This window comes from Lycium ferocissimum, chromosome 2 (genome assembly GCF_029784015.1).
Source record: "Lycium ferocissimum isolate CSIRO_LF1 chromosome 2, AGI_CSIRO_Lferr_CH_V1, whole genome shotgun sequence".
In the NCBI taxonomy this organism is placed as follows: Eukaryota; Viridiplantae; Streptophyta; class Magnoliopsida; order Solanales; family Solanaceae; genus Lycium; species Lycium ferocissimum.
In genome coordinates, this window is record NC_081343.1 from 61,106,875 (window position 1) to 61,175,590 (window position 68,716).

General features: G+C 37.8%; 10 protein-coding genes across 13 annotated transcripts in view; 4 read left to right on the top strand and 6 right to left on the bottom strand.

The window, feature by feature from the left end:
* Positions 1-6,454: 6,454 nt before the first annotated feature.
* On the bottom strand, positions 6,455-10,575 carry LOC132046534 (gamma carbonic anhydrase 1, mitochondrial-like). Its single transcript, XM_059437187.1, has 5 exons — positions 10,405-10,575; positions 8,707-8,850; positions 7,594-7,719; positions 7,351-7,502; positions 6,455-6,985 (listed from the first exon to the last, which is right to left on the bottom strand). Exons 1-5 carry the CDS (start codon positions 10,508-10,510, stop codon positions 6,725-6,727), a joined length of 789 nt encoding a protein of 262 aa, XP_059293170.1. The 5' UTR covers positions 10,511-10,575; the 3' UTR covers positions 6,455-6,724.
* Positions 10,576-11,923: 1,348 nt separating this feature from the next.
* LOC132046535 (soluble inorganic pyrophosphatase 1-like) lies at positions 11,924-15,730 on the bottom strand. The gene is made up of 9 exons (XM_059437188.1): positions 15,677-15,730; positions 14,820-14,955; positions 14,586-14,614; positions 14,085-14,150; positions 13,354-13,461; positions 13,181-13,246; positions 12,650-12,770; positions 12,324-12,405; positions 11,924-12,224 (listed from the first exon to the last, which is right to left on the bottom strand). Exons 1-9 carry the CDS (start codon positions 15,713-15,715, stop codon positions 12,182-12,184), a joined length of 690 nt encoding a protein of 229 aa, XP_059293171.1. The 5' UTR covers positions 15,716-15,730; the 3' UTR covers positions 11,924-12,181.
* A 3,953-nt stretch (positions 15,731-19,683) lies between these two features.
* LOC132047833 (replication factor C subunit 3-like) lies at positions 19,684-22,266 on the bottom strand. Its single transcript, XM_059438813.1, has 9 exons — positions 21,688-22,266; positions 21,468-21,581; positions 21,335-21,367; positions 20,713-20,890; positions 20,441-20,622; positions 20,191-20,327; positions 20,026-20,121; positions 19,873-19,942; positions 19,684-19,782 (listed from the first exon to the last, which is right to left on the bottom strand). The coding sequence occupies exons 1-9, from the start codon at positions 22,264-22,266 to the stop codon at positions 19,684-19,686; spliced, it is 1,488 nt and encodes a 495-aa protein (XP_059294796.1).
* Positions 20,192-27,319, top strand: LOC132046536 (pheophytinase, chloroplastic-like). 2 transcript variants are annotated; one of them, XM_059437189.1, is made up of 10 exons: positions 20,192-20,624; positions 20,752-20,916; positions 21,479-22,190; positions 22,657-22,737; positions 22,819-24,165; positions 24,306-24,444; positions 24,885-25,055; positions 25,172-25,415; positions 25,895-25,986; positions 26,458-27,319. In XM_059437189.1, the coding sequence occupies exons 5-10, from the start codon at positions 24,132-24,134 to the stop codon at positions 26,753-26,755; spliced, it is 978 nt and encodes a 325-aa protein (XP_059293172.1). In that variant the 5' UTR covers positions 20,192-20,624; positions 20,752-20,916; positions 21,479-22,190; positions 22,657-22,737; positions 22,819-24,131; the 3' UTR covers positions 26,756-27,319. The 2 variants fall into 2 exon arrangements, with proteins under 2 accessions (XP_059293172.1, XP_059293173.1); XM_059437190.1 differs by having other exon boundaries at positions 22,666-22,737.
* A 454-nt stretch (positions 27,320-27,773) lies between these two features.
* Positions 27,774-31,349, top strand: LOC132046538 (uncharacterized). Of its 2 annotated transcripts, none has more exons than XM_059437191.1 (4): positions 27,774-28,461; positions 28,558-28,660; positions 30,474-30,682; positions 30,837-31,349. In XM_059437191.1, the coding sequence occupies exons 1-4, from the start codon at positions 27,851-27,853 to the stop codon at positions 31,126-31,128; spliced, it is 1,215 nt and encodes a 404-aa protein (XP_059293174.1). In that variant the 5' UTR covers positions 27,774-27,850; the 3' UTR covers positions 31,129-31,349. The 2 variants fall into 2 exon arrangements, with proteins under 2 accessions (XP_059293174.1, XP_059293175.1); XM_059437192.1 differs by having other exon boundaries at positions 27,774-28,419.
* A 654-nt stretch (positions 31,350-32,003) lies between these two features.
* Positions 32,004-33,695, top strand: LOC132046539 (syntaxin-112). The gene is made up of 2 exons (XM_059437193.1): positions 32,004-32,464; positions 32,733-33,695. Exon 2 carries the CDS (start codon positions 32,756-32,758, stop codon positions 33,653-33,655), a length of 900 nt encoding a protein of 299 aa, XP_059293176.1. The 5' UTR covers positions 32,004-32,464; positions 32,733-32,755; the 3' UTR covers positions 33,656-33,695.
* Positions 33,696-33,931: 236 nt separating this feature from the next.
* On the bottom strand, positions 33,932-38,473 carry LOC132046540 (putative glucose-6-phosphate 1-epimerase). The gene is made up of 10 exons (XM_059437194.1): positions 38,259-38,473; positions 37,913-37,999; positions 37,230-37,340; positions 36,927-36,978; positions 36,500-36,637; positions 35,882-35,980; positions 35,459-35,556; positions 34,732-34,839; positions 34,543-34,624; positions 33,932-34,282 (listed from the first exon to the last, which is right to left on the bottom strand). The coding sequence occupies exons 1-10, from the start codon at positions 38,324-38,326 to the stop codon at positions 34,217-34,219; spliced, it is 909 nt and encodes a 302-aa protein (XP_059293177.1). The 5' UTR covers positions 38,327-38,473; the 3' UTR covers positions 33,932-34,216.
* Positions 38,474-39,338: 865 nt separating this feature from the next.
* LOC132046541 (laccase-11-like) lies at positions 39,339-41,813 on the bottom strand. The gene is made up of 6 exons (XM_059437195.1): positions 41,664-41,813; positions 41,409-41,560; positions 41,080-41,324; positions 40,845-40,973; positions 39,796-40,719; positions 39,339-39,707 (listed from the first exon to the last, which is right to left on the bottom strand). The coding sequence occupies exons 1-6, from the start codon at positions 41,760-41,762 to the stop codon at positions 39,577-39,579; spliced, it is 1,680 nt and encodes a 559-aa protein (XP_059293178.1). The 5' UTR covers positions 41,763-41,813; the 3' UTR covers positions 39,339-39,576.
* A 3,146-nt stretch (positions 41,814-44,959) lies between these two features.
* LOC132046542 (laccase-11-like) lies at positions 44,960-47,546 on the bottom strand. Its single transcript, XM_059437196.1, has 6 exons — positions 47,392-47,546; positions 47,132-47,283; positions 46,789-47,033; positions 46,554-46,682; positions 45,496-46,419; positions 44,960-45,408 (listed from the first exon to the last, which is right to left on the bottom strand). Exons 1-6 carry the CDS (start codon positions 47,488-47,490, stop codon positions 45,278-45,280), a joined length of 1,680 nt encoding a protein of 559 aa, XP_059293179.1. The 5' UTR covers positions 47,491-47,546; the 3' UTR covers positions 44,960-45,277.
* A 20,126-nt stretch (positions 47,547-67,672) lies between these two features.
* LOC132046544 (tubby-like F-box protein 5) overlaps positions 67,673-68,716 on the top strand; it is a 2,931-nt gene continuing 1,887 nt past the window's right edge. The window contains exons 1-2 of one of the 2 annotated variants that reach the window (XM_059437197.1): positions 67,673-67,961; positions 68,557-68,716. The exon at positions 68,557-68,716 is cut by the window's right edge and continues 203 nt beyond it. In XM_059437197.1, the coding sequence (XP_059293180.1) occupies positions 68,581-68,716 (136 nt within the window). In that variant the 5' untranslated portion in view covers positions 67,673-67,961; positions 68,557-68,580. Of the gene's footprint in view, positions 67,962-68,550 lie in introns of both variants that reach the window. The other variant, XM_059437198.1, reaches the window with a different exon arrangement.

Below are 68,716 nucleotides of genomic sequence, written 5' to 3' on the forward strand. Positions count from 1 at the left end.
ATGAGATAATAAAATTTGGTTAAGATAACACTTATTATAAGACGGAGGGAGTAATAAAAGAATCTCAAAATGGATAAGTATAGGGAGTCAGGTCTTGCTTTTACAAATTTTAATGAGGTCAAAGATGGAAATGTGATTTTAATTTTATGAGTTTTAAATTTAAAAATAATGATATTAAATATCTAAGTAGTAGTAATTTAAGTTTTATACTATTTAACAAACTTCTTAGTATATTTACCGAGTTTTTGAACTAAAGTTATTAAATTTGATCCAACTGTTAAATAACCTTTTGGTTTTGCCAATGAGTCAAAGAAAGAAAAATTAGTCTTTATACCATTTGACCAGACATCATTTTCGTAAAAAAGGAAGTTACACCCCCTTGTGGAGATTAGATCATGAAATCAATTTATCTAGTTTTGTTTGTTTTCAGACATTGCTCATTGATACAAAATTTGATATGAAGTTTTCTTTTTTTTTTTTTTAATGGTAAAAGCCGTTTGATTCTCCGACCAATCCAGGAAGCATAAACAGTCTTTTAAAAAAAATTACTAGTACCACAACTGAACTAACTGTTCCTCAGAGACAGTTTAGTGCCTAGCACGTCACAGTTATTAAGCTGTAACGTACTAATACTATATCTTCTCCTCTCCTGGTAACTCAATAAGAAAATTAAAAACATTATAGCAACTGAAAATACTAATCAACAAGGAAGACTTGGTCAAAAATTAAACAAAATTAAATTTTTAATGTAAAACTGGAATCTCGGAATTATTGGAATGGTTCATCGTGATTTGGATATTACTAATTCTAGTCCAAAATGAAGAGTAGTTATTTTGGTGAAATGCATTCGTTTGAAAATGTTTGACTTTATAGAAAAACACTAAGTAATTTATATATTTTTTTCAAATCTATTGTTTTTAATTAGTTGTATTAATTAAGTGAGACGTTTAAGGGGAGATAAAAAAATAATTTAGAAAGATGTTATTACAGTCAAACCTCTCTATAATTGTCATTCGTTATAACAGCATTTCATTATCACGGCCTGATTTTCTCCAGAATCGATTTTTCATATTATATTTTACTTCTCTATAACAGCATTCTACCTATAATAGCAGTGACATTCATTATAACGGTACCCTCTTTATAAAATTATTTTTCTATAACGGCCATACTCAAATATTATGTAATATTTTGTAAGAAATATATTATGTGTAAATATAAAACGTTAAAATATTTATGTTATTCATCATAATATCATGCACATAGTAAATATGAGCGCAATAGAATACGACAAGCAATTAACACTCTTGTAGAAGCATGGAATGATGTTAAGACCTCTACCATTCTCAATTGTTGGAGAATACCGGAATTCTACCTACAAATGACAACTCCAATGTCAATAGTGAAAATTTAGAACTTTTTGAGGGTGTTGGGAGTGTGCCATCACTTATATTCCAAATCCCATCTCATAACACCAATCAAGCAAGGGATGCTACCATTTATATGGAGTTTGACGTAACACTTGCAATCCTTGAAACTTACACTGATGAAGAGATTATTGCACAAGTGATTGGAGTGGAAGAACGAGAGACGTCGAAGGATGCAGAAGGTGACAACGATAGCGATGATGAGGAGCCTCAACCTACTGCTACTTGGGGTGAGGTAGAAGAGTCAGTTGTTAAGATCTTATACAGTGTTCAAGGGAAAGCTATTGAATTCCTTTTTGCTGAAAGTTTGGACAAAATTCTTCGTCAATTTAAGCGTTATATTATCACTAAGAGACTTGGATTTACGAAACAACCTACAATTGTAGATTTCTTACGTCAAACTTGAAATATTTAAATTTCAATTAATTTTAAATGCATATGTTCCTTAAATTTTAATTCTTTATCGATATTGTACAACTAGTTATGAATTCATTAGTCTTTTCAATTTTTAATTAATGAGATATGAAAATCAATTGAGATTTTAAAATTAACAAGTAAATTGTTTTCGTTTATAACATATAATTGTTTGCGTACTTTTGTTTATAATAGCTAAATGAAATCTAAACATCAAATGTCAGTATACATACATAACAAGCTTTCACTATATAAACCGCGAAATTTGGGACAAACGCTGCCATTATAGAGAGGTTTGACTATATATATCTTTCTTAAAGAGCGTAGGCAATTTGCAGGATTGCCCTTTGCTGCGGGTGGTCCTTAATTTTTGCCCCTCAAATTGGTGGTCTTTAACTTTTGCCCTTCGCTAAAAAACCCCTTGGTTTCGGGTTCGAATCCCACTTAGTCAAAAAAAATTTAAAAAATCACAAGATAGAGGTTGGACTCGCAAGGCAGAATTTTGCAAAATTCTGCCGTGCGAATCTAAACATTTGCCTTTCGATTTTTTTTTATTTTTTTTTACTGAGCTGGGGTTCGAACCCATAACCTCGAGGTATTAGGCGAAGGACAAAACTTAAAGACCACCAATTTGAAGGGTAAAATTAAAGACCACCTCAAATGAAGGACAATCCGCGCAAAAAAATGTAAAATAAAACCTTAAAATCATATATATAATAACATAATATGGAGCAGAGTGAGTACGCCTAATTACAAGTGAAAAGATAGATTATTAAGTTGTTCAACTTAAACTAATTTGAAAAATCTCTAAATTTAGCAACTGTCATGGTCAGCATTATTGGTGAGTTTCTGGATACTGCAAAATTCAAGACAACTCAAACTTTGTGGATTGCACGTAGGACTTAATTGGCCCCATTCCATGTATTTCAATTTTCAAACAACTCATCATATAACTGCTCCCAAAGTTCCTTTTATAATATAGGTACTACCTTCTTTATTATAAAAAAATGTACGTCAGAAAAAGAAAAAAAAAAGTTGAAGAGGCGTAATTTGAAACAAATATAAATTAATAATAGAAGAGATTTGAAGAACAGAGATGAGAGAACCATAGTAATGTCTAGTTTTATACGAACTATGAGCATTCACAACAGAAATGGTAGAAATGGACAGACTTGTATATTCAACCTATAGCAGATTTAGAAATTAAAATCCGTAAATTTTATTTTTAATATACTTATCTTTATTTCTTTTCACACGCGTATACTATAAGGTTCGATTTAAAATGCAAATGAAGCTCGATTTGTAGGCCGTCCACTGATTCGAAGTTGTACAGCATTATTAGTTTGTTAAGAAGAATACAAAATACCTGTGTGTCCTGTGATTCCCTCTCTAATTTGTAGGCCACGCCATTGCCTATTTTGTCAACTATTTCACACAATACAGACAAGATTTTACACCCTTGTTTTCCTTGTTTAATTTCATTTTTTCAATTTCTACTACTCTATATACAACTAACTAACCTGAAGGTGAAAAACATTGCACAATCCAAGAGTGAATTTCCTTAAAGTGGATATATATATATATATATATATGATTCTTCTATTCTTTACAAAAGAATGAAGTACAACAATCTGAAGTTGTTTATCATGTCAAGTTTTTATTATTATTATTATTATTTTGCCGAGTAAATATATACAATTAAGAAAGATATATTTCGAAAGCATTCTCCCCTGAATTTGAAATTGTGAAATTAATATAAGTTAAAATAAACACAAATATTGGAACAACGGAAAATTTTGAAAATGAAAGCGATCCGAATTGTGATCTTTTGATCATTGAATTATTTTCGTGAGGATTAGAATTCTAATAACAGAACTACTGAAATCCACACAACTAAGAGAGTATGATTTGGTAGATGGACAACATGTATCACGTTTAATTAAATAGACAAATATATACTACATGAGATAAGAACAAAACGGTGCTTATCTAAGTGCTTTAAATACTTTTGGGGTGGAATTTTGATAGCCTTCTCACAACTGTTCTTGATGTGGACATGACCATTGCAGCAAAATAAATTGAGGGAAAATGATGGTTCTAGTTAGGTTATGCTCTGTCCCTTATAAAATATGTTCCAACACTAACCTATATTGTACTACTAACATCAACTAATATGCTCTATAATCCACTTGATGAATTGGTCACAGCTGGGACCACCAGCCTTATTGACAACTCTGTTATTCAACTAAAACCACAGATTATCTTATAAACACAACGTCGGAATCAGCAACACAATTGTCATCATAATTGCAAATGAGTATTTCGCCAGGCATTGTTATCCGAAATATATGTGGCCGTGACATATCTTAATTGCAAATGCTCACAAATTGGATAAGATTTAGATTGATTATTGTAGATATAGAACACACTAAATAAAAATCTTGGGATACTATTTACGTTAAACAGGTAACATCACATGACGCTGTTGAAATTATTCATAAAGATCAAGAACCATACTGGAAAAATGTGCCAAAACACAAGTGTTACAGACTTGGAAGAACAATTCAAGATGTAAAAAACAAGAGCCAATTTACTTTCCATAGGGCAACGAAGAGATGCAATTTTTTATTTATATATAAAATATAGCAATACATTTCAAAAAAAAAAAAAAAATTGTCCATATAGAAATAAGTTAGAACATGAAGTGAGACCTTTTTATTTGGTATGCCTTCTTTTAGTGCTGTTACCGGGACAACAAGGATCTCTACTTTGGATTACTTTTAACATTTAATCCTCAAACAGCACACAATTAGCTAAATACAGAGATATTTTCTCTTTATTCTCAGCATTACTTATGTTTTGTTCAAAGATTCAAAGAATTGTAACATAGGAAAGACAAGATTTAGATCCAAAACACGTCATTATTCTACTACTTTAATATGTCTAATAAAGAAGAGATAGGCTCTTCTTCTTGGTTACTCTTTGCATCAACCGACCAATTATGAATTGACAAGAGAGCAAATGATGAATGCTTTTGCTAATTCCTTATATTGAAAAAATATAGGAAAAGGAAGGCATTTGTTAATTATAGCATTGTGCAATTGAGACCATGAAGAAAAAAAGGCTCCTAAAGGCTAAAGAGTGTGTGCCTCTGGGTCCAATATGTTGGCTAACTTTATTCAAAGTCACATCTTGCTAAAGCCAAATACTCATTTCAATCATTGTCTGTAAACTTAATCATGTATGGATACAGACTACAGTGTGTACTTATTAGTCTAATCTTGTAGATTAAGGCTCCATATGTACATTTAATTAATCTGCAAGAAGTTAGTATGATTGCATGGACAGGAACTGCAAATAAAACACAAGCATGCAGCCCTTTGTCCTCAACATAATATACAAATCGCCTGCATCCACTCTTTAGTCCCTCTCTTCATGATATTATCACTTAGGTATTTCTTTATTGATCTTTGTCACTTAGGTACTTATTATTAAGATTTTCTCACGTCAAATCGAATTGCTTTTTCAAAATTTTCACTTATAGCATCATTGTAGTAGATCCTTTGTAGACTAAAATACAGTAACCTGATATGGCAATAAAAAAAGTTAAGACTAGCTATGTCCAATCAATATAACAATGCTAAAAGCACAAAAGAAATCGAGAGAGCATATCAATTACTGAATAGTATTGATCCCTAGTTGCTATTGGGACAATGCATTTACAATCAAAGAAGAGATATTATGCCCCTTAAGATAAATGACGAGTATATATGCCTCTTCGAAAGTAACCGCTACAATCGAAGAAGATATATTATGCCCCTTAAGATAAATGACAAGTATATATGCCTCTTCGAAAGTAACCTGAGACGAGGTAAGCCGTCAAAAAGTTATCACCCATTATCAGCTTAGCATTCCCTTCCATTGGATCATGGCTTTTTGAGCATAATTCTGCATTATAAAATCCTACTCATACCTTGCTAACCAAAAAGCTAAGTGAACACATAGAGAAGGACATATATTACCTTAATTACCACTTTGCAAATTATATGCAATTCAACTATCTACACAAATAGAGAACTTATACAGCGGCCAATTTGACTCCTCCCAAGAATAGAATTTTAATGTTGAGTTGTATTCAAAGATTAAAGAGAAATACTCACGCTGTGTGCACAAACGTATGAAGTTTTGAGGGCTATCCCCTTTGCGCAACTTATTCAAGAAAAAATATCCATACGATCTTCAAAAACTTTAATTTCATTTTGTTTGATGTCTTAATTGGACACTGCATCTTATCGAATTTGATTACAATCCTGTAGTTTCCACACTCCCCTCCCCCCCTATTTCTATATTCAAAGAAAAGGCATTTCTTAATACGTATACGTCCATAGTCGGCAATATTTTCCGCAACTTGAATTCCTACACAACCAAGACTATTAGTACATCCAGTTCTCGTTTTCTTGATCTAGAGCGCGTGGCTTGCGGTTTGAGTGTTTTTCTAACGCGTCTACTATAGGAAATGCTTGATCTGGAGCGCGTGGCTTGCGGTTGGAGTGTTTTCCTAAAGCGTCTACTATAGGAAATGCGCATCAAGAAATTGAGGTCGAGGAGGAAAATCTTTGAAGTTTCTCAAATTGCATAAACAGTCAAATATATAAGCTCTACTGTAACTTTGGTTTTCATAAACAGTCAAAAGGGTCTGATCAGCCAGACATAATAAGTAGAAAAATGCTAGAGCTTCATACCAGTATTAACCTTTGATATTTCAGCCTGACCTTGATTATTGGAAACTAAACGCATGCATCTCCACGTTAATCCGCCCAAAACAAAAAGAGTTATCCAATAACATCACGAAACCCCAGGGACACCCCAGTCCGAACCTACACTTAGGATGCCTTTGGTGCCTTGTCTGCCAGGGCAAGCTCTGAAGGTGTTTCACCAACACCCAACATAGAGTCATATTCCTCATCCTTACATGCTAATTTCTTCCGCAGCACCTTCTCAAATTCAGTCTGATCCAACTCTTTTGCATTTTCAGCTGCATGAGCTTGCGCTAAATTGGAATAGTTTGTGGCTGACTCTGAGATGAACGCTATCTCTTCTTCTGTGAGCTTCCTCAAGAACCTTGCTGGATTTCCTCCCCAGACCTGTGATTTTTGGTGTCATAATTACATGTGTTAGCAACTTGAAATTCGCAGCAAAAAAGTTTTCTACATTTATCATGACGGCCCGAGAAAGCAAGACAGAACTTGGAAAGGATTTTGCCCTAAGAATTCCCTTGTGTCAGTCCACATCCTAACTCATCTCTGCCTAATCGTCAACAGTCACATGCACAGTTTCACAAGTGGTAATCAAGAAGTTAAACGACTTACTAAAGATTAAGATGGAAACTAGCATCAGTATGTACAAATAATTACTTTTCACCAATTGGTAAAGACCAATGTAGGAACTTGTATACGCATGCAAAATACCCGATAATGGCGAAAGGAATGACTTAAAGTCTGCCACGAACCTCTCCGAATGGAATCTTTGTGTTCTGCCTTACAAGGGCACCAGCAGCAACCATAGCATTTTTCTCTACAACCGCCCCATCAAGCACGGTTGCACCCATACCAATAAATGCCTCGTCTTCAACGGTACATCCATGTAACACAGCGCTATGACCTTTATATTTGATAATCAAAAGTCAACCATTAAGCTTACTCAAAATAATGGCAGGTGTATATTATGCTCTAAATTACCAGATATTTCTCACCTACAGTAACATTTTTGCCAATTATCGTAGGCAAAACCTTTCCACTGATATTTGATTTAGCTACATGAATTAGAGAATTGTCCTGGACATTGGTTCCGGCTCCAATGCTGACACTGTTCACATCACCTGCACGGAATTTCATGTTGAGCAAGAACAAGAAAAAAAAATATCCAGGGCGCTCTGCGCACACGAAAAATAAAAAGAAAAAAGCAAAAACACCATGCAATCATAGTTGATTGAAGCCCGAACTTCTTAACTTTTTTTCATATTCCAATACTACAGATTTATTGGGTTCGGAATAGTTTAAATTAATTGAGTGTTGTATCTTTTATAAAGCTCAATATTATTGTTCACAATTGGTGTTTGGGAACACCTACAACAACAACAACAACAACATACCCAGTGAAATCCCACAATCCTTACCCCCTACCTTGGGAGTTTGAGAGGTACCTTCGGCACAATCCATTGTAACTCAATTAGACTAAAGTCCTAATTAGATTACCTGTAATATGCATAAAAGATTGTACACTCAAACCTACTAGCCCTTGTCTTACAAATAAGAACCATCGGATGACATACACATCAGAACCACAAGGTTCTGTAAGACATGTGACTGCTGTATTTCAAGAAATTAGCAATTAGCAATATCTACTGTCCTTTTCTTACAGATAAGTACCAGAGCAAGATATAATTCAAACTTTATCAGTTCTGAGAAACACGTACCCGCATAATGCTGTATTTCAAGAAATAAGAAATCTCTACTTTGCTGGACTAACTAACCTTCAACAAACAGCATTTTATAAATAAGGATTTGGTATAAGACGTAGTGTTGGTTCAACTACAAAGTTTAAGGATCCATAATGCAATTGTCTTCTAAGTGTCTACCCATTAACATAATTCAAGAAAAGGCAAAGCTTTTATGAGACAAGAAGGAATGCTTTTCTCACCCCCTCCTGGAAACAAGAAGGAATGTTTCCAGGAAAATTTCACAACGGATGAAAAATGTATTCTTCAAAATGACTCAGTATAACGGTAGCATAATTCAACAACTAAGTCTACCAGAAGATCTTTTCAAGCGCTGACACTACCATCATATGCAGAAGCGCAACTTACCTCGTATGACACACCCATACCAGATAGAAGCACTACGGCCAATGTGAACATCACCAGTTATAGAGGCACTTGGTGCCACAAATGCGTCTTTAGCAACAACTGGTACTTTGTCAAACAGGTTCATCAAAGTTCTATGCCTCGACACTGGAATAAAAAGGAGGTAGAGAATGAAAATTGTTAAATGATGAAGGCATGCTGCATATTGGAGATAGCACATCAACAACCAAAATGTTTAGACATGAAATAGCAAATATGTGGTACGACCTAAAGGGGAAAACATATAATAACAGAACAAAGGAAAGAGAAGCAGAATAGGACGTAATTCTAGAAGTATAGCCAAACATACAACAACACAAGTGGGGCCTGAGCAGGTAGAGTGTAGGCAGACCTAACACCTACCTTGGGAGGTAGAGTGGCTATTTCCAGTAGACCATCGGCTCAAGGCAAGCAAATGAATAGCCAAACATAGAGAACAGAAATGAAAACCTCAGATGGTGAGATTGGTTGATTGTGAGCAAATATGAGAGTAAACAAGATTATCACAATTGACAATGGCAAAATGCTTGTCAAAGATTCCAAGCCATCAGCTTCATACCTACGGGCGAAAATATCTATAGACAAGATAAACTCTTATAACAATTGGCCCTACTTATGTTAGTCACAACATTTTACTCGTACATATGTAGAACTGGGTGAGATCCGAAGTTTAATCTTGCTCTTCAGATTACTGCTAGCCATATAGTAAGCGAAAAAATTGTAACTTCGACTACAGCCCAACTAATTCATTAGACAGTGAATTACAGCCCACAAGCACAAGTGTCAAATAATCCTGTCTACCACGGCTGTGCAATAGGCTCATACTGAGTGTTATGGCGAGAATTAACCCCTATATGATCTCCACGTTGGTATCCTACGCCGCAACCACTAAACCATCTCCTTGAGAATGATAACTAGTACTCCCTCCGTTCACTTTTACTTGTCCACTCTACTAAAAATAAATTTTCATGTCACTTTTAGCATATCATGAGAAAAACATACTTTTTCATGTTTTACCCTTATTAGCATTAATTACTTATTCCCCAAATCATTTCTCAAGACCTAAGACTAAACATCAATTAATATGGGTATTGTGGTAAAATACCCATATCAATTATTGTTTCTTAAAGGATGTGCAAAGTCCAAACTGGACAACTAAAAGTGGACAGAGGGAGTAAAATGCATTGGAAACTACAGTTTCAAAGTTAGAGAATTGGATGTCTGTTTGGAATGGAAGAAAATATATAACACAAACATAATGTGGTATCACTGATACTTTCTAGCTTTACAAACAATTGTTACTTTATGTATCACTATAAAAACATTCTTTTTTGAAAAAATAAATAAAATTACTTAACAGAAGTGAACTGTTATCAGGTGGAAATTAGCTCCTTAAATAAGAGCTAATCAGATACTAATAGCTTTATGCACTGAAAAAAACAAATACCAAAGTTGAGTATTTCATCAAACATTGCAAAAAGCACCTTCACCGCGGTATCTATAAGAGGCTGAGCTAATCAAATTCATGCGCAGACAACACACGCAGCTAAAAGGAAGTGGCACAAATAATTTACAACGATTCAAAGTGTTTTCAAATTCAAATACATAAGCCCTAGTTGTCAGCACATTTATAGAGTAATTGAAATGGAGGGAAAGACGTACACTGTTCATGGAAGTAATAGTTTCCCTGGAGGCGGCAGCCCAATCGATCAATGGCTTGTCCTGTCTCACGGATCCAGAATCCGACGGTGTAGATTGCTTTCCCCATCACAACGGGCTTTCTCCAATTTACTGATTACAACAGCCCTCAAATGTATTTCCCTTCTTTCTCTGGAAATGTTTAGCTGACGACTTGACGAGTAAAGGGTGAAAATTGAAGTGAGCTGAACCGAACCCAGTCCCGACTCGCCTCTCTTCCTTTTTTTTTTTTTTTTTTAAACAAGTTCTTATGAAATAAATTACTCCTAGTTATTATTTCCAATGCTAAAATATTGCAATGAAAGGGAATATTATTGAAAACTTAAATGTCATTGACTTTGTGATTTATTCATTTGCCTCTAACATAATAGTCTTGACTACTTTCATTCCAATTATAATTTTAGTTGACATCATCATAAGAAAATTAATTTATACTTCCACATATTTGTTCACGTTAGATATGTTTGGAAATGATAATAAATTTCAGAAAAGATCATAATCATTCTAAAGCACATATTTCATAGTCTTTTATCACTGATATTATGTTTGTAAACTTATCAATTGCCACTACTATACATATACAATTTGCCATTATTAATTGTTTACATCTGAATAACTTGAATTTCCGTCTCATAGAGATCATTTAAAGAAAAAAACGCTTCTCATTAGAGATAGAGGGATCTTATCCATTTCTTATTTCACTACATTCTTGACTGTATCATTTAGCTAATTTGTATAGGAAAAATTGTAAGCGCTCTAGTAAGCTAAAGAAATGATTTTCTATGGTTTAAAATGGACCTCCCAAAGAGTTTAAACTTTCAGTATTTATCTATTAGTTCTTTGACCCACAAAAAAAAAAAAAAATAGAATTGATGCTAAATTCTCACTGTTAGTGAGGACATTTTATTTTAGTTTTATTGTATTTTTGTGAGGTAAGAGTATAATTTCATGTGTCTGGATAGTTTGTAAATGTTTCTTTTTCTCATTTTCATCTCCCATTCTGTGATAAAAGAAAAATAAATTTCTGAAAACTCTGACAACTTGCAAAATTCCCTTTTTAATTCCAATTAACTACAATTCTGTATGCATATCGAAATAAAAACAACCAATTCAAAGTGAGAAGTCTTTAAATCGAGCCATGGTAATTTCTTTGCCGAAAACATTTCCATACTTATTCTCGATGGCGATTACAGTCTCTTTTCCAGGGCTAGACTACTCCAACACATCAGCAGTTAATCAAGTTGCTATCACTCTATTTTGAAGAAGCCTTACAGCATTGCTTCTTTGATATGTGGATCATTAGTTTTGCAAATTTTCATGTGATTATATATCTCAGAGAAAGCAGAACAATTTTCTCTCATCGTTGAGTTAGTATCCCATAGATTCCATAATATCATGAGCAACTCACGCACTGCTTTAAGATTTTGGGGTGGATAGTAATTAAGACCGAGCAGAAGAACAACAAAACCCAATCAAAACAAGATAGCTAACACGTCAATATATTGTATGCTTTATCAGACGTTGGGAAAGCATTCTTTCTACACTACCACTGCACATTACCCGTGGTTTTTTCCACACAACATTTTTGAATTCATGAAAATTAAAAGTTCTACATATATTTGAAAATATCTGAAAACACCACATTAAACTAAAGTACGCATATGAAGTTCGGAGAGCCATCTTCAACAAGTCATCCGGCTTCTCTACTTTCAGTCCTGAAAACAGCATGTCATCAACGAGATCACTGCCTCAAACTTTCCACAATGTAAGAAGCATACAGGTCCCTGCAATGACAACCAAGGAGATGAATTTTTTTAGTTAGCCTCTCTGGTAACACAAAAAATAAACTGTCCCATAACATGAGAGAACTCAAAAGCACTGACATGGAATACTGGATGGCTTCAACAGCTGCTTCAGCAGGAAGAAAGTCCTCAACAGCAACTGACTTGTTCTCATTCTTTTTATCTGTTGATAGAGAGTCAAGGATGTATAGAAAGAAAAGTAGAACCTAGTAAAGGTTGTCAAGCCTAACGATATGCGGACATTGTTTTACTCAAATGTATTCTTGACGTTTAAAGAAATTTGAAAACCCATTGGGGATGCATATGAAGCCAGAATCTCCCGCATCCAGCAGGCTCAGAGACCTGCCAGGATGAATATGCAATTTATTTCTCTATTTAACCAATTACACACCCAAAGGCAAGGATACAGTCTTCAAAAAAGCGACGAATTTCAGCAAGACGATGAGGAGGAAGCTCCTTGATGTCTTTGTAGTGGCGAAACTCAGGATCATCAGCACACACTGCTATTATCTTGTCATCTTTCTCACCCTGTAACAGAGTACTAACATCAATCAATTATTCCACATTTTGCAAAATGACTAGCATTACGCTACAATTATTGTAATGCGGTCACATAAAAGGGAAATATAACTGTGGTGCCACTGTGTCACACACCACTAAGGTATTTGGTCCGTCTATTTAAAATTTAACTCCTGTTTCACTGTTTCCTCTCTTGGCTTTTCTATCAACTGTGCTGATGAGAAGTTAACAATGATATTTTACAGACTCAATTATTATTGAGCTCTTAAGGTTAAAAAGAGGTACACACCAAAATTTAGGAAACAAAAAAAATAGACATTAACTGTTGAAAACATTATAAAAAACGTTCCTTTTCCAGCATTTTTCACCATGTCGTAAGTACATGTGGCAGAAAGTTTACGTTTACTGAAAAACCTTACCTGATCAATCATAGGCATCAAACCAATTGCACGAGCACGAAGAAAGGTGCTAGGTAGCACAGGTTCCTATACAACATACAGGATGGATGTAAGAGTACGCAGGATTAAGCTTACACTGAGACAAGTAATGCAAGATTGGGCCTAAAGGAAGATGTGTGTAAAAGGAGGCTCACCTGCATCAGTACCAGGACATCCATTGGATCACTGTCTTCACAAAGGGTTCTGGGGATGAAACCGTAGTTGTGTGGATAAACAACTGATGAGTACAGAATTCGGTCAACCTTTTCGACACAAGAGCAGCAATTCAGTCGAATGATTATCAAAGTCTTAATAAGTCCACAATGTTAACAACTTTGCAGCAAGAACTGCATAGTTCACGTAACATGAACTAAGAGTAAATTGATTTAGCGCGTCATGCAATAAGCAGATAAGATGAGCAAAGAAGATACCACACCATTCTTTCCAGCTATGAAGCTATTCGGTTTAGAATGAATATAGATGTGCATTTATTGAGTCCTAAAGATATCATTTCCGAATCACATCTTATAGAATAGATAGCAAACAATAAAATCTTACGGAAACAAGCCTATTGCTGCATTAAATTTTTAGTACAACACAAGTTTCATTATTCTATTGTACAACTCAATGGCAATCAAACAATGATTACAAATTATTCCTGCACTACAAAGTCATTAATAGTGTCATGCATGGATGCATTGCAAATCCCAATAACAAAAAGAGGACAAAGGAAATGATCTTAATACAAGTTTCACATCGTAAAAGACATTCTTCTAGCCCATGGAATGGGGATATTATAAAAAGAAAAATAGATATCACCGTCAAATACAAAGAGACACATTTTTCCTGCCTAAAGAGAAATAAAGATCACTAGTCAGGATAGCACCTTTATAAGGCCACTTGCTTTGTCAAGCTCATACTTCACTTTGCTGCCTTTGCCTATTTCAACCACCTGCAACATAAGTCTTAAGATTTTAGTTTGCTTGAAACTTAACACCATCTGTGAGGTACTTGGGACTATCCTGACAGCTATCAGGTAGATAAAATGGGCATGCAAGCCCCTGTGAGATAGTAGGTAGGAATTAAGATGATATCATTTGAATTCTTTTCCTGTATGTGACAACTGTCAACCTTTGTTATATTTTTCCAGTAGAGACTGGAAGCTAATTCAAAGATCACAAATCACTAAATACACAAAAAGATATGTCAGTACCCATTTATTGAAACACCTTACCACATTCGATAAACGTCAGCACTTAATAAGGGATTGGAAAGAATGAAAATTCCTATGCACCACATAAGCAAAAAATTCACAAGTACAGCCAGATAACAAGGTTCCGGTTGTTGGAGCAATATTCAGAAAAGAATTAGTGGCATAACCACTTACGCAGTTGAAGGTTGTGGGTGCACCTGGCCCTGCATGTGCAGAACATCAAGCATAAGTAGAAAAAGACACCAAGTCCCACACTATGCAATGTATAACAAGACCATAACAACTAGACACTGAAATGGATACACGTGATATACTGATGTTGATTAAAAAGAAATTCACTGAATAGCTTTTTTACTTCTTTTCTTTAGTTTTTCTTGTTACAAGTCAAATTGAATAGTTATTGGTTACCAATCTCTAAGTCATGCCAAGGATGAGCAGCAACAGATCTGTGTGACATGGAGGAGAGAATTCTTTCATTGAGCGCAACACGAGGGGTTCCTGAGTTTCTTCCAAACCCATGTCCACTATTTTCAGCCATAGTAAACTTAACAAGAGAAAAGGAAAGCCACGAATTAGCATACATCTGTCTCCAAAAAATTCAATGTAATACTCCCTCTGGATCAAAAAAAGAGTCCACATAGCCATTTGCACATAAGAAACTACTCACTCCAAGAAAAAAAAATATGTAAATTGACTAAACTACCCCTAATTAAATAGGCATTGGGATTTGATCACATAACACTTAATAGGGGCAAATCTGGAAAGATAAGATTAACTGTTTCTTGATTTAATAAGTGGACACTTTTTTTGACCCAAGAAGGCTAAGTGGACACCTTTTTTTGATCCGGAGTGAGTAATGTAGTAGTAGCAATTACAATCAGATAATCACAGGACATAAATTTTCCAGACCATGGTTACTAAGCAATACAATTCACATGAACAAATTAACTTTTCACTAGCAGAGAAGCATGTTCTTTTTATCCTGTCAGATTACCCTACGGTTTTCTTAAAAGAAACCTAATAACCGGTTCGATATGTTACAGTACGGTCGGTTAAGTCGGTTTTAATAGTTTTTTCGATGCCACTTTCCTTAAATGTATTGTATGCGTATAACCCCCAAAAAAAGGCAAGAAGAGAAGAAAATAAAGCAATTGATATATGAAGTGCAGATTGAAAAAGGTGTAACATAAATTAAAAAAAAAAAAAAAAAAGGTTTAAAAAAGTTTCAACCAAAAGCAACATATAAAAAATTAAAAGTTATATACTTGTAGATTAAAGCAATCAAACAGGAAAAACCGAAGCATAAATCGACCCAGAAACAAAAGTCTTAAAAAGAAAAAAGTCAGAAACTGAAATTAAATCGTAGCCATGAAGCAAGTCCAGTAAAAATGGATTAAAAACAATGAAATGGAAGAAGGGAAAATAATTAAAAGATGAGTTAACTTACAGAAAGAGAATGAGAAGCACAAGCTTTTCGATTGATGGTGCTAGCACTACACTATGCTCACTATTTTCTTTTTCGTTAGCAGCAATATATAGAGCTTTTGTGGTGTGTCTTATGTCATTTTTCCATTCTAGCAAAAGTTTCCACCCGTCAGTCTAAGAGTCAAGATGCGTCGTCAGATCGTCAATTTGCATTCATCCAACGGTTGATATGGTTTCATAGCCTCGAACCGCATATTTTGTTTCCTTCTTGGGAAATGGATTTTTTATTAGTAGTAGTAAAAGCAAAGGAACAGTTTCATAGGAAAGCCAATCAGTGAGCGCCACGCAATTTCTACATGTAACGGTTGTGGCACTCCAGTGCTTACTATCAAAAAGAACATTCCAAAATTTTCTTGGATTGAAAAATGGAAAAGTGGAGTTAATGCAAATATCTACGTTTAAGTTCTGGAAGGAAAATAACATAAATGCATCACCTTTTTCCATCTTTACGCATTCCTTATTTTCCTTATTTATTCAGATTTTGAACATCCAGTATAATCAACCTCAATCTAAATCTTTTTATCGACTTAAATAAATATGGTCATTAATTCAAGTATTTCCTTTTTGTTAATCATAAGATGGATTTAAACAAAATCTTCTCATCAACATAGATACTTAAATAAAGAAGGATCTATGACAATTAATGTTCTTTTCTTAACATGCCTAATATTTGGGTTCTACAGTTCGGTGGAGGGTGTTCAACAATAAAAATAACCCAACCGAACCGAAAAGACTAATATAACCGATATATGTTTGCTTGATTGCAGGTTTAATATTGAGTTAGGAAAAATCGACTAAATCGACATATTAATATATTTATTTTTATAGCTAACGTAGAAGTTTATGTAGTTTTTGCTTTAATTAAAATTTAATCTAAACAAATTCGTTGTTCTTGCATGTGATGTACTCCCTCCGTTTATGTGATTTTTTTATTTTTTACGCACATTCACCCTCATTAAAAATTGGGGCTTTTAGAAAGTCTTCTTTACTCATAGAAAATTAAAAGTGTTTTTATTAACTTATCCCTAATTAAATGCCTTGTATACATAACAAAGTACAGCTCGACACATGGCACAAAGGGAATGGAACACGTGGCCGTTGAAGGTGAAACGTCGCTTAGTCGTTTCATTTGATCGGGATAAGGATCCCCGGATTAGCTCGGAGCGGACTGTCCGATGAAGTTGTCGCGGGTCATTAAAGAAAGGTTAACGTTGTATGGCCGATCCAGATTCGAAGCGAACGCTATGATTTAGAATTAAAGCAACATTTATTGTCTATTATTACTCCCTCTGTCCCAATTAATGTGACACTTTTCGTTTCCCAAGATTCAAACTGTACCAATTTTGACCAATATTTTAAGATGTATTTTTTCACCAAATTGATATGAGAAAAGTTGCAAATTATAGTACTTTTCATGTAGTTTTCTAATATATAAATATTAATCTTAAAATATTAAGTTAATCTAATCCAATTGAGCTTCAAAGTTTAGTCAAATTGACTCTCGAAAAGCGAAAAGTGACACATAAATTGAGAAGGAGGGAGTAGAATTTAACCACAGCTTAAGTGCTGATGTATCAGTACTATAAAAGGAGACTAAAGGTCCCTAAAAAAAGGATCATCCAATAACAGCTACTTATATACATTCATACTATTCAATCTTTCGCAATTAAACTTACTTTATCATTCTTTTGTACCGATTTAACATTAATTCTGCAAGGCCAAAGCATACAATAGTTCCACCGGAGAAAACCTATCAAAGAATTCTCTCCTAGGATTAACAAAGCCCAGGCTTATTTAATTCATTATTGCCTATAATTCTTTATTGATTTATTCATTTGATTTCTCTAGTCATTATTAGCACTTTTATTATTTTTTATAACAAATCAAATCATATATCCTTTAGACCACAAACAAATTTAACTGTACTCTTTTTTAAGGTAAACATGCCTAGAGAAAGAAAAACTACTTAATGATTCTTCATTAGTAATTATGACTATAAGGGTAACTTTGGAAGAATAAGATCAATTTCTTCTTGAAATTCTAAAGCACCACTTATTTTGAAACAAAATGAAAAATCTAAAACACCACTTATTTGGAAATGGAGAGAGTAATATTTAATATGATTATTATTGAGAACTCATTTCTGTTTAATTAAATGCATTGATTTTAAATACTTGAATTTATTTGTTCTTTCATTGTCATAGGTGAGATTTATTAAGCTCATATAACCCCCTCCTCCCACCCTCTCCTTTTTTTTTTTTTTTAATCAAAAATTCTTAAAAGTAAATGAAGCATATCTTTATTTAGGTTTAACATTGAGTGTTGTGTTCTATACTGAACTTTCTTGGGAGTATTTTGTTTATTCTTTGAATTATTAAATGTTGTTTAAGCTTGACAGTACAATATTAAGTTTTTTGTTAGATTAATTAAAAATGAATAATTATCATGTATTAAAAAGAAACTTTCTCACATAAAGATATTTCAATTGATCATAAGTTGTCAATTTGTGCACTTCTTCCTGAACATATATTGACTTATGGAAAGTTCATCCATAACTCTATTATGTCGAATGATTGAATTTGTATTTTTTGTGCCAAGACAAAAAGTTGAAGAATAATCGTCAAAATTGAACAAACTGAAAAACCAAATTTTTGTTAGTTCGGTGTTCTTTATAATGAAATTCGAACCATGAAAGGTATGTAGCGTTCTTTGTTTCATATACCGTATTGTTCTTTAAAAATAAAATTCTCTCATCAAGTCTCAATACTTTTTAAGTACTATTGTAGTTGTTCTGAATTCTTTAATTGCATTCAGAGTTTACAGGAGGCCTCATGAGGCTCATCTTAAATGATGCAATTTGTAGTCACCCCATATGTTTTTGGATGGAACCTATAAAAATTATTAGGTCTATTATTCAAGTTTGTATCCAGTAGGTGATTTGTCGTATTCTTCATTTAAATAACAAATATAGAGGTAAAGTATAATAACTTAGAAATGAAAACGACGAACATTATTTTACTTTCTTAGAAACAGATGCCCTAGTGCTAATATTAAAAATTTTAATACGTTGTACTTTTTGTTAGGATTGCCTGATTCGTAGAAAGTAGAAATAATAGCTGTTGCACTTTCAGACAAGCTTAAGACAATGCACACAGTCAGCACAACAAGAGACTAAAAATAAAGTGAGTCGACCATCACTTTGTTATTGATTTTTTTATTTTTTTTTATTTTACCATCACTATATAATTGATTTTGATATGTAATGAATTCCAGATATCACATAAAGGACCAAATGTATACAAGTCTTGCATCAATCACATAAACACAAGATTATCTTTACAATCTGCCATAGTTGCCAAGAATGTCTGTTATCCTATTATGGATGCAGAGTTTTGATAAAAGGGGAAGACTTGTAGCACCAAAAGTTGACCCTTCACTCAATCAGTTCATATGTAGTCTTGAATTATAAAAACTGCTGGCGGTTGCTCAAATTTTTCCTGTATATACTCATAAATTTGGCTACAAATTCTGTAACCATAAATATGAATCAATAAGAATCCAGGTGAAGAAAACTGATGGCACTTAAAAGTCATATATATATATATATATACATAGCATATAGCTTGGATATATAGCACAAGGCTGTAGACACAAATTTGAGTTAGATGAATACTGCCCTTTAACGAATTACCTTCTAATTTTAACATAGCAGTCGTTCCAACAGGGAGCCTTTTCTCCTGCAGATCGTCTTATTGTTACTCTGATGAACTTTTCTCAAATAAGTATCTTAATTTAGAAGGATAGAACTTACATAATAAGCATGCCAATAATAAATTTCCCTTCTTATACCAGCATCAGCCCTCTTAAGGAATTCCTCAACTAGTTTCTGCATTGCATTGAACATAATCATCTCATGATCTTCCTTTTAAGTATTAGTACCTCTTTAACCATCTTCATTAAAGTATATGTACTTTACCAGGAGAATAAGTTTTGGATGCACAAACTCCACCAAAAGTTTTTGGAACTTTCCCCGAACCGAAAATAACCTGATTAAATCATACATCTTTACTGTTAACTTTGATATTTCTTTAATTAGAAGAATAACTTTTCTATTTAGAATTTTTAATACCTTGTTTGGTTGGGATCAGCGAGAATTTCTGCTGCAAGTTCTATTACTACTTCTTCCCATCCTATTGAAATTGGTTGGTCTTCAGCAAAGGGATAGCTGTATAAAGTATGTGGATCAGTAATCAATAACTAGCAATGGCATTATCTGTAAGTAGCATAGTCTTACTTGTGCGCTTTGCAGGCTTCAAAAGCCATAATTGCTCTCCGCAGATTTTGATTTGATTTGGCGGCTATCTTAGCGGCGAAGCCCATTGATAGTTCAAAATCCTCCTTTCTTGCTATCTGAATAAGAACTTCCATGATCTAAGCAATGAAAAAGCTAAAGTTAGAAGGATATATGATGGCCAAAATGACATGTTACATTTATAGTTAATGTTCATGCAAATTATATTAGATTGTACTATTTTTACACTTACTTCATGAGTTATAGGAGCTGAAACTTCAACAACTTTGCTGCGACTTTTAACTGAGTCAAGTATGGCCACATCATCTTCACAGCAGAGAATGAGTTTGCAAGCATCTGAATAGCAGTCCATTATCCATTTTATTAAGTGCTGCATGTTCTCCTCGGCTTTGTCCACATTATAAAGAACTATTACTGTAAGCAGCAATTTGTATTTCTTAATTAGATATAAGACTAAAGTTATACAACTGCTAAAATAGATTTGGCATTGATAGATATGATCACCTTTGTAATCAGCCTTCTTATTTACTCTGCTGACTTCAGGGGTCAGTGGATACTCTGAAGTTATTTGCTTAACTAAAGCCATGATTGCATATCTAGCGTTAGGCTCCAACTGAAGGTTGAGCTCGATATGGTGAGGACTTGAGCTTACTGGTACTACAACTTGCACTGGCCTTGTTTCCTATCAGCAAATCGCCGAAAAGATTGGTAGTAGTTATGCAATTATAATGACATTCTACAAGCATGGATTCAAATTAAACTGCCTTTACAACTCAATGCTGCCAATTTACCAAAAAATGCGTGCTAATTAACAATTTCTTGTCTACAAAAATCAACCACCAAACAAATGAATCTAGATTCAATTGAAAATCATGAGCTTATAGCCGATTTTATCCATTTTATCCTTTATAGTATTTTGTTTAATGTAAAACTGTAGCAATTGTGCCAATTAGCTTACAATTTGATCACGGGAATGGTGCTTCTGTCGAAGCACACCAAAAGGTTTTTTTGTTTGATTGGAAAATGGAAGGTGAGAAATATTACAGACTTAGAGCCCTGATTTCCATGATCAAGAGAGACTTGCATAAATGAATAAATAGCAGAAACTAAATCAAGCCTAAGGTACCTTAATTTGGAAGTGTCTCAAATCATGGGATATCTGCAAAACGGGAAAACAAAGAAAAAAATGTAATTTTTCTACTGATGAAGCATAAAAATTGTAGCATATCTCTGCCTCTTCTAAGTCTCGGTTTACTTACATTGCAGATAGCATTTCCATAGATTTCACGCAAAAGAGCCATCGTGAGCGCTCTCCTCCCAGAACCAGGAGGACCCTTGAATAAGATCTGTGGAAGGATTTCATTTGAAGAAACCTGAAAGAGAAGTCATTAGAAAACCAAGAAACTTGTGATAGCAGAAAAATGTAATCAAAAAATATCCTTTGATTCATCAGAAAAAAGGAGTTTAGATCATATTTACCAGGTCTTTAAGCAGTAAAGCTTCTTGTTTGTGGCAAGTGAATCCTTCCAGTGAAGCAGGTTGATGCTTATCAGCCCAGAAGGGTCTCAGACTTTCAACTATAGATGATTTGGCAATAACTAAAGCTTCATCGATCGGTCGCCCTCTTTCCGGAGATTCTCTTCTTGAGGTTCTACAAGGTCCCTTCTTGATACAAGAAAACCATGCTTCTGATTGCTTGTTTTGCCTGTTCGCGGTGAACTTTTTCATGCTTGCTGTTGTCCTTCCACTAGCATCACTCAAATTACCGCTTTGCCTACTTATGAAAGTGCTGGCGCTTATAGTTGTTTGACACATAGTATTACTAGATAAATTCCCTTTTCCACTTTGATTGAAATTGGCCGGTGTCTTCACAGATTCAACATTTCTATCAATCAGCACCTGAGGCTTTTTATCGACTTTCCTTTCAGTAATCTTCTGCATGTTCAAGGCTGCATAGTCCCGAGAAAAGAAAATATCACCAGGTGAAATGGTTTCTGTGCTTTCAAACATATTATTAGCACCCGTAGTGCTTCCGGAAATTTTTGCTTCGGCAATCATTTCATTAAGTTCACCTCCTGTAGGTCCATATTTATTCGGAGCTTCCCTCTCTTTTCGAGACAAGCTCCTTGGTGTCTTATCTGATTTTCCTTCGCTCCTTGGAAGCATCAAACTTGTGTTGTCTGTCAGGTCTAGGTGCAGAAGCATACCTGCGACTATAATTTGATTTCTCCCCTAGTCTACTATGAACATTATAATTACCTTGTGATAGATTTTGCTTCCTATTTGAATCATCAAAAAGACCATCTTTATCCAATTGATGATCCTCTGCCGCATATTTATATGGAGAAATGTGTTTACGGTACTCAGATTTTGAAAAAGGACTAACATTTCTACGAGAATATAAATGATCAGGCCTACGTGAAAATGTGCTAACACTTCTTGGTAAAGCCTTTTCAGGAGAATGAAGTTCACCATCATCGATATCTCTGCCAGGCTTATAAGGAGACTTAGTAGTTCTCCTTCGAGCAGGTCCGTTAGTCCTCCGGCTTAAATTGAAAGAATTATTGTTCTTTGATTTCTCCAATGCTAAATATGGCTCTTCCAATTCAGGTTCTTCAGAATCCATGTTTTTTTCATTCTTTGCATTTGCTTCCCGGTGTGGACTCTTCTCCAACGTCCAGTCTGTCTCCGTATCTGATGGCTCGTAACCACTTCTTCTCTGCCTCATGGTCGATGAGATATTTAGTTGTAGATCTCTGTTATACCTTGAAGCTCTCTCCATTTAGTAGGAGTTTTCTCCCTTAGCTATGATTTGAACACTCGAAATTCAAACAATTTGTTGGTCTAAAAGGAAAAAGATAATCATAGGTGGGAATTAGCATCCAACATATTCATGAAGACAGCAAGATACATAGAATGGTGACAAGAATTATATTAAACCAATTACTGTAACTTTTTTGTGAAAAGCACAAGGAAAACAACAGCTATGATGCCGTAGATGTAATTAAAAATAACAAATAAAAATGTGCTCTCTTTACTGGCTTAATTTTTTTAGACAAAGTGGTTACATAGTTTTTAACATGGTATTAAAATAGACAGATTTCATGAGTTCAAGTCCTGCCGTACTTTAAGGGCATATTGAAGATATAATTAAGAAAATAAAAAAGTGGTCTCTATAATAGTTTAAGCTTCTTGGATAAAATGATCACCATAATTCAACATATGATTTCACATTGAGTGGAACGGGAATATTCTGACGTGGATACAAAATGGGTGAAGAGAACAAGGCCAGACAACAAAGGTTGGAAAAATGTCACAGTAAAATATGAAAGAATGATGAACACAAAGCAGAAACATTGGTGAAGACGATGAGCTGAAGGAGAATTAAAACCAGATAATTTAGCATACAGCAAGCTGTTGATCATTGTGTGCAGCATTTGTTTATTACAAGGATGTTCTGAAACTTCTAAGCACATTGTTTTTGTCCTCTCTGCATGACAAAAGGATTCCCTAAATCCCTATCCTGGTCTTACATTGTTTCTGAGAAAGAAATAATTGTCTTTTCAGAAAAAAAGAAACACATGAGAATCTTCTAAACTGCCATCAACTTCTAAGTACTTCAACTGTTCGCAAAGTCCATATAGATTCTTGAATCCTTCCAGTTGGTAAGTATAATCAACGTCAACTTCTTGTGCCACGGCAAGGACAGACTGATAGGTAACAGGTTAGCTGTACCTACTTCATTTCAGTAAGCTTTTCATTTAACCTTAAACCAGTCCAATTCTTGATTATTATGTGCCATTCATTGATTTGAGTTTTGATCTCTCTTTCTCTTTTTTTTTTTTTTTTTTGAAGGGGGCAGATTGGAATTAAATAGAAGGAACTTTGCTGCTAATAGAATTGTTTCTTCTGGTACTCCAGTTATGACCCCTTCTGTAGTTGCTGAATCCTCTCAAGGTCAGTTCATCGCCATTTGTACCTTTGAATTTCTGGGTGTCTGTTTAGTCTGGGTATGTCTACTGCCATGATGGAGAATTGCTGTTTTCATTTTTTCCTTTTGAAAGGGGTTTCTTACTTACAAAGAAATGATAATATAGGCTTGCAGCAATTACCATTTAAACCAGAGGGGTACAACTATTGGACATGGCGAGGATACAAAATTCATTATGTGGAGGAAGGAGAAGGGTTTCCAATTGTTCTGATTCATGGATTTGCTTCTTCCTCTTTTCATTGGAGGTAATTCTTTCTTTATGTTTGTATGACATTGAGTTTATAAGATTTAGCGGGCTTATTCGCATCATAATAGCTAAGTTGACAAGGTGTTCACAAGATTTAGTGGGATCATTCGCATAATAGACGCTAAAATTGTAAATGTTACCACTGAACCTAGGACCTCATCTTTGGAGGAATTCATAGCAGTCCAGCGATCTGTTTAACATACATTTGTTCTCTAACAAAAATTGCAAAAAACAAAAACTCTTTGTTGTCACTCCAAAAATGGGATTATGCTATATTGATCTTTGTTCAGGAATTCCATTTTCTATGTGCTGTTCATGCATGGTGCATTGAGTTTTCTAAAGACACATAATATAGTAGTTGATGTATAGTCAAATTCATTTGGCACAGTACTATCTTTTCTGATCTCCAGAAACTATCTTTTTTCCTTTCTTAATTAGGTATAACATACCCCAATTGGCTAAAAGATACAAGGTTTATGCTGTGGATTTGCTAGGATTTGGCTGCAGCGAAAAGGCACGAATAGACTATGATGCCTTGATTTGGAGAGACCAGGTTGTCGACTTCTTAAAGGAGATAGTTAAACAACCCTCTGTTTTAGTTGGGAACAGGTGACTTCTATCGTTTACCAACTTGTCATTGCAATGAATCTCCAAGATGCAATTAGCAGCTTTAATTGGTTTCAGTAATATATACGTTACACTAATGATCTTGTATTATTTTACAGTCTTGGAGGGTTTACTACTTTGTTAGCAGCAGCAGCACTGCCAGATCAAGTCAAGGGAGTTTCCTTATTAAATAGTGCAGGACGATTTGGGGATGACATTAGTACAACTGATAAAACTGAAGAGACAGCCTTGCATAAGTTCATTGTAAAGCCAGTGGAAGAAATTTTTCAGCGTGTTGTTGTCAGATTGGCGTTCTGGCTAACCATGCGACCAGACCATATTGAAGCTCAGCTGAAGAGTTGTGTATGCTCCTTCCTAGCTAAATTTTCTTCTATGAACTTCTCAATAATGAACTTAAATTTTTGCTCACGAGTGCTCTTACCTTTTAGTTTGCACACATATGTATCTTAACTCATAGAATCAGTAAATAGTAGTAGCTGTTAGCTTTTCTTGCTCTCTTTCCCAAAGATCACTTTAATCAATGCCGAATCTCACTCTTGGAATGTTTATCTGACTCTCTAAAAGTGAAATTTGACAATCATGTTGGGATGGAACACTAATAGGAGGCTATTTTCTATAATATTGTTTATTTTACTTCAAATTTAACGGTTGATTGAACTGTCACAGAATGATATTTCTTTTTGCTATTGCACGATGCATCAGAAACGGATGGCTGGTTTCTGCATTTGCATTTCGTTTGTTATTTAGCCACTGCCACTGATAATCTTCAGGAACTATTATCAGACAGAAGAACTAACTTTCTTTATGTTTGTTGTTTTAAGGTCTATAAAAACCATTCAAATGTGGATGAAGACCTCATCAATTCAATTGTTAGGCCTGCAGCCGACCCATATGCATGGGAAGTTTATTACCGGTATGAACGCAGCTATAGCCTATAGGTTTTTGCCTCCTTTTGGCAGCTAAAAAACATAAATTTTATCTCGCTTGGAATATTATTAGCTGCTTTATTAGTCTATAATCTTAATAGAAATCTTCCCGTCATTCATATTGAAGTCCTGGACTGTTTGACGAGTTTTGTCTTTCGAACTTTAAAACTGAGATGGTTTGGACTTTTTCAGCATATGCCAAGAGAGTTTTGCAAATTGATCAAAGTTCAAAGACAATGTTGAGATACTAACATTTAGAAGTGTGCAAAAAAGTTTTACATCTTCTTTATCACATATATATACTTTTAAGTTCCTGATCAGCATGGACTAGCAGATGTAGGTTGTTTCTAATGTCAGTTTTATTGTCTTTCATTCATGCGAAAGTTCCAACTGCTGTTGTTGTATCAAAACTTTAGGTTAAGAAAGTTAATTAATGTTGTCTACTTTGCATTCTGCAGACTGGTAAAACAACTCATGTCAAACCCAACAAAGTATACACTTGACAGTGTGTTGAGCCAACTCTCTTGCCCATTGTTGTTGTTGTGGGGTGACCTAGACCCTTTGGTACTTCATGATCATGATCGTACAAAGGCAAATAGAATTACTGATTTCTACCCGAACACATCCCTTGTAAACTTGCAGGCAGGGCATTACCCCCAGGATGAAGTCCCAGAACCAGTGAATAAAGCTTTATTAGATTGGTTGTCAACCTTGGATATATCAGCACATTCTCTGGAAGGAGCATCAGAAATTTAGCCTCATTGCTAAGAAATGCAATGAGCTTTGTTTTTATTGTGTACAGCTCTCCAATATGAAATTTTAGTGATCCTACGAGATCAGATAATTAAAACTTGCTTTTTTTTTTTTTCCTTTTCCTGAATAAGATTGCATAGCAGCAGGTCGCTTTAAGACATTGAAGATTGGAGAGTTGATTAGACTGAGCTCTAGCGAAGATCACACTCAGTAAGCCATGAAATGATGAAAGACTGAAATTCTTCCTCTCTGGAAAACTTCTATATATGCTTCACGAAGTTCCTACTATACTGGTTCTCTTCCCACTACATAATGTACATCACAAGGAAAATAAGAATCATATCTTTTGATGAAAGATTGAACTTGGACTTTGATAGTTGGCTATTCAATGAATTTATTCTATTCAACAGGGCTCAAGCATTTCAAATTTCAAGTACAGTTCTAAGTTCGAGTAAAAACACATTGATAGTGTAAAATTCTTCACACAACGGCGTAAGGCAGCAATAATTGAGATACTCAAATATTTTATGTAAGACTTGAATCTTTTGTTTACTCCAAAGAGACTGATATTAATTTTCTTATTTTTTGCAAACACATTTAATCTGAACAATTTTTATTTTATCCTTATAAGCATGATTTGGAGAGTCCACTTGATATAGAAATTGATTTTTAAAGGGAAGTAAGGGACATACAAAATTCTTATCATTTTTTACTGAGTAAGAGCAATTTGAATCGATAGGGTCTTTCCAACCTTAACTAGAGATATCATGTTCGAGCTTTGAAAACGGAAAAAATCATTATAGGAAGTGATTCACCCGTTAATAGCTCTAGGCGTGACACAAAAGAAAAAGAGCAATTTGGATCCCTCGTGTATAATTTGCTTTTACCATGTGAAAAACAAGAAATTCTTTGCCTCTCTTTGTAAACATCATCAGGTTAGGAATATTAACCTTACTTGTTTCAGACGCTAAGCACTAAAGCTAAAGAAGCTCAGTTGTATAAAAGCCACTGCCCAATTCATTATTCCCAACAGTCCACCAGTATAAATAACATCATCACACGTAAGCAAAAAACCACAACTCACAAAATTCCCATTCAATGGGAGCCTCAGTCAGACTACTCACTATTCCAAATCGCCACCATCTCCCCACTTCTCTCTTCCTCAAAAAACTCAATCACAAACCCCTTCCTTTATCACCATCTTCATTTCGACCCCCCTCACTTCCATCTCCCTCAAAAATTCGCCCCAACATTTTCTTATCACATCGCAATCCATCCTACCCACTTTCAAAAACACCCTTTTCTCAATTCTTGAATCCCTTTATATCAAGCAATCGTTTTGCACATATAGTATTAGGAACCCAAGAAAGATTATTCGATTGGCATTTTGCTCATGACAATGAAAAGGGTAGTGAAATTGGGGTGACACCCAAAGAAGGACCAATTGTTACGGTTGTGATGTTGGGTTGGCTTGGGTCAGAGCCTAAGCATTTAAGGAGGTATATTGAGTTGTATAACTCTAAGGGTATTCATGCTGTAACGTTTGTTACTTCTGTGAAAGATGTTCTTTCTTTTGATTTGGGTAAGAAATTAGAACAGAGGATTGCTGTGTTGGCAAATGAACTTGCTTTGTGGTTGTCGGAATCCGACGAGGATGGTCGTGAAAGGTGTTTGGTTTTTCACACGTTTAGCAATACTGGATGGCTTGCGTAGGTTTGGTTAATGGGACTTTGAATTTTGATTATGATAAGGTTGTTTGTTATTTTAGCTGTTTTCATTTTTGTTGGTATTTGTTTTTTGTGCAGTTATGGTGCTATTCTTGAGAATTTGAAAAACAGACAGGATTTGTTGGAAAAGATCAAAGGATGTGTTGTTGATTCAGGTGGTGATCCAGTTTTAAGCCCCAAGGTTGTTTGATTTCCCTTCACCCTATTATCACTTCCTTTGGTCTGATGCTTTATAGGATAATATTGAGCTGCTTCTGATGCTGTGAATTTTTTTGAGCTTAAGTACTTTTTTCTCTAAATTGATTATGGTTTAGTAAAATGTAATTATGGCTTCATCATATTGTTGGAGTACCAGGCATGGGCGGAGGTAGGGTACCGCAAGGGTTCATCCCAACTCCCTACATTGTATATACAAGTCAAAATTACTTTTTTCGTTATTGAATCTCCTCAGTGAAAATCCTAGCTCCACCACTAGGACCAGGATGATTGACATGTACGAAGGGTTTTTGGACTTCAATGTTGTTCCCCTTTCATTGTATCAACATAGGTATAATAACTGAAACGATTTTACTCTCTGCTGCCAAAGCAATGACTTCGATTTTACTCTCTGCTGCCAAAGAAATGACTTTTCTCGTTGGGAAATGTTTATTCCAAAATGGTCATTCTTTGCATTTTAGAGTTAATGGATTTCTTTGCACGAATTTCTGAAGTGTGTTTGCTCTGTCCCTTTATGTGTCTCTAGTTGCTGTCTCTGCATATGCGTTTTTCTAGTTTATTTCTACTATGGCAACTGCTGTTATGATACTGAGTAGTTTAATGCTAACAAAAAATGAGTACTAGCTGTTTTTTAAGACGGGGTTCATACCTTTCTTCACAATTTGACTAGCTTGTAGGAATGAATATCCTGAATACGAAGGCATGTGCCGCACCTATCAAAAGTCATCGGTTTGGTGCTTGACACTATCTCCCAATAGAAAAACACCCATTGATATTTATGTGGGCGATTCATTTCAATCACTGTTTTCTGCTATAACAATGAGATTTATATATGCGAATTTATAATAGTATCATTTGGCAGTAGGCCATTTAGCTTTTATCAACTGTATATCGTCAGTTAATTTCATATTTTATAGTTTAGTGTCTGAAACTTAGACTATGAGCTTTCACTTCCACAAGCATATTTTAATTTTCTGAGTGTGTTTATTTCATGTACTTCTGTACACTGGTGGAAATTCCAACATCAGCAACTTTATGCTTACATACCCCCCCCCCCCCCCCCCCCCCGCGGGCCACACACACACACACAAAAAAAAAAAAAAAAAAGATAAAAGCAGTTGTCGAATTCTTTCTGTTTTCATGGAAGGAAATAAACAAGTAAAGATGCCAGCTGACGTAGTATCTATGGAGGGTTTGATTTGATATGACGTTTTTCCTGTGTGTCAACTATCCTATCAATTGGTAGGAAGTGAATTGTTCTTACCAATTGGTAGCCACCGACTATTTTTCCTAGAATCATGAGTTTATTAAGCTGTACCTACTACCAATTTTGAAGAATTATGGAAGAGAGGGGAAAGGAAACTGGTTGGGTATGGGATGTGTTTCAAACTGTTGAAGGGCTTTAAAGCTATCCCATAAATTTCAATTGCTAGATGTTGGTTTCTATGATAACCTCTTGTTAAGGCACAGCAGGATGCAAATCTCTTTAAATGTTCTTTGATATTTCAGTGCTTCTCTTTGCCATTGAGGGTTTTACGTTGCCTTTAATGGAAGTTTTCTCACAACTTGGGGGAAATTCCACGCATAGGTTGTGTTGCAATTGTTTTGTGGGGGAATTCTTTTTTTTTTTTTTTTTTAATTTAAATTTTGGGACTCTTTGTTCTTCTCGGGCGCTTTTTCATTCTTTCTTATTAAAAATGCACGACATTATTTCCTGTCTGGTTGTACACTGTTGATTCTGATTCTACAAAATTGAGTAAGAGGAAAGTCGTTTGCAGGTCTGGGCAGCAGGATTTACTGCAGCCATGCTGAAGAAGCGTAGCTCTTTTGTATATTCTTCAAAAGAAGCTGGAGAAGGAAATGAAGTGGGAAGTCCGTTAACCTTAGGAAAAGTTCAAATGAAGGGAGCGATGTTGATGGAAACCCTTCTTTTTGCAGCACTTGAGAAACTCCTCTCGTTCCTTCTTAGTTTGCCTGAAGTTAATGGGTAAGCACTTCAACATGTTATGGTTTTTTTTTGTTACCTATCATTTAGCGGAAATAAGTCAGAGAATATGGTTTGCATTATTTAGCTTTTGATTAGAAGGTCAATTAAAAAAGTTTATAGCTGCTTCTAATTATTGGCTATTTCCAATTTACAGGCGGCTGACGAAGATACTTTCTGTCCTTGTTAACAACCAGCCTTCATGTCCTCAACTTTATCTTTACAGTACAGCTGACAGGGTGATTCCATTTCAGTCAGTTGAAACTTTTATTGAAGAGCAGAGGAAAAGTGGAAGAGAGGTTTACGCTTTCAACTTTGGCTCTTCTCCTCATGTAGATCATTACCGAACTTTCCCAGACAATTATGTATCTGTATTACAGAAATTTCTCCAAGAATGTATGCTCATACCAAACGAAGTGCACAAAGTGAAAAGCCAGCCACATCAATAGATCAAAGGATGTTGAGGGTGGTAAACCTTTCGTTGTAGTCATTATTGAACTGCTTTAACTGGGGTGATGTATGTTAGGAGTTGCAAATTAGTCTTGTGTGAAGTGGCTGTCAATTGCTACTCAGGCAATAACATTCTGCCTGCCTTTAAATTCATCCATCCTTGGATTTAATGTCTTTGTGAATGCAATTCATCTCAATGCAAGCGTCCAAATTCCACCGATCAGTTTTTCTTTTTTATGTTTCTTTTATTTCCAATGTATCTTTTAGAAGTTGTCATGCAGCAAAAAATAATAATAACCATACAATGTATTAGCAATAATAAGTTTTATGCAAGTATAAAAAGGTAACTAAACACTGGATAACTAATGTTAGATTTGATGCTAGTATAACACCTCATATGCAACAAACGAGTCCTAAGAGCAGACATTGAGTGCTCTTGATCCAACCACTCTTCTCTTGCCCTCCACAATACCAGAATTAAACCTGTACTATGCTCTATTTCTCTTCTCTTACACATTCTTATAGTATGTTGTTTTGACTTCGGTGCATGCACCAACACAATACCATAGACTTCATATGTCCTACTTATTTATTATTGAGTTTTACTTTTATATATATTGTAAAAGAATTTTATACAATTAGATCACTTAAAAATTACAAGTAAGAATTAATAACAAATTCAAAATAGATAAAATTAAGAAAAGCCAATCTTAAGCACAAGATGTTGAATCATATTATGGTTAATACTTCACGGATATAGGTCATAACAAGTTTGTATTTCTAAGAAGATAATCGTGTAAATTTAGAAATCTAGTTTCCTTCTTGATGTGAAACACACAAATGCATATAAAGGTAAAGGTCAAAACAATTCAGTTCCTTTTTGTATGACAAAAATTTATCGACTACTTTTTAAGCCCTCAACATCAAGCATGACATGGGGTCGGGGAAAAAAAAAAAAGCATTAATCTTTGATTGAAATTAATTTTTGATTTTTTTTTAAAAAAAAAAAAAAAAAAAAAAAAAATTAACGTGAATTTACTTTGGTGTTAAAACGAGGGAACCCTTGGAGCCAAGTCAGAGTGGGACTTATTTTGCGGCCTTTCCACCTTTTCTTTCTTTTTAAATAACCTTTTTTTCTTCCTTAATGGGGTTATTAATTGAGTCACTAACCGCAACCGACTTAAGCGGAAAAACTATTTAACGGCTACTTGTCACTTGAAACTTTCAAATATTTGAAACTCCTGAGAATTCTATGCCAAACAGTTCCAAGAAGAGGGAGACAGGCACCATTATCATCATCATCTCAGAGAAGAACACAAAGCTCTTCGAAATTGGGTAATATCCCACTTCACTGAAATTTTCTTCTTGAATTCATTCTTTGTTTTCAAGACGCTATTTTTATTTTTTTACTTCTCGTTTTCTTGCTTCTTATTTTCTCTCTTCCTGTTTCATTAATGTTCTCGTGGTGTTGAATTTCATTTTCAATTGAAGTATTTCTTAACAAATTGCCATCTAGCGTAGAAATCTTTTCTTGCATGCAGTTACTTCCTTTGTTTTCTTGTTTTCCTGGTCTGTTTATTAAGTTGTTCTTGATTATTTGCAGAATCTTCATTAACTGGAGTAAAGATGAACGATCTCATGACAAAATCGTTCTTAAGTTATGTTGAACTGAAAAAACAAGCCCATTTGGATCTTGAAACAAAAAGGGACTTAGAGATGGGCCAACTCAGCCGTACAGATGAAGAAAATCTTTCCAACTTCTTCCCTGAAATCGAGGCAGTGAAGGGTAACATTGAAGAGATTACTAATCTCTTAATTGATCTTCAAAATCTGAATGAAGAAACAAAAACTACTCATGGTCCGAAAATCCTTCGTGGCCTTAGAGACAGAATGGATTCTGATATGGTATCTGTCCTTCGCAAAGCCAAGATTGTCAAGGCAAAACTTGAAGCACTTGATAAATCTAATGTCGCTAATCGGAAACTATCAATGGCGTATGCAGAAGGGACTGTTGTTGATCGAACGAGAGTTAACATGACTAATGGATTGAGGATCAAGCTAAGGGATATCATGAATGATTTTCAGGCTTTGAGGGAAAAAATCTTATCGGATTACAAAGACTGCCTTAAAAAAAGATATTTCAATGAGACGGGTAACGAGCCAACAGAGGAAGTGATTGAGAAGATGGTGTCGGAAGGAAGTGGGAAAGTTGAAATATTTGCAGAAAAAGGAGAGATGAATCTTGAGGACAAAGATAGGCATGAGGCTGTAATGGACATAAAAAGGAGCCTGGATAAACTTCATCAAGTTTTTCTTGATATGGCTGTTCTAGTTGAGACTCAAAGTGAACAGATTGATGACATTGAGCATAATGTGGCCATTGCTGGAAGCTTCATCAGTGGTGGAACCAACAGTCTTTTCTATGCTAAGCAGCACCAGAAGAAGGGAAGGACATGGTTATGTTGGGTATGGGCAGTGGTGTTGATCATTTTTATTGTCTGCTTAATTGCTACTTTGATCTCTTGACAATATTTTTTACTAGTCTTGGAAACACAATGTCAATTTGTTTTAGTTTCTGTCTTGTGAGGCAATTGTTATTAGGATTCGGTTAGTTCCTCTCATTTGGCCTTTCTGAGCTCGATGATATTTTTCATTCTTAAGAGATAGTTGGAAATGTTTTGAATGCAACAATCATGATGTACGATTCATTTCATATTGAATCAAAAAAAGGAACTAGCATTTCTTTTCATTTTACCTAGTACTTTTATCCCCTTAGATCACGAAACTTGGAGAATTCAACTTATGTGTCTTGCTGCTTCATTTCATAACTACTTGTTACAGTATCATTTATCTTGTACAATGAGGATTTCGCAAATACAGAGGAAATTGAAGGGAGAGAAGAGGGGAAAGAATATGAAAATATCACTTGAACACTCTAATTGCCATGAAATTGCATGTCATGCAAGATACAACATTATTTCTTTTTATTTTGTATTGCCATTCTCCAGAATTGTCTCGAGCTGAGTCTTTTAAATTGAAAAGCAGGGAAAATGTCTACAAAAAGTTGATTTCTCTGCCTGGCCATCTTTAAGCAACAGTTAGATGTTGTACAGCCGTCCAAGATTGCTCTGGTTCCAGCTGAACTTGTCCAATCTGATATGAACGAGGGAAAACACACACACACACACACAAAAAAAAAAAAAAGAAGGAATAAATAGCATATTAGGTAGAGCTTTTGAATCTTTTCAACCATAAATAAGAGGAAAGAACACACAATTGGATAGGCAACAGGATACTTATTTGCAATTCGATCAAATGTATGAAGAGATCAAATGCAGCACCTCAAAGGAAATGGGACACAGAAATCTAGTTACACACGCCTATTTAGAAATACAGAAAGATCCTATAAGTACCTTGGCATTTTCAACGCAAACAAAATCTTTATAGCTTTGTTCCATGGTCAGATGAGGGTTCCATACAACAGCATCAGACCAACTGCATGTATAAAACACAAGTGACTTAGTATATTAGAAAACTAGGGGGGCTAGTTAGTTCTTTAATAAATTCCATGACAGCAAGGTGGCTGGGAACTAGCAACTCACTTGGTGTTTTTGATAGATATCTTATCGCCCAAACCATTATCTAGTTGTAGCTCATTAGGTGCATCGAGATAAACACAGTCCACAAATCCAGGAAATGTCACCACATCCCTGAGAGAGATAAAATTATCAGAATGAGGATTAGGTTCTGCAGAATGCATCCATTGCGCTGAGAGAATACCATAAAGTAACCATAGAACATTTGCTATGGAAACCCTTGAGAGAATATGACCAATATGCATGTACAAGTATCGTGTAATTTTATAAATGTCCTTGATGACAAATTGATGCTAAAGTACAAGTACTGCAGAATTCTAAAAACCCGAATTGGTTTTAGGCAATATGTGAGTGTTTGTATGTGCATTTGTGATTATTGTGGTTTACCATTAAGAAGAGTTTTTTTTTTTTTCATTTTTTTTTTTTAAATTGCATAGGGAGAAGGGGAAATGGGGAAGAGGGTTACAATGTGGGGATCCGAACCCTCACCAACAAAGTGAAAGTTCTAGTAGCCAACCAACTGAGCTACTAAGATCCCTACTATTAAGAAGAGTATTAACCTGGCTTGTGGTGGTAAAATTAATAAAAGCCAACCAGACTATTTCTCGGAGAAACATACGCTTGCAGAGTATATGTTCTTATTAGCAGTCATGAATTCTTTAAGATAATAATTAGTAAGTATATTCTGGTAGAAGAGAGTGAAGCTTTCTCAATCTATTATTCTGATACTGACCGTTCCTCCTTTCCCTCCACAGGGTTTGTGGGATCAGGAACTTTGTTTAGAGTTTTGCAACCTTTTAAGCCACTAACTGATGCACCTGTTACAGAAGCCTGGAGAAGAAAATATTAGATAGATAAAGAATATGAAATTCTAAGGGAATGAGTTAACTACAATCACCCCTGGAGCCAAAAAGCTTGAGGGTAAAAGAAAGAAAAAGGAAAAAGAGAGGCTTGTTTGACTTGAAGAGGGAGACAGCAAAGAAGGATTATTTAGTATCTGACATATTATTAATTATGTAGGGAGAAAAAATATCATATTATTCCATTTCCCGAAGATAAAATTTGGCGGGCCTTGAATTCCTGATAAAGTTTAAAAGTTTCAGGAGACGCGCCCCAACTAGAAATTTCTACTCGTAAGTTGCCAGAGAATACTTACGTGGAAGTAAGTATGAAGAGCAGTAGTGAATGAAAATGGTTTGTTGTCAGTATTTTTAACTGTGAGTTCCGTTGAAAGGGTCTTCTTATCAAGAGTGATCTGCAAGCAATTGCACAAACGCGAAGTTAGAAGTTTTATCATGTATCACGCTTGACCAAAAGAATCTTTGTATAGACATCTATCAAATCAAATAGGTATCACACCAAAGTATGTAAATGAGAATCCTTTATCAAATTCATTTACAACAAAAGGTCACATACCAATTATAGGGCTTGGATTTGAGATTTGGGGCCCCAAAATGTAGGGAAGATGGTAATATAACTTTTCCAGAAATGGGAATAAGAGGGTTGGGGGTTGGGTGTGCTTAGCACATTCTATGTAGTTACTTTAAAATAATTACAAATTAACATAGGCAAACATCATTTGGAAATGCAAAGGTAGCACATTTCCCCCACAGCTCTGCCATTAGCTTTCACCCTTCTGTATACTCAAGCAGGTTTGAGTTTAGCTGTCTGTGACCGGCTAATAAGCTACAGAAATGATCTAGGAATATAAGGATAAACAAGATGAAAATTTTGATTGGTAAAGCGAAAGATGCTAAATAACTACTACTCGAACCTTGTAAAGAGCATGGAAACTATAGTCCCACATCGCACGGCTGTAAGGGCCATCCTTTAGCTCCAGAGTAACAGTAGGTTTCTCTTCCACATTTTCAGAGCTAACAAGAGACCAATTCATGTTCCTTCCAAATCCGTGCTGTCAACCAGATGAGCAAATTTAAGAGTCAAAACCAGCATTCAGAAACTGATCAGATAGCATGAAATATTGAAGAATAAGTTATGATACTGCATGACACAATTACCAATAGAACTCTAAGTGGAGCTTTAACTATATTTCTAGCATCTAGCGAAGGGCTAGAGTGCATTCGTAGCAGAAACCGACACTTGATGCTTTTGTAAAAGAGTAGCTTCTTCATTAAGAAATGCTAGCACTGTAACTTTAAGAAGTCTAAACTATATACATAGAGAAATTTGAAGTAATTTACCTGCTGGATTGGGCCAGGTCCAAATTGTGGGAAACAATGTGGTATTCCTCCACTGTACAATGTATAATAGTCAGTAAGGAAAGTGACATAGCCTCTTTAGTTCTTTAGAATTTCAAATTTTAAATGTACAGATAGTAAAAAATTGATGATACTGCAGCTTCAACAAAAGGAAAGAAAAATGCTTCTAGTCTGGTGAATTGCTAATCATAAACGTGCTTCACTGTGTTGACGAAGAAGAAAATTTTAGCCATTTAAAAGAGTCCATAAAATTGGGAGTTGTGAACTTGAAAACTGGCTGCTGACCTGATTGGTTTCTGACCATTGAATACAGCATCTGGTCGAACAAAAAGTAGATCTTTACTGTCAACTTTCCAAGATGTGACACAAGCTCCAAATAGATATAGCTCTGCCTCACTGCAAATAAGGAAAAGAAAAATGTCTCGATTTTCAGCCAATCAACCACATAAACCAGCTTTTCAATGATGGTAAACAGAAGATTTTTGTTGTGCCTATTTGATATCTCGACAAGGTACAGACCCTGTGTTTTGGACTTGTGAAGCTAAAGGAAGTAAACATTGCTGCATTACTCAACAAAATAATATTGCTACAGGAATGACTAATGTAGATCCATTCTTATCACGGTAAACAGCCGATAGCATCACTAGATATCACTATTCATTGACATCTGCCATTATTTAGAACTAATTATTGGAACAGATTGTGGTCAGTTCAACATGAAGAACTTTGAAGACCTTATCCCACACTTGTCATTACATTGTTTTTTCCTTATCCCTCTTACTGATAATAATTAATCCTTCAAGATTAGATCTTTTCTTCCAGGTTCAGAATCAAACTGCCGATTTCTTCTCTCGCAACTATTTCTTACAATCTTACTTGTAAGCCAGAAAATTTACCATCATAGCTCCAGAATCCGCAATTAAAGTAACATATATTATGTACCACTAAGCTAAATACTAAGAATGTACCTTCCATGAGGAGAAGTCAAAACGACCTTGGGTAAATTCCCTAACCCTTCAGTAGATTTCACACTTGCAAATGCCATCCCTGAGTATCTGTAACCAACCGCAACACGTCAATTCAACCAATTACTCATCAAAACACAAACACCCCACTTAAAAAGATTGCATTTTCAAGACTTACAAAGCAGAAAAAGATTGTGTTTTTGAAGAATGAATCACTAGCTGGGGAGCAGAAAATTAATTGATAAATGGGTGAAATGAAAGAAGAAAATGATTAAGACATACCCAAAAACTATAATTAAAAGAAAAAATGGAATTTGATAGAGATATGAAAAATGAAGGTGAAACTCACCGGTTGACTCGCCGAATTTTTGAGGAGGTTAAAGGAGAACAAGACCAAGTCATAGAAAGTGCTGCCATCTTCTTTTTTATGGCAAAATTACAAGTGATTTGCAGAAAGTAAGTTGTCTTTTTTGTATTCAACCGAAAAATTGTTCTGTTTTTATGTCTGTGGGCAGTTCCATGTTGTCCACTGAACTAGTTTAACTGGATATTGTGTCTATTCCATAAGTTCGAATATTCCTTTTTCTTTTTTCCTTTTGCTTTTATAGTTTTGTCTGTTTATTGAAGAAATTCCTGCAGCCTACTACTATATGGGGGCATGAGATTGAGATCTTAAAATTGCACCAATAAGTAGCAATATAATTTATGGCAATTCACAAGTAGCAAAATAAAATAACCATATTTTTTTAAACCATTTTTTTTATAATTGAATAAGTATTTGTTTAGTTTGGTGTAATAATTTCCCATTTTAATGAGTTTAGGATAGAGTGATATTTTCTTTAAGATTTGATGATACTTCCAAGTCCCAAACATAAACAATTTTTATAAATCCAAATATGTACAATTTTTCAAAAGCCAAAGTCAAAACTAATTCTCCCAAAACCAAACATAAATCAAACCCCAAACCCATTAAATGCCACCTAGGAAATTAAAATGTCCTTTTCTGCTGATGTTCTATTAAAAAGTATGTAGCTAGGATGTTGGTTTTCTTGCAGTATAGAAAATTTCTTCAAAGAGTTTTCTTGGTTTTGTCGCCGTCTTGGCCATTTCTTTCATGGGATGGGATGATTGAACTATTTTAGGACTTTTCGTTAGCCATAGATTCCAGGTGCTTAACTAGATTAATTCAGGTCTGCTATAGTTGATAAATCTAAAAGGAAGCTCGCGCACGAAGATTTCTAGCTTCACGCAGCCTATCTGCATAAGGGCTATGATTGAAAGTGTAGCTTATCCCGACGCATCGGACCTGTAATCTATAGGTCACACAGAGTCAACTTTATGTTGCTCCAAGGCTCCCTTTTATATAGTAGTTGATCAAATTATCAAGTCAAAAAGCAAGTATCAACAGACGTGTTTCAATCCAACGATATTAAATGAATCAGGGAAGTTCATAGAAGAACAATAGTCCAAAATCACATTCTTATGTGTGGACTTTTATTACAACTCAAATTACAAAGGAATCCTGTTGATTTCTAGGTAGAAACTCTTTCTTAAATGTGTATGATCCTCGAGGCCTTTTGCTTCCTTATGTGCGCGAAGCAAATTGTAAGCTTGCACACAAACCATCTGCGCAGATTTAAAAAAGAAAGAAAGCCTAGTGAAATTAACTAGCAAGGTGGAAGGTCCTTCGGTGGAGGCAGAATATTTTGATCTAATCCTGGTCCATTTTCCACTAGAAATGCTGTCTTCAGTCCCCAACCTGTGTGCAACTCCAGATGACAATGGAAAAACCAGACCCCTTCACAAAAATTTGGATATGTTGAGAATAAATTTTGAAACAATAAAAGAAAAGCTCATCAACAAAACTTAGTTTGAAAACTAGGTACCTGGATTATCAGCTCTGAACCGAATAGCAGTCCAACCACCAGTTGGAACACCTACAGTATTTCTTTCAATAGGATCAATTAAGTTGTATTTTGCTGGATCCTTTTTGGGGTCAAAATTACCAACGCCAGTTCCAACCACAAAGAAGTTATAGCCATGGAGATGGAAAGGATGTGATTCCACTGATAATAAGTTGGTGTCTTGGATTACTAATTCAACAGTTGAATTGAAAGCAATTTTACTGATTCTCGTGCCTAGATTTGTCCTTAGGTTGGCTGTAAGAGGTGCCCCTGTAAAATTGAACGGAGTAGGTGGTTTGTCTGGGAAATCTGGAGTATACACACCCTTAATATTGAAGTAATGAGATTGAAGAAGTGCAGTTTGTGGCATGGTGAAGGAGATGTTGTTCAGAGAAGCTGTTAGCCGAGTTCCATTTAGACAGGTCGGACAAGGATTTACTCCTAGGCCAACAGTAAACAAAAGGTGTCTATCAACATTTAGGGGAACATTTGCTGGATATTTGGGAGTATTTAGGCTTTTGAGTTTAGAGTTATAGCTCAAAGCAAAGTTCGTGTCATTTTGTGCAGGCAAGGTTGGAAGTTTTGGCAGAACAGTTTCTGGGATTCCCTTGTACTGGAATATAGCAGTGGCAGTCTTGTTATCCACACTGATTGGAGCATCCATGAAAGCCCTTGCAGCCATGAAATATCTTCCTGGAACTTGGTTGGCACGAACCAGAACATTTGTAGTTTGGCCTGGCGCTATCAGAATTGCCTCAGTGGAGAATGGTTTTGTGTAGACTGCATCAATTTCTACCACTGTGAAGGTATGATTAGCTAGGGCAAAGAAGAGCTCATCATTGAGAGCAGCATTGACGATTCTCAACATGTATGTCTTTCCTCTTTCAACTTCCATGGCAAAAGTATCTGAAAAGGAAATTCAAATATTGAATGATGTTGGAAGCAGATATGTACTCTTAACAACTATATACAGTTGTTTTGATCAAACCGGTTTGAAGTACTCTAGTCAATATCAGCCTCTTAATTCTTACATTTCTCTGAACATGGGAAAAGAGGTCCTGGCTTTCCGTTGATTGTATGAGCATCAGACATATTAGGAGGTATACCCAATGCATTTCCTTGTTTCTCAACTTGTTCAACATCAGCATTCCACCATTCTCCTATCAAACATAAGCGATGTCATGTTTCATTCATGATTTTCCATAAGAGAACTTCAAGAAACTTTGGGGGTGAATTCTATATATATTAACGAGTGCCAACGCTCACCTAGTACGAGTACTTCTTCCCTATCTGGCTGAGGAAAAGGGAACGGAGTTCCTTCTTGTGGCAGGATAACTATTGCACCATAGACTGTTGCTCGTAGCCAAAGAATATGTGCATGCCACCATAGGGTTCCTCTTTGTCCTGTTACATTGAAGTCATAAACATAGCTATTTCCTGTCTGGATAGGGCACTGAGTTATGTAAGCTGGTCCATCTGCCCAGCCGTTGCGATATTGTTTCAAACCATGCCTGCAAGAATCAGAACGAAAACATTCTGTTTTAGCCCCTGAAAGTTGGAAGACTTCAATTATAATCTGAGTGTGATGTTTTTACCAATGGATAGACAAGTTATATTGTGCATAGTTAGTAACATTGATTTGAACTCTGTCTCCTTCTCTAGCATATATAGTTGGCCCCGGAAATCTCCCATTAACTGTTACCATTTGTTTTGCATGGCACAGTCTGCTCACATTTGACAATTGAACCTGTAAAAAATAGAAAGTTGGCCATGATATGAGTGTACAAAACAAACAATAGCTAAGACCCGAAGTAAGCAAAAGCGCATTACGCAAAACTGAAAGCACTAACATCAAATTGATATTTCTTAAGGGCAGCCTCAGCAGGTAGACAAATGAAACTGAGAAATCCAAAGACAAGGAAGCCTAAGAAACTTGTCTGCTTTGCCATTTTCTTAATTGGCCACAAGCTCTGAGAGAATAGTGTGTATGGATGAGACAAAGGTGTAAGTAAAAGGCATATTTATACAACTGAAATGGCATATGAGTTTTACAGTTTGCTAAGAGGAGAGGAGGTTGTGACAGATACATATTAGGTAGAAAAGGATTTCAATTGGCTGTACAGCAAAGCTTTAAGCAAAACACAGATGTTGACATTTTTAAAGCCATTGACTAACGTAGAGGCTAAATTCAAAATCTACCACACTCAAGCTAAGAAAGGAGTAGAAAAATATACATTAGATAATGAACTTTACCTTAACGGTAAAGAAAAGAAGTTTGCCTAGATTGTTTGGTGCTATAATATAAGAAGGTTCATGTTTATAATTAGCATGTACAAAAAATTGAAGAATATTTGACGGCAGTTTCATTAGCTGGTCAATCATAGCATATTGATTTAGACATAGGAAGGAAAGAAATTACTAAAATAAGTAAGTGTTCGTTGTGCTTTTGTAGTCATGTAAACCTACCATGTATCACCATTTTTAGATGTTTTTCTTTTTTTTATGGTTAATTTTATCATCTATGACACTGAAATAGCACCTTCAGACGTCTTTACTTTCTCTCAACTAGGTGCTTCACATTTTTCTTCTTGCCTTCGTGTTATTTAAAAATAAAAATAAAAAAAATGATGGATTGGAACTGTAACATGCCAGTATTTAGTGAGGGAGGGGAAAATAAAAGATTGAAACCTTTAATAGAACTGCAACCCTGCACTTAATTTATTTTTTTGGGTAAAATCACCGTCAATATTTTAGTGGTATTTTACAAGTAAAATGAACCACTAATAGATATGTGAAATTCATTTTACATTTTAAAATATATATAAGTAATTTCAATAGATATGACAAAATTCAGTAAACTTAATATAGGACACTTCCATTTAAAGAATGTTCTACGCTATTAATTTTTTCAATTTTATTTGTTATTTCACCAGATAAATATTCATGACATGAGTTTTGTAAAGACATCCACCAGAACATTGAAATTTGAGAATAAGTTTTATTTGAATAGTTTCCGGAGGAGCAATTAGAAATTTACTATAGTTTTCATTAAAACGGCCAACTTTGAAACTAGAGTTAAATTTGACGTGTCGCATCAACTCCATTTTCAGCAGTGCGTAACTTCAATAAAATTATTGTAACTTTGTATAGAAAAGTTCAAATGACTACCATTTTGAATCGTTTTGAAACTAGACTTCAAAGTGCTAGCCTAATTTTTCTCAAGAAAACATGATCGTATTCTTCATATAACTAGTGTTATATATCTTTGAAGTTAATCCCTATTTCACTTATTAGAAAGTATAGACCCTTGATTACTTTCCAACTCTCAGTGCTAGAAAAATTAGAATTTCCGATAGAAAGTCCGTTAGGAATAATTACGACGAGTACAATTTTAATGGAATTTCGTTGAACACAATTTCCAAACATTCTAACACATCAAATCAAATATTTTACTCTTCTTATCATATAAATTAAGTAATTTGGGCAACATGGACACAAAAACGAGTTTAAAACTTGTTGAGCATTAATCCCACAAGTTTGGGCTCAAACTCAAAAACGTCCCTTAGATTTACACCATTATAGCACCAATAACCCTTTTGAGCATTCAGAATTTACACAACATTTATGTTTTGATTAGCTGGGAGGAACTTGAACACTGATGTCTAACGGTGATGATGAATATTTTTCTCTCAGATTTTTGCTGAAGCTTTGCTGAGGTAGCTTTTGCTTTACAATTCCGTTACTTATACTTCCAATAATTTGATCCTGTGATTTTTCTTCCTTAGTTTGATAGCCACATCTTATATATGGTACAGATTTTCCACATGCATTTGCTCTGCTATGCTTCTTCTCTGTATATCTTTCTTATGGATATGGCTAGACTAAGTTTAACCCTTTAACTAACAGATCTTCTTGAAATCCAGGAGTGTCCGACTAACTTCTATGTAACAGTGGTTGCAATCTGTTTATTCACGTGACCATGCAACATAACTACATTCTTGAATTCAAATCAGGGAGTGAAAACTAGAAACAGAGGAATTATGACAGATAACGTGAAAGAAGAAAGAATGGTGTGCCACGATTAGCAAAAGAACAGTAACCACATACTACGTGCACCAATTTTGAATAGTCAAAGGACTATTAGTAGGAGTAATATTTAAGGGACTACTTTGGGTTTGAGTGCAAACCTGAGGGAATATTTTGGGCTTTTTCTCTAATTTACAGCGTACAATAATGTTTTATTGGTGTCTTGGCAATATTGCACATATAGGTGATTGAACTCAAATTTAGGACTTTGCTGAATGTCCAACGTCAGTTGGCTATCACTCCTTCAAGAACAAACTACTTTTCGTGTTAGAATCAAACTTAACTAACCTAGCCGCTGTGTGTAGCTATTCCTTGACAAGCTTCTGTCTTCATCGTTCATGTAGGAGCCTAATCACATGAAAAATACAAATTATATGAACAGTAATAGCAGAAGTTATTTTCCAACTTTTTAATGATTATGTGATCTTGGACCTATTGAATATGAGAAAATTGAAAAATTATTTTTCTTATATAGGTGCCATAGATGCATCTAGGTTTTGATTACTGGGAACTTCAACACCAACGTCTAGCGGTGATGCTGCATATGTTTAAGTCAGATTATTGCAAAATCATTAATGAGATTTGTTCTGCTTTACATTTATATCACTTAACTCTTGTATTTACTATATTTCAATCCTGCGACTTCTCTTTCTTAGTTTGATTGAAAACCTGAAAGAGAGAGTTATAACAGTAAAGTGAAGGAAGAAGGAATCGACACCATTGGTGTGCCACAACCAGCAAAAATTGTTTTATTGCTAGACCATGAGGGCTTCGGCTGTTATAGAGGTAAATAGTAACCACAGATTGAATTGGCACCAATTTTGAATACTCAAAGAACCGTTAGTGCTCACATGTAAATTTAACTGATGATTTTAGTTTGTACTCAAACTTAAGGGATTATTTTGAGGTTTTTCTCTAAATTTACGGGGCACAACAGCTTTGTTGGCGTCTTGGCATATTTTTTACAAGGATGATTGAACTCAAATTTTAGGACTTTTCTTAAGAAAACAGGTACTAACTAGATTAATTCAGGTTTCGTATAATTGATAAATCTCTCAAGTCCAAAGCAAGTGTCAATATATTGTATTTCAATCCAACGAGTTTACGCTAGATTAAGCAGGGAAATTCAATAAAAAACAACAGTCCAAAATCACATTTTTTTGTGTGGACCTTTATTACAACTCACATTACAAACCAATCCAAAGGAATCCCTTTAATTTCCTGGATAGAAACTCCTTTTCTTAATTTTGCACATTTTTCCTACGCACACTGTCTAAAGATCTTCGAGGCCTTGTGCTTCCTTATGGGGCACGAAACAGATTGTATTAAACTTGCACAAGAAATCCATTTATACACATTCAAAGAAAGCCTTGAGAACTTAGCAGCGTGGAAGGTCCTTTGGTGGAGGCAGAATATTTTGATCTGATCCTGGCCCATCTTCCACTAAAAATGCTGTTTTTAGTCCCCAACCAGTATGCAACTCCAGATGACAGTGGAAGAACCAGACCCCTTCACAAAAAGTTGGATATGTCAAGTATAAATTTTGAAATAATAAAGAAAAGTTCATCAACGTAACTTAGTTTGAAAACTAGGTACCTGGATTATCAGCTCTGAACCGAATAGCAGTCCAACCACCAGTTGGAACACCAACAGTATTTCTTTCTATAGGATCAATCAAGTTATATTTTGCTGGATCTTTTTTGGGGTTAAAGTTTCCGAGGCCAGTTCCAACCACAAAGAAATTATAGCCATGGAGATGGAAAGGATGTGATTCCACCGACAACAAATTGGTGTCTTGGATTACTAATTCAACAGTGGAATTGAAAGCAATTTTGCTGATTCTTGTGCCTAGATTTGTCCTTAGGTTGGCTGTAAGGGGAGCCCCTGTAAAATTGAACGGAGTAGGTGGTTTGTCGGGGAAGTCTGGAGTGTACACACCCTTAATGTTGAAGTAATGAGATTGAAGAAGTGCAGTTTGTGGCATAGTAAAGGAAATGTTGTTCAGTGAAGCTGTTAGCCGAGTTCCATTTATACAGGTGGGACAAGGATTTATCCCTAGGCCAACTGTAAACAAGAGGCGTCGATCAACTTTTAGGGGAACGTTTGCTGGATATTTGGGTGTATTAAGGCTTTTGAGTTTAGAGCTATAGCTCAAGGCAAAGTCTGAGTCATTTTGTGCAGGCAAGGTTGGAAGTTTTGGCAGAACAATTTCTGGGATTCCCTTGTACTGAAATATAGCAGTAGCAGTCTTGTTATCCACACTGATTGGAGCATCCATGAAGGCCCTTGCAGCCATGAAGTATCTTCCTGGAACTTGGTTTGCACGAACCAGAACGTTTGTAGTCTGGCCTGGTGCAATCAGAATGGCCTCTGTGGTGAATGGTTTCGTGTAGACTGCATCAATTTCCACCACTGTGAAGGTATGATTAGCCAGGGCCAAAAAGAGCTCATCATTAAGAGCAGCGTTGACAATTCTCAACATGTATGTCTTTCCTTTTTCAACTTCCATGGCAAATGTATCTGAGAAAGAAATTCAAATAATTGAATTATGGTTAGAATGTGTATTGTTTGGATACAAAAGTTCTGACAACCATATTTATTTTGATACGATCGGGTTTGAATACTTTAATAAGCATCAATATCTTAATTCTTACGTTTCTCAGAACATGGAAAAAGAGGCCCTGGCTTTCCATTGATCGTGTGAGCATCAGACATATTAGGAGGTATACCCAATGCATTTCCTTGTTTCTCGACTTGTTCAACATCAGCATTCCACCATTCTCCTATCAAACATAAGCGATGTCATGTTTCGTTCATGCTTTTCCGTAACAGAACTTCAAGAAATTCTGGGGGTGAATTCTATATATATTAAAGAGTGTCAACGCTCACCTAGTACGAGTACTTCTTCCCTATCTGGTTGTGGAAAAGGGAAGGGAGTTCCTTGCTGTGGGAGGATGACTATTGCACCATAGACGGTTGCCCTTAGCCAAAGAATATGTGCATGCCACCATAAGGTTCCTCTTTGTCCTGTTACATTGAAGTCATAAACATAACTATTTCCTGTCTGGATAGGGCACTGAGTTATGTAAGCCGGTCCGTCTGCCCAACCATTACGATATTGTTTCAAACCATGCCTGCAAGAATCCGAATAGGAAAGTGTTTGACTTTGTGCCCCAGAAATTAGAGTCTTAAAATGGGTTTAGCAATTATCATCTGAATTTGATGTTCTTACCAATGGATAGACAAGTTATATTGTGCATAGTTAGTAACATTGATTTGAACTCTATCTCCTTCTCTAGCATATATATTTGGCCCCGGAAATCTCCCATTTACTGTTACCATTTGTTTTGCATGGCACAATCTGCTCACATTTGACACTTTAACCTGTAAAAGACAGAAAGTTGGCCATGATGAAAAAAGGAACCAAATGAGTGTATAAAACAAACAACATTTATGAACAAGAGTAACAAAAGCACATTATGAAGCACTAACATCAAATTGATATTTTTTAAGGGCAGCCTCAGCAGGTAGACAAATGAAACAGAGAAATCCAAAGACAAGGAAGCCTAAGAAACTTGTCTGCTTTGCCATTTTTCTTAATTGGCCACAAGCTGTGAGAGAATTGTGTGTATGAATGAGACAAAGGTGCAAGTAAGATGCATATTTATACAAGTGAAATGGCAAAGATACTTTGAGTTTTTCAGTTTGTTAAGGGGAGAAGATGTTGTAACAGAGATTAGGTAGAAAAGAATTTCAATGGGCACTGCAAAGCTTTGAAGCAAATACTGATGAAGACATTTTGTGAGCCATTGACTGGCGTAAAGGCTAAAATCAAAAGGCGAACACACTCAATCTAAAAGGGAGGAGAAGAATATAAAATAGTATATGAACTTACCTTAACGTAAAGAAAGAAGTAAGTTCACTGTTTGGTGCCATTGCATATGGTGGTGGACGTTAATTAGCATGTAAAACGAGACACACCCCTTAACTCCTTAAGGACCGTTTCTCTAACATCAGACTTTTCTTTCTGACAATACTACTAATTCTATGGATTTTAACTTACATACACCGAGCCCCGAGGTCAACTAAAGATAATTACTAGTAAACGTTCATTGAAAGTGGGATTAGTAACATGAGAAATACGACAGGCTACCTCTGCCACAGGTTGGAATTACTGATAGCCTTAAAAAAATTACTACTTCCTACACTGTTTGTGTATACAAGTTAAATTCATTCATGTCACCTCTATAACTGAAGGATAAATACACACAAAAAGGAGTAAAGTACTTAAGATTCTGCACAGACTTTTAAGTGCCGGTTTTACTTCTAAGGTTTAGTTGCTTTTCTTCATTTCGTAGAATTCTTGGCCACATTTTGCTTCGGGAAGCCTTAGATTTCACTTAAAAATATTCGGTTAAGGTTTCCTTAATTACATGCTCAGCTCTTTTACTACTAATTGTGTTATTTAAGGAAAGGGAATAACAGAAAATAAACAAAAAGGGAATATCACTTGAGAATCAGATGTATTGCACGTGTTAACTAACGGGGTTGGTGAGTGAGTATAAATAAATATTAAACAAAACTGGGGTGAAGTAGGCGTACATAAAAGGAATGGCGTATTTTTTCAGGATTGAATTATAATACTTCAAGTTCATTTTGGTAGGAAAAATTATAGAAAATTATTATTACTCTGTGAAATTACAAAATAGATAAAGTTTATTGATAGGGATCCATTCGAACTTCCCCAACGAGCTCATGGGAAATACTAGAAACGAATGGTAGTTGAAGACTCAGCTTCATATGCTGCTCAGTCGTAGCGATTGATTTAGACATAAAAAAGGAAGGAAATTGCTAAAATAAATTATAAGTGCTCATTATGCTTGTATAAATAATCATGTACGCCTACTATATGTAATATGAGTATCAGTATTCGTTAGGTACTTTTTGATGGGTATTTTGGTTATCTGTGACTCTGAAATGACATCCTTCATGATACCAAACTTCCATTCTTTGGTCATCGTAATGTTATTTAAAAGAGTTCAATTTATGTACATGGCAAAATTAACACTATTCGATCACTTAAAAGATAGTTACAAGTAACTCTTTGTAAAAGGTGAAATTAGTAACATGAAAGAAAAAAGACACTACTAAAATACCTGGTATAATTAATATATTATATAAAAATTATCTACACTATCGATATACATAAATTAATTCCCATTTTTTATGAAGTGGAACTGTAACAGACTATAGTGAATAAGGGTAAAGATTGGAAGACATTTGATAGGTGTAAAATGTAAATAACCCTTCACCTCAAAAGTTTAGAGTGAACCTACAGTGATTTATTTAATGTTATTTTACAAATTAAACAAAATGCAAATATTAATATCATTTGATTCATACATTCTCAAATCAAAACATACAAGGTCTAACTTATGTTGAAGAATCAGCAGGTGAGTCGGGTGAGTTGTGATAGTTGACTTCATAAAAAGTTGTAATATATTACGGATTAATTTTGTGAACTTTATGCAATTAATCAAGCATTTTCATAATAGAAATACATTAAGATGCTGGAGAAGTTTCACACTATATTTGCCTTTTTCCTTAGATGACTTAAATCATATCCAGTAAATTGAGTAATAGAGAATGATGTTGGTAAGTAGCAGCTATTTGGGCTTTCCAGCAGCAAAGGAGGATGCAGCCCACTTTCACACTGTACCTAGCTTGGACTAACAAGAACCAATTTCTAGCCCAACTAGAGAAGTAATCGGCTGATCTACGCAAATGTCCTTTTTTATGTTGTACAAACATAGCCCTTGGAAAATTATTCTTATAATGTTAGTTCGGGTCTAATATTTGTTAATATATTACTCAACCTTATAAATAAGATCGTAAACTATCGTCTAAGATTTGTAATACCTCACAACATTTTAAATCGTGCGCTAACATTTTCTATTAGATTCCAATTTGCTCACTGGGGATCTTTAGACTGTGATCTAAAATATCCATAAATTACAAAGAAATATATAAATAGAATCATTTGCCAAAAAGTTGTCCCAAAAAGGGACAATGATGGAAATTCTTAGAAAACAGTCACATGGGTCGAAAGTCTAATCTCGATTTATTAAGGGTGAATTGCATAAATCGGATCTTTAGGTACCCCGTTTAAATTGTTCTTGTCAAGAAAATTGTGCAAGAAACAGTTTCGCTAGAATCTAGAGCAAAATTATGCCAAGTCACCATAATTTCTTATTTGATATTGGCAAGACTTCAACAAGTTATGGTGATCATTATGATTTTGACCATACATGCTGACGGGGTAACTAGGATCTTTTCAAGACTTGTGGCTGAAATCCGGGCGATTCGTCAGCATTTGCGACCAAATTCTTGACGATCACCTTAACTTGTTCCGTAGCAAATAGGGATCTTAGTAGCTCAGTTGGATGGCTATTTGAACTTTCACCTTGTTGGTGAGGGTTTGAATCCTACATTGTAATCCCCTCCCCCATTTTCCCTTTCCCTACCCCTATGTAATAAAAAAAAATTGTTCCGTATGCAATACATTTTTGCTTCAAAATCTATCCAAATGACTCCAGATTTGATATTCAGCCTTCTATTAACACTCCCAACAATTTTCAATTGTTAGATTCAAATCAAACCTTCAAAAATTAATAGACACACATTGACGTCTTCTCTAAACAAGCCTTATTATAAAACTCAATAACAGTATCCTTTAATTTTTTCAACTAAAACCAATCAAAAATAATTACAAATAAACAATGAAACTACAATTTTCTACATAACTACCTATAATTGTATATAATCAGCATTAATTGAGGATTTGAAAATTAAGTACTCGGCTACATTGAAATTCACTCCACTAACCAATGAAGGGAATTAATAAGTTACAAAGGTAGCTGATGAACAAAAGAATGGATATCCAGTTATAGGCACTTAATTTGGAGGGGTCTGAGGAATATAGAAAATAGGAAACATCAAAGCACTACAAGAAAGTATAGAAATGGCAATAAAAAATTTAATATTTGAAGTATAGAAATGGCAATAAAAAATTTAATATTTGGCAAAAACTTAATTTTATTATTGGCAAAGAACTTTTTTGTTGTCAAAAAATTTAATTTTGTTGCCATAGTATTAATTATTGTTGCAAAAAGTATTTTTGGCAACAAAAAAAAATTATTGCACGTTGTTGCAATAACAGCCGTTGGGAAAAGTCTATACAATAAAAAAAAAATTGTTGTCAAAAATACTTTTTGCAACAATAATCAATTTATGGCAACAAAAATAATTTTGTTGCAAAATATATTTTTTCTCAGAAAGCAGTAAGGCGAGCGGGCAAGACACTTACTTATAGGAATGGATGCTCAAACTTATTATCCACAAAGAGATACCTTATCCTCAGCGAACATTATATCAGGTAATTTTATGAAAACCGGACATAGCGTAAAACCGAAGCCAAGGATGACCGGACGGGAGAAGCGAGGAACGCGCTTCGATGACATTCGAGTCGAACCGAGTAGCGCTTGTACCGAGCCGAGCCGGGCGAGCCGCTTGCCGCGAGCCGAGCAAGGGCGGTCCCGTATGGCCCCGTACGTCGGGCCGGTGATAATCGTCGGCCCGGTGGTCGTTGGTCCGTATAGCCGTTGCATGCGAGCCGCGCGCGCAGTGTCCCCGCCCCGCCGCCCACCAACCACGCGTGTCGACGCGCGCCTCGTCACCAAATCCCACCAAATCCGTTCGTAGCCGTCCTTGTTATTATTATTTTTATTCATTTCACATCGTATGAAGCCCACGGAGGCCGCACTATAAATAGGGACACCCCCCTCCTTTCGAGCGGGGTTGGCTCCTTTACATTTCAAGAACATTTGTAAGAAAAGAATCTCATATACTTGCTCTCCCTTTCATTTACTCTACCAAGGCCGTTTTTCCTTTTCAAGGATTATTGCTAATCGTATAATACAAAGCGTCATAAAGATCTACACATCTTTGGCCGCTCCATCGAGAGCCTCCTAATCTCTATTTCCTTTAACTTACATACGCGGTTGAACAAAGACATATCCTATACCCACTTACAAATTCAACCGATTACCCAATTTCTGGTAACAATGGCGCCCACGCGGGGCTAGGATAATAGTTCTAGTCTCGATTCTATCAAACTCATTTAAACCGCGACCCTCGTTCGCCCCTCGTCAAAAACGATCCATGGGTCGACGCTTCGGCAATCCGTGGCCACGTTAACAACACCGAAATTGTAGCAAGAAAAAATCGAGGCGCGAGCACCGGGCCGCCGAACTCGCCGACCCGAACCCCGTCGACTCGAGTGAGTGGCTCGACCGGCAAAACACCGTGGATCGGAGAATGCCGCCCTTCCGCCACGGATCCCCTAAGAACTCATAACTCCGTTACGCCGTCTCGACCCAAGGCCGAAGAACCGAGTCACCGAATGACGCATTAATTTGCGTCTCGATTTTCGAAATGTCACAGAACAAAGAACAACAATTGCCGAGCAAGGAATGGCGATCGCCCGGTTACAAGAAGCGACGAGGGGAAGTCGGGGTTTAAAAGGCAAAGTGGTATAGTGGAAAGCGAAGAAACGAACAGCCGGGTGGTCGAGAGCGACGCGTCGCGGGGCCCGTTTTTCCACCGAGGTCCTAAAAATGCTCGAGACTTTGGCAAAACGGGTGGATTCGACCGAGAAGAAGGTCGAGACGTATAACTCTCGGGGGATCGGGACACGGGGGCTCCGCGCCGGGCGGGGCCGAATTCGAAAAGACACATCCAAAGGCCTTTTCCACCGAGCGCACCGAAACCGATCCCGAAAAGTGTTCGAATGCCCGACATCCGTAAATACGACGCACAACCGACCCGCACGAAAGACGCGACCTCATATGCTCGCGCCATGCTGGCAATGATATGGAAGAAGACGAAATTGAATCGCATCGCCGAAAAGCCTGGGGGAAACCTCGCTGCGCGAGCGTGACACGGTACGACCATTTACCCGAACACTCGATCACTTCGTGCTCGAAATGCCGGCCGACGCCTTCGCGAAGGCGCACGCCGTGCCATCAAGGTGTGCCCGTAAGGCCGACATCTTTCCTGGACACACAAAGGGACGACGAGTTACCGAGGAGTTTGTCTCCGGCCCAGTAGGGAACGGATGGAATTACCCCCGTGCCGTGTTAACGGGCCGCACGTGTGCCACGAAAGGGCTCAATATGCTAAGTTCGGCCGCCTCGGCCAAATCAAGGAAAACTGTTAGAATACGAGGCCGTAACACGGGCCGATGTCCACAATCGATATGAATCGAAGATTCGGCAGTGAGGACCACTTTCGAGCTCTCTCCAAAAGAAAGTCAAAGATGAACGAAGCTTCGAGAAACCGAGAAAGTGGTCACGAAGCAAAATCCGAATCGGCTAAAGAAAGGTTTCTGCCATACTCGCACCGAGCGATCAAATTTCAAAACGGAAAAACCGCGGAGGCTCCAGCCACCCCTCCGGTCGGGTGCATCGGACACGCGCCCGCCGAATAACCGGGCCCTCGCTCAGAGCGAAACCGGAGTTCAGACGAAGAATAAAGGTCCTCCGAGATTTCGAATACAACTTCAACGCGCACTTGGACCTCGTCTCCCGCCCGCTTCTGGCCGTGCTCTTCGATGTTCGGTGGCCAAAGCCGTTGGCGACGATCCGGACAACGGGACCCGAGCATGGTTTGTGAATATCACGGGACCCACGGTCACAAAACCGAGGATTGCCGCCAATCGAGAGAAGAGTGGGTCTGGCGTGTTGAAAACGGTCACCTCCGAGATTTACTGAGCGAACGAGCTAAAAGCCATTACAAGGAAAGAGAAGTTCATCGAAGTGATCGAACCTACGAACACCAAAGATGTGATCAACATGATAGCTCGGGGAGTGACACCCCTAGACGCCCGTAGCCGAAACCGACTAAGATTTCCATCGTTTGAAAAGCGAACCCGAGACCATTTATCCGAGCTTCCATCTCCTTCGACGACGCGGACGAAGAGGGCGTCATTCAACCACACAATGACGCATTGGTAATTTTCGTACTTATCTTTAAAACTATGGTTAAACGTATCTTGATTGATCCAGTGTAGTTCTACCCAACATAATTCGACGGAGAGTGATCGAACAGCTAGTAGGGTCGCTCGATCGAATCGTACCTAAGAACCCGGATACCGCGTGGTTCAACATGGCGAGCGAAACCACAAAGGGAGATCTCACCGCCCGCGAGCATCGAGGCCACCATTCAACAAACCCCGTTTACGTGATCGGCGGGGACGGCGCACAACGCATTATCGTGCGTACCTTGGATACATAGTACGAGGGCGGTGCCTTCAACATTGCATCAAATGCTCGAAATTCCCCACCTGTGCAGGGAGTGAAACCGTCCGCGCGAGCAACCCGCAGCAAAGGAGATGTTCGCCGGGTAAGAACCTTCAAGACCCCGCCGAGGAACCGTCCTCCAGGGGGAGGTTCGACCCGGACGCCCCCAATAGCAATCAAAGAATATCGGGAGGACCCGGAAAGACGGAGACGATGACCGGGATGCCCCGATCTTTTGTCACACCGTATGACCTTTGGACGCAACCAAGTCGACCAGAAGAAGCCGGAGCAGCATCATCCCGTTCGAGTTCCTACCAGACAGAAGGTATACTCCGGGCACGGCCACCCCGAGCTCGTGCACAAGTTAATCGAATTTCTTCGAGCTAACGCCGATTGCTTTGCATGGTCACATAGACATGTATACGACAGTATATCGGTAAGAGCTTCACACAAGCTCACTGACTCGCATAAGTTCTCCTGCATGGGGTAAAGGAGGCCCATGCCCGAGTCGGCTGATGCCTTCATCAAGGACTATGTAACAAAAGCTTTTAAATATCGGGTTCTATCCGGAGGCGAAATGTCTGGTCAAGCCGCAAGGGCGGTGGTACCCAAAAAAGGTAATAAATTTTGATGTGTGTCGATTATAAAGATTTAAACAAGGCGTGTTCTAAGGATTCATTCCCGTTGCCGCACATCGATAATGATCGATGGTATCGTCTTGACATGAAATGTTAAGTTTTCTCGACGCTTACTCCGGTATAACCAATCCGACGCACCCGAGGATCAAGAGAAAACGTCCTTCGTAACCCGATACGGACTCATCGTTACAACGTCATGCCTTTCGACTAAAAATGCCGCGCAACTTACCAACGCCTAGTTAACGAAATGTTCGAACAACATGTAGGAAAACGACGGAAGTTTATGTCGACGATATGGTTGTTAAGTCCCCCGGAAACAGAGGACCATTTAAAGCATTTGCACAGAAACCTTCGACGTGCTCCGCGTATACAATACGAAGCTTAACCCGAGAAAGGCGCCTTCGGAGCGAGGTCCGGTGTTTTTGGGTTTACGGTGTCAAACCTGGGAATCGAAATCAACCCGGACAAAATCAAAGCCATCGAGGACATCGAGGTCGCGAACAACATAAAAGGGGTACAAAGGCTTACCGAGAATACGTAAGACCGAGTCGCTTCATATCAAGGTCCTCCGACAAGTGCCACCGTTTCTTCTCTTTTGCTCCGAAAGAACGAACGATTGCACGGACACCGAGTTGTCAAGAGGCTCTACAAGAATCGAAGAGGTATTTGACCACCGCCCCCGTCGTCGCACACACCGAAGGCCGACGAGCCGCTTTTCCTCTACCTAGCCGTCTCCGGGAGTAATGTGCCGGGCGTTTTGTCCTAGAGGAATCGGCACGCAATTCCCTCGTCTCATTATGTAAGTAGAACTCCTCGGACGCAAACCCGAGACCCTCATTTGGAAAATTGGCGTTAGCATCGTGCTCAGCTCCAGAAAACTCAAACCCTATTTTCAATGCCACCCTATACGTGTCCGCGACCACTTACCCTTTGAAAATATCACGCATAAACCGTAGCCGTCCGGTAGGTTAACAGAAACGTGGGCCGTAGAAATTGGGCCGGCTACGACATCGAGTATAAACCCCGAACGGCCATCAAATCCCAAGTTCCTGTCGACTTCGTAGCCGACTTTGCCCCGCTTGGTCCCCGAGGTCGAGAAGGAACTCCTCATCGACCTCGGAAATATCACGGCATTTGGACTCTACATACGGACGGGCCTCGAACCTTAAAGTCGTTCCGGCCGGGAATCGTCCTCAAAAGCTCAAACCGAGATATCATCCGACGGGCCGATAGAACCGCTAAATTAACCAACAACGAAGCCGAGGCGAGGCTACGATCGTTATGTTTGGAGTCGCTCGAGTACGGGAGCCGAACTTATCGAGGCTCGACGCGACTCGCTCGATCGCAAATCGTGCGAATGGTGTTTTCGAGGTTGGGGTGGACGACCCGACGCAAAGGTACCTCGAGAAAGCCTGTACTCCACCACTTAGAGAACGGACCGTACAAAGACATACCTAGGAACACGTCGAGGCCGACGCCTTGGCAACCCAGATCACCTGCTAACGAGGAACATCAACCCGGTCGACAACAAGACTTCGACGAACACGGCCACAGACCGGCGAGCCGAAACATGCACGACGAGCTCGACTCGGGACCGGCGTAACAAGACGCCGACTACCGCGCGATGGCAAGCTCCCCGAGCGATCCAAAAGAATCGCGATCACCACGACCAAGGCAAGGCGCGCGCTTTTTGCTGGCCGGACGACCAACAGACGGCGCTCCTTCCCGACCCCCGGCCAAATGTCCGGGACCCGGCGAAACCGAGTACGTGATGCGAGAGATACACGGCGGAACCCGCGCAACCACTCCGGCTCGTGCTCTTCGTTCGAAAATTAGTCGTGGCCGGCTATTACCGGAATCGAACGGACGAGGACGCAAAAACTTTGTCCGAAAACGCGAGGGTCGTCGGCGCACGCCCCGACGATCCATCGGGAGCTACCGCACCGCGATCTCACCCCGGCCCTTCGCGTGAGCCGGGGGAACGGGACATCGGCGGGCCCGCCACCCCAAGCGCCGTAAGGTCCGTTTCATTCGTTTATGACCGACTATTTTTCTAACTCCGCCGGTTGCCACGTGCCTTCGAAAAATGTTATAAGGAAGTGATCGACTTCACGGGATCACATCGTTCGCCGTTTCGGCATCCCGCCGAGAAATCTCCGGACACCCGTCTTCGCCGCGGGCAAGTAAGCGTCAACAGCTTCCTCGAAGGATCAAGATCAAGAAAAAATCGTATCAACCCCGTATCACCCATGCGCGAACTATTGCAATGCGAATCCACGAATAAAACAATAATCCAAAGTCTAAGGAAGAGGCTTTGGGCTGGCCAAGCACCGCTGAGAGACGTATTACACGGGGAGGCTGCGGGCTTACATATTCACATCCAAATCGAGCACCGAGAAACTCCGTTCTCAATGTACACGGGCCGAGGCTCTTATCCCCGTAGGCAGGTGCGAACCGACTTCCGTTGTGCACTCCACCCTGGGAGGCAAACGATGAAGCTACGGCCGTGAAACCGACCTCGCGACGAACTACGCGAACGCGCGCCATTCGCATACGGCTCAAAAAACAAGCAACGGAAAGGTACTACAACCGGAGATCCGGCCCCGCATTTCCGAGCGGGGACTCGTGCTTCGAAAGGTCACTCTTGCACACCAAAAACCCCAACGAGGGGAAGCCGGGTCCGAACCGGGCGGCCCGCATGGTATCCGCATAACGGCAAAGGATCGTACTCACTCGCAATCAACGGACGGCACCCTACGCAACAACCGGAACGTGGCTCACCTAAAGAAATACTATCGTTAAGGTAATGGGCCATATTCTCTCATTAACCTTTCTCATTTTTGCAGAAGTCGAGAACGGATGGGAAATAGAATCTAGGTCGAAACACGTGTCGCACTCTTTCCTTAGTACGGTTTTGTCCCAAAGCAGGTTTTCCGACAAGGTTTTTAACGAGGCAACAAGTATAACGTGTTACCGAACAAGTATGGCAAAACGAAGACTCAGGAGTACCGTGCCTTAAGGCTCGACGTTGTCAAAGTGAGTACCGTGCCCACACCAACGACGACACCGATTAAAGTTTTTGAACAGAAGATCCAAAATTGCAGTGCCCGGCCACCGGCCAAAATGTAAGTGACCAAACGATCATAACCGTGTCCCAACCAAAATTTGCTACGGCAAAATAAGTGTTCACACCTACTAGCCTCCAACGTAAGGACCAAACGATCATAACGAATCGTGTCCCAACCAAAATCTTCGCTACGGCAAAATAAGGCCCGACCACCGGCCATAGCCTCCAATGTAAGTGACCAAACGATCATAATGAATCGTGTCCCATTTTTACTTGCTACGGCAAAAGAAGAAAGAGTCAAAACTCGTACGTACAAACGATTTACAAAAATAAAGTTGTCAAAAGTCGTCAAAGCAAGAACTCCCTCGTTAAATCGTACTCTACAAAATAGCAAAGGCTACCGGCCAAACGTTCGATAAGATTTCAAACTGGGGCCGACACTTTATTAGCCAAGGCTAAAAAAGACACGCCCTAAAACAAAGCCGAAGTAAAATGCTCGGGCCTAGTGTAATCCGCTACTTCCTTAATTCGTGAGATAACCGAACTCGGGGTGCCTAAAAAACCGAACAAGCATGATGAATCGGTGACCACGAGTCACCTTACCGTGAAAACGGACCAACAATCGCAAATAAAAATAATGGCAAACATACAAACAAAGTTAAGCCGGAAAGATACACTTTTCATTTATATACAACGGTGTTCTTTACATTGAGAAAAAGAAGAATGAAAGTTCTACGAAAATGAAGAATAAAAAGATAGATGCCAAAATAATGGCTCTACACTATCCTATCCGGCATGGTAGTGAGGATGAATGCTCGGATTCGGTCCGCCGGAGTCATCGACTCGGACCCGAGAGCGCGGTTGGCCTTCTCTCCATCCCTCGGGCTTCAGTATCGTGGCGGAAGGTTCTCGAGGCCATGCCCAACTTGCTCGAGGGTGAGGCGCCGAGATTTCCACTTCTCATACCGGCGACAATAGCGGTATGAGCCTCGCCGCCTCCACACTTCTCCACGTTTCCTCCAAGTCGGCCGGCCGCTAGTTTGGCTTCGGAGTGAGCCCGGTTTCTTTCGAGGTCATCTTTCGCACGGAGTTGACCGCATCCAACTTGGCACTTAAGATCGGCTCATTGGCTTTATTCGCTCGAGTTCCGCCCAATACCCTCGCATATCAGGGCCATTCCTTGACTCTTTCCTCCAAAAAATTCTCCGCGCTCGTTGAACAAGGCGGCCTCGGCACCTCGAGCCGCCGGCTCTCGGGACAAGCTTGTAGCATCGGCCTTCCCGGCCCGCCCTCTCCCCAGAAGGTGGGAAACCACGGCCTGAGCGCCCTCGTCCAACCGCGGGGTGGGTGTTATCCGACTGGGGCGGCGATCTTGTCGCCCTCGAGACTCCGGTTATAATCGGTCTCGCTGGCGGCCGAATCGGTGCCAAACGACGGTTCTCCCCTCCCCCGCCGCGTCAGCTAGGGCGAAGATTGGCCAAGACGGCCACCCGCTCAACTCTCCCTCCTTCGCCGGGAGGCGTGTTGATATTTCTCCGTCTCCCGCCCGGGCATCGAGTTGGCCGTGAGGTCGTCTATCTCGTGTGAGCACGGACGAAGGCCTCGTCGACCAAGACCACACTCGCGCATAAGAAACCAAAGGACTTAGGCAAAAGACGGGATGGCATTCCGAGAATAAGAATGTACAGGATGGTTAAGAATCTTACCCGTTGCCCGCGTGCATACCCTCGTTCATAAGGCACTTTGCCAAGTGACCCCGTCATCTTGCGTTTGTCCGAATCCGAGACAAGGGACGCAAATAGCTCGCAACGCCCACGGGGCGTGATAAAAGCTAAAGTCTGCGTGGACGGTGACCACCGCCGATCGGGTCCTCCGAGGTTCCACGCTCGGGCCGGGAAAACATTCACCAAACTCGTCCCGGCACCGCATTCCGATGCTCGGTTCGCCGGCCTAGCGACCCGGGAACAGGAAGGCGACCGAAGCCCGCCGCTTCACAAGAAGCGAGGAGTCCCCAAGAACATCTCCTCGAAATCATCAACACGTTGAGGAGCCGGGGTGGATGAACTTGGAGCGGCCTCGATGTTCTCGCCAAGAAGCCGAGGCTCCGTAGTCACGGCAGCTCCGGAAGGTGGACGGAGCACCTACGGTGGCCTCGGTATCCGGTTCTCAGCCTACGCTTTCACCGGCCCTCGCAATAACCGCTTCCCCGATCTTTTCCTTTGCAGCGTAGTATCCTCGGAAAAGTTTCACCGAAATGTCGACAAAGTCAATCGACCGAAGAGGGACCCATGAAAGTATTTCTTCCGCACCCGTGGGGGACCCGCGGGACCAACGGCCTTCGCCGATGAAGGAAGGGGGGCCGGACGAGGCCGTCTCCTCCCAGATCGGGGCCACGGCGGGGACCGAACCGACCCTCCGAATGACGATGTCGGGCTCGCTCTCCTCCTCGAAGACATCGGCAACGCCGCGTGCCTTCTTCCGCTTTTGAGTCGTCCCTCGTCGAGGACCCTCTTTCAAAGATCATCGAGGATACGGGAAGAACTCCGCCGCGTCAAACCGGGACGACGACGTAGGGGCGGGCGGGTTCCTCCCGCCGAGGCCACCGAGCCCGCGGGCAAACCCGCGAAAGGCGAAAATAATGGCGAGAGATGGTGAATTCGAAGGGTTAATGATAGCGAAGAACGCGACGAAACACTAAACAAGTATAAACGTGTTACCGTGGTTCGCGCTACCCACCGACCACGAGACAAAGGGCCCATGTCCGATTCTCGTAGGGATATCGGCGGAGGAGAGCAAGAACCCATTCACTCAAGTCTCGGATAACGGAGGGACGTATCCGTCCGTGTGAGAGCAAGAAAGAAAGCAACGAGTCAACAAGATCAAAAACGGATAAAAAATGACTAAGTGCATAGGCGATTGCCCGAAAGAACGAGCTTACGCCATTGTTCCATTTCTCGGGAAGGGCGATACGTGGGGATGATGTCCTCGGTTTTCACTCGGACACCTCTCTAGCAACCCCTATCCCTATTCGTCCATCTTCGAGAAGAACGGGTTCCGCCGCGCTGACAAGCTTTATTACGCCGCCCGAAAACCCTCGGTGAGCATACTCGTATCAAATGGCCCGCCGTAAATCCTTCTCGCATTGTTAGCTAAAAATCGGAGACACGCAACGACCCTCAAACGATCGGACCGGGACCGCGCTAAAGTCACACCGTAGGTTCGGCACAGGTCGAGGATGACCGGATCAATCGGGGATCGATTTCGAGGGTAAAAGGAGTAAGTATATACGAACAAAAAACCCTTCTCGGTGATCGGTGATGTATCTATCCCGGGCCGGTGCAAAACCCCACGGCGGTATCCCATCCACGGCCGGCCCGAACTACGTCGAGCCTTTCCTCGGTAATCGATGAGGGGTATCGCCTCACATCGTATCCCCCGTCCGAGACCGAGGACTCGCTTTGTCGACCTCGAGATCTTTGTTAAAATTGGAATTTGCCTAATGATATCCGAGACTCATGTAGTAGCTCGATTTTAGCGGTGATGCGAGACCGACCTCGGCGACGTCGGTGGAACTTCGTGGGAAGTAGATTCGGACATATCGAAAATACGAAAGGGAAGAGTTGGAAAGTGAAAAAGGAAGTGGAGAAACTTGTGACTCGAAACAACGAAACAAGAAAGACGCTCGAACCAAAGCAAGTGGCAAGAGCAAACTCTTTGCATCAATTTCGAGTCGATGATTCAAACAACAAATCGAACTGGCTCGTTAACAATTTGTGAGAGTGTAAAGGAATATAGAAAAGGGGAGCGAGAAGAGGAAGGAGAGCGTGAAAAATGGCAAAGGAATGGGTGATGGGCGCTATATAGGCGAGAAAGGAACGGTTACCGAGGGTAACCAATCGCGCGCCGCGCGTGTCACTATCATTAATGCAGAGGCGACGCGTGGCGGGGGACGAGCAAAGGCGGTTGCGCAGGGCGTTACGTGGTCATTCCCCGCCAAAATTTAAAAGATAAGAACGAGCCGGCCGAGTCACCGGTTTTCTAGGTTATTCACCCTCGTTACCCCGACGGATCGGAAGATAACGAAGAGTGGAGGGCTAACCGTATACGGCGAAACCGGACATATAGCGTGCCCGATGAAGTGATGACCGAGGGGAGCTAGACCGAGGAACGGGCATCGACGACATTCGAGCGAACGGAGGCCGTTGCTCGAGGGGCCGAGCTGGCTGGTCGCTTACGCGTAGGGCCGGCGGGGTGCCGTTGCCCCGTAGCCGTCGGGGGTCGAGATAATCGTTGGTCCGTGTGGTCGTCGGTCCCAGATAGCTCGTGAACGCGAGCCGCGCGTCGCAGGCGCTCCGCCACGGCCGCCCACCAACCACGCGTGTGTCGACGTGCACACACAACCAATCCCACCAAATCCGTTCGGGGTCGTCCTTGTTATTATTATTTTTATTCATTTCACAGTTATTCTACGGAGGTCGCACTATAAATAGGACACCCCCCTCCTTGCGGGTTACCTTTACATTTCAACATTTGTAAAAAGTTAATCTCATATACTTGTTTCCTTTTCATTTACTCCCGCTAAGGCCGTTTTCCTTTCAAGGATTATCGTGCTAATCGTATAATACATCTGCTCATAAAGATCTACATCTTTTTCGTCGCTCCATCGAGAGCCTCCTAATCTCTATTTCCTTTAACCTACATACGTCGTTAACAAAGCACATATCCTATACCCACTTACAAATTCAATTGATTACCCAATTTCGGGGTAAACAGATATAACAAATATTTACACGCACGATGAGATTTTTGAGAAGCAGATCTAGTGTCAGAATGGCCTTTATCTGGTTTCAACTCAATAATACTAATAAGGGAAAACAAAGTCTAGATTGCACTAATATCTTTGGGAATAGCTCAATTTTATCATCTGTTACACTTTTGGTGCTTACCTTTGACGGTGGTAAGTACTCTCTTATTTGACGTAGCTTTAGCATGAAAAGATTGCACATCACGTATTCAAATTCTTCAAGCAAAAAATAAATAAATAATAGAAATCTAAATTTATCCTTCAACTTTCAGTTATAATTTGAAATTGCCCTCCCTCTGCTTAAAGCTTCGTTAGACATCAAGGACAAAAGTGAGACTTTGTCAAAAAGGGTAGAGTAATTGTTAATTAAAAATTTAACGAGTGATAAAACTGCTCATTTTCAGATAGTACAAGACAAATTTAATTTATTTTCCTAATAATAATAATAATAGCGGTACCCGCAAAGGTGGTCGGGTTAGGTGACCAGCGATCTCCCCAAATGTGGTCTCAAGTTAACTCTTTTGCGATGCTTTCCCGGTGAGGCTTTCGTACAGAACTGCGCTAAGTCGCGGTTTATTACCTCTACTATGTGATTTTCAGGCGTAGCTATTACAATCGGGTGAAATTACCTTTCAGCGCACTCAAAGAACGGCTTATGCATGCATGTAAATAGGGCAGGGATTCCTTATGGCTCAAAATATAAAAAATAAACATATGAAGAAGTTCCTGCCGCCGCTCAACATCTACTATAGATACATTTAAAAATAATTTTAATATCAAAAGTCAAAAGATCCGCAAAACCGGCCTACGGAACCTGCCACTGGTTGTGAGTTTCCTTGTCAACAAAAAATAAAATTAAAAAAATAATAATAATGGCCTATGCAAATCTGGTATGGTTGTGGTCAGCATCGACCTATACGTCATAACTCATAACAGCGAAACTTGCTTCCCTGGGGTCAGTTCTCAGTAGTCATTGCAATTCAAATAACAACAAACGTTCCAGCTAATACCACTTTCCAAGCTTTCAAAAACTGAAAATAAGGAGACAAACAAAACCTGACATATACTATGTCCAATTAGGTCTTCCCACTTCCGTGGCATGGAGTTAAACGAAAGTTAAGCCCACGGAGGAATCAATTATTGATGTAAAAGAATACGGAATATTGCTAAAGTCATTTACTATGGATAAATAATTTTTATGCTATGATTTTTATTTAACCGGTTATAGCATATTATTCCTACTTTTTTTATTTTTCAGGTTACCATATCAGACTTGCTATATATGAAGATTTACAACTATTATTCTAAGTGAATTTTACTTAATGGTGTAAAAAAATTATTTGCTGACACTACACACACTTAATTCTCTTTTTTGTGATAAACTGACCATGAATGTTGTGTATATATATATATATACTTCGAATTGGAGAAAATGAAAGCGTCTGCATCCGTAGTTGTCGTAACAGTGCAATCCGCCCTTGGCCATGCATGCCTATAAATATCTTAAGTACCTTTTTTTCATGTTATTTTTATCGTTTGGTGATTGTATTTTTCATCTGTTTGTGCGATTCATTACAAACAACAAAGTCTGAACTTAAATGTGGTTTTTGAAATAATCGATCAGCAGACACCTGATAAGGACCATTTGTCAACACAAAACCAGGAAAATGAGAGCGATAGAGACACAAATTGTCTGTTAATATAATCATTCTCAGCAAATACATGCAAGAATTTATAATCTTTTCCATAATAGATGCTCCTATTAATAGAAAACAAAATGTACAATTAGATGTATTGATACTCTTGAATTTGGTGATTTAAAAAATAATACTACACTAGGTTCATATATTATCTATCTTTTAATAGTTTTGTATAATCCTCTAGTTGAGAAAATATTTAATAGCTTTAATCATGAAAATATTTGTCTGAATTTTAATTATCTCCCTCTTAAATATCTCAGTTAATTAACTCCCCACTAATTAATTGAAATATAAGTGAATTTGGAAAAAAGAGGAGTAATAAATATCTTTTATTTTTCTAATACATCAAAAAATTTAGTAAAATAAATTCAATATATTAAAACACTGGTCCAATGGTTAGAAGGATTAGATCTGTGTCACTATCAGTCCGTGCTTGGGAAGCATATAGAGGAAATAGGATCTCATACATATGGTGAAAGAGACACTTGAACAAGGTAATGACATGACGCGTCTCTAAAAAGTGATGAAAAAGCAGAACCCCCTCGTAACACTCAATACAATACATTAGTAGTTAGATTGGTGTATTTGACTCTTTGTGCATGACCACTAAAATACGTTATGTTTAAGGCTCCCAGCTTTGAATGTGACGGCTAATTAATTTTGCGGTCCACTACAAAACTTTCAAGATGTTTTCTATTTTTATCTACGAGATATTTAAAAATACATGCACTTGTTTATACGAGTATAGATTTATCGATCTATGAGGTACATGCTTTAAGTCTGATAGAGTATATTTTTGTACAAACTTCACTTATTATATTGCGCTTTTTGGGAAATTGCTTGACTAGATTTTTAGTCTTCTCAAAGAAACAATTATAGGATTCCACATTGTAAGGGAAAAAGAGAAAATATTTATTATCCCGATTGGAATTGATATGTTTTCCTTGGTTTTTGAGGTGGCATGTGCACCTATTGATATGTTTCCCTTGGTTTATGAGGTGGCATGTGCACCTATTAACAAGAGCTTCGTTTTAAAAAAAATGGAACTATATTCTTACTTGTCAATATTATTCTCACCCTGTGTTTACACCAAACCGTGTAATAGTTAAGTGATTTAATAAGGTGAGAATGCATGTTAATTAATCATGATTAAGCGCTAAAGGTTAAGTACAAACCATCAGCTTGGTGTAAATACCGAGTGCAGGTAATTAAGTTTCTACCATTTTACTTACCTCTCACTATGGGTGTTACGGCAACGGAAAGAAGGGGAAAAGTTATTGATCTTAGGTAAATTCTAAATTGAGAATTTTAAGTAGATAAGAAATATAAGTATCTAAAATATGCTCACAATAAGGTTCTCTTGTGAAGAAAAAATGTAATATGGTCTCTTCTACGATGAAAAAATCGCTTAATTAGCTAGCTCCGCTTATATTGGAAAGTGCAAAAGATATTTTTTTTTACGTTAATTTGTAGGATTGTTATTAATTTGAGACATATTCCTTAAAAGCGTACTGTAAAACCTAATGCTTAGAATTTTGAATTTAAAAAGTTATCTGATTCCAGATCTTCCTAAACAAACCGAAAACCATTTATTGTGCTACTCAAAATTTGAAATGAGACCTTTTATGACTCTATAACAAATTCATATTTCATAACGAAAAAGTAAACAATAAGGAAATGGAATCTCAGACTACTTTTTGGAAGTTAGATTACTAGATTAGATATTCCAACCAAATCACTTTTGAGACATGATTTTGTCACGTTGCATGCTTACATACTTTATCACTTATCATTATTGTATATGTATCCTCTTAAAATACCATGATCGAGTTATAAGGACCATCATATTATTTCATCCATAAGACCATAAGTCACTTGTCACTATCCCCCACCCCCATGCTGGCCATGCACCTTCCCCTATCCAAAATAAAAAGATTTTAAAAGAGCAAAAAAGAAGATATATAGAAAGGAAGAAGCATTACTCTAGGCTCCACTAAGCTTAACAATTGACGTGGATGATGCAAAATGAAAAAATTAAAAACAAACTTACTCATATATGATATTTATTATAAATCAAATTATATAGTCATGATAAATGATAGAGCATATATCAAAAGTACATTATATATTCATTGATATGGTGTAAATAGTGGATGTGATTATTTTTCTTTTTCTTTGTGTTATGATTAATTATATCTGAAATATACTCCTCAACTGTTTAGGGTAGTTGACGAAGAAAACATCACTTTAATATTAAAGTCAAATTAAATAAATTTGAATTGAAAAATATCAAAATTACATGAATAATTATTGTCAAATCGTTTAACGTCATTAGATAAAATTAATGTTAATGTAAATGTGATAGGAGTAGTATCTTTTCTGGCACACATCTAATAATAGCCAAGAATTTTGTTTAGATTTTGAACTATCCTTTTTTCTTTTTTTGGTTAAATCTCATTAGGAAAAGAAAGGAAAATAATTTGCAAAGATTGAACAAGAGGGTGGGGCCTACACTCGGTATCGGTGTCCAAATTAAGGGCGTGAAGATATTTGGGAGAAGATGGCAAAAATAGTCCCTTATGTTTGAGAGTGTACAAAATAGTCTTTCGAGGATCCACTATACAGTTTTGATTTCTTAAATTTGTTAAAAGTTAACATTCTTATTGTTTGAATAAATATTTATTATATTTCGTCGGTTAGATTTAACAGGAATTATTATGACAAAAGCTTTAGCAAGAATGCACATTTTGAGTTATAATTTTTATAGTTTCTGCAATCTTCGATTTATTCTAGAGTTTGCGCAGTCTTATGAGGTGTAAATTTTTCTATTTTTAAATCTTTTTAGAGCCTAATGTAGTTCTTGTGTATTACATATTTTAAGATTTGGTAGGACTTTCTTGATTCCATGGAAAATCTTTTCTTTATTATTTTTGTCAAATCTAATGAATATAAATATTTAAGAAATTTGATGGAGACTAGAAGTAGCAGAGGTTCATCAGAAACAACTTCTCTATCCCAATACAAGAGTAAGATCTGCGTACACTCTAATCTCTCAAGACCTACTTATAAGATTACACAAGGTATGTTATTATTGTTGTTGATGGAGATTAGAAATGTTAACTTTTGACAAATTTAAATAGCCAAAATTATTCAATGAATACTTAAAAAAATATTACCCTAAAATATAAGGGACTATATTTGTCATTTCCTCACATTTGGGTGTGGGAAAACTTTAATAGATACACAGAGAGAGGAGGTCCTTTCTTCTTCCTAGCTGGTGACATTTTTTCTTTAAATTTGTTGGCGGAAATAACGGTGGTTTTTGACGGTGGTGCCACTGGTGGTTGCCGGCAATATGACATAAAGTCTATAACGTTGCCGATCCAGGGTTCCACCTAAGGAGTAAAGATATATCAACCTCATTGCCCGCCTTTCTATCTTCTTAATAAAAATAAAGCTTTCCTTCTTTCATCTTCTTTGTCACTTTTTGTTCAGGTTTTCTTCTACCCTTTTCTCTGCTTTGTACATTTCTGCTTTCTTTTTTGTTTTCTGGATGCATTTTTTTTTTTGTTTCTTGTTCTCTTCTTATCTTTCTTACCTGCATGTCGGCTTGCATTTCCATTTCTGCTTAAAGTTTGTTTTGGTTCTTTTATTTCCTTGGGTATTATTTTGCCTTTGTAAAGAAACTCACATTTTAAATTTCTGGTTTATTTTAATGTTGCGGAGTGCTCAAGTTTTTGATTTTGAAACGTGGGTTGTGCTAGAAATGACATAAAGTTCAAATTTTTGCAGATCTTTTTTTTTTTCTCCCTCACAAAAGCAAAAGGTGTATCTTTTGATGAAACTATAGAGGATAAACCTAACATCTATTTCTAGTTTGTCTTAAAAGACATATTTGGATTTGAATTAAATGGGTCCGAGTGGAGCAGAATGTTTACAACCTAAAAAGAAAAATCATATAGTAGAACCAGAAAGTTTGAATTGAGGGTTAGTTAATTGATTGATGTTGTGGTTAAATGGTGAAATTGTTTACTCAACTCCCCTTTGTTTCATTGTTCTAATTGATTTGCCCTGCCATTTGAAGGATAAGGTGGAGTTGATGTGATTGATAGAAATGTCTTTCAAGAGCATTGTTCGTGAGATGAAAGATGGGATAGGGAATATATCAAGGAGGGGAGCAGAAAGAAAGCATTGGAGCAACAGAACCCGGTCACATATAGTCCCTGATGTGGCCCTTTCTGATCCCATTG

Bases quoted from the DNA above. Each gene is read 5' to 3' on its own strand.
- LOC132046534 (XM_059437187.1), bottom strand. From the start codon at position 10,510: ATGGGGAAAGCAATCTACACCGTCGGATTCTGGATCCGTGAGACAGGA. The intron at 7,720-8,706 runs GTAAGTTGCGCT...AATTCCGTGCAG, and splicing joins GTATGGGTGTGTCATACGAG to GTGATGTGAACAGTGTCAGC. The intron at 6,986-7,350 runs GTTCGTGGCAGA...CAAAAATCACAG, and splicing joins CAAAGATTCCATTCGGAGAG to GTCTGGGGAGGAAATCCAGC.
- LOC132046535 (XM_059437188.1), bottom strand. From the start codon at position 15,715: ATGCTTCGGTTTTTCCTGTTTGATTGCTTTAATCTACAA. The intron at 13,247-13,353 runs GTGAGCCTCCTT...TATGTTGTATAG, and splicing joins ATGTCCTGGTACTGATGCAG to GAACCTGTGCTACCTAGCAC. The intron at 12,406-12,649 runs GTATCCTTGCCT...CTCTATCAACAG, and splicing joins TCGTCGCTTTTTTGAAGACT to ATAAAAAGAATGAGAACAAG.
- LOC132047833 (XM_059438813.1), bottom strand. From the start codon at position 22,266: ATGATTGCCGAAGCAAAAATTTCCGGAAGCACTACGGGTGCTAATAAT. The intron at 20,891-21,334 runs GTACCTTAGGCT...ATTTGCTGATAG, and splicing joins TGAGACACTTCCAAATTAAG to GAAACAAGGCCAGTGCAAGT. The intron at 20,122-20,190 runs GTAAGACTATGC...TACTTTATACAG, and splicing joins GAAGCCTGCAAAGCGCACAA to CTATCCCTTTGCTGAAGACC.
- LOC132046536 (XM_059437189.1), top strand. From the start codon at position 24,132: ATGACCCCTTCTGTAGTTGCTGAATCCTCTCAAG. The intron at 24,166-24,305 runs GTCAGTTCATCG...ATGATAATATAG, and splicing joins AGTTGCTGAATCCTCTCAAG to GCTTGCAGCAATTACCATTT. The intron at 24,445-24,884 runs GTAATTCTTTCT...TTTCTTAATTAG, and splicing joins TCTTCCTCTTTTCATTGGAG to GTATAACATACCCCAATTGG.
- LOC132046538 (XM_059437191.1), top strand. From the start codon at position 27,851: ATGGGAGCCTCAGTCAGACTACTCACTATTCCAAATCGCCACCATCTC. The intron at 28,462-28,557 runs GTAGGTTTGGTT...TTTTTTGTGCAG, and splicing joins AGCAATACTGGATGGCTTGC to TTATGGTGCTATTCTTGAGA. The intron at 28,661-30,473 runs GTTGTTTGATTT...AGTCGTTTGCAG, and splicing joins ATCCAGTTTTAAGCCCCAAG to GTCTGGGCAGCAGGATTTAC.
- LOC132046539 (XM_059437193.1), top strand. From the start codon at position 32,756: ATGAACGATCTCATGACAAAATCGTTCTTAAGTTATGTTGAACTGAAA.
- LOC132046540 (XM_059437194.1), bottom strand. From the start codon at position 38,326: ATGGCAGCACTTTCTATGACTTGGTCTTGTTCTCCTTTAACCTCCTCA. The intron at 38,000-38,258 runs GTGAGTTTCACC...GGTTGGTTACAG, and splicing joins AAAATTCGGCGAGTCAACCG to ATACTCAGGGATGGCATTTG. The intron at 37,341-37,912 runs GTACATTCTTAG...CCTTATTTGCAG, and splicing joins TTGACTTCTCCTCATGGAAG to TGAGGCAGAGCTATATCTAT.
- LOC132046541 (XM_059437195.1), bottom strand. From the start codon at position 41,762: ATGGCAAAGCAGACAAGTTTCTTAGGCTTCCTTGTCTTTGGATTTCTC. The intron at 40,974-41,079 runs GTGAGCGTTGGC...TATGTTTGATAG, and splicing joins GGAAGAAGTACTCGTACTAG to GAGAATGGTGGAATGCTGAT. The intron at 40,720-40,844 runs GTAAGAATTAAG...TTTCCTTTTCAG, and splicing joins TTTCCCATGTTCAGAGAAAT to ATACTTTTGCCATGGAAGTT.
- LOC132046542 (XM_059437196.1), bottom strand. From the start codon at position 47,490: ATGGCAAAGCAGACAAGTTTCTTAGGCTTCCTTGTCTTTGGATTTCTC. The intron at 46,683-46,788 runs GTGAGCGTTGAC...TATGTTTGATAG, and splicing joins GGAAGAAGTACTCGTACTAG to GAGAATGGTGGAATGCTGAT. The intron at 46,420-46,553 runs GTAAGAATTAAG...TTTCTTTCTCAG, and splicing joins TTTTCCATGTTCTGAGAAAC to ATACATTTGCCATGGAAGTT.